The following is a 72,089-nucleotide window of genomic DNA, read 5'->3' as shown; positions in this document are numbered from 1 at the left end:
TGAAAACTGTGCCAAAATTAGGAGGGGTACTGTACATACAGTAGTGTATAGCTAGGGGGTTGGGGGGTTCTCAGTTTTTTTTTTTTTTTTTTCATGCTTTTCTTGGTGTTACAAATTATTTTTGATATTCCTGTGTGTGTTTTGTCTAAATATGGCTGAATGACAGGAAAACACTGGCAAATTAAGCCTAGGTACTGCACAAATAGGTTAGGTATAGGTTGAAGGTTGGGTATATGTAGGGTCTTGGTATAGTAGGGGGAATATTGGTCATTATTTGGACATTACCACTATCCTGACACACCTTTGGCTCTGTTACGTCGGATAATTGACGGATTACTTTACTCCATTATGCCAGTTTTCACCGTCCTATGCTTCACTCCGTTACAGTATACCAGTTTTCACCCTCTTGTTTTTCACTCCATTATATTCACGGAAGAGATAAGCGCAGCGTGTGAGGCGGTTTGTGGAGTGAGGAGGAGATGCAAGGGTGTGCAAGGGACAGCATGGTGGAATGATGAGGTGAAACGAGCTGTGGAACAAAAGAAGAAGGCTTATGGTGAATGGTTGGCGAGTAGAGGTAGGGGAGAAGATGAGAGAGAGAAGAGAGAGGTATATGTGAGCAGGAGAAGGGAGGTTAAGAGACTGGTGAAGGAGAGTAAGAAGAAAGTGGATGAAGAGTTTGGGAGGAATCTGAGTGTGATATGGAGGGAGAGTAAGAAATTGTTTTGGAAGGAGGTAAAGAAAGTAAGGCAGTGTGAAAGGGGAAATAGTAGGGGAGTGAAAGATAGGAATAATAGATTGTTGGTGGAGAAGAGAGAGAAATTGAGGAGATGGAAGGAGCACTTTGAGGATTTGTTGAATGTAGAGAGTGAGAGCAGTGTGAGTATAAGTGGTTGGGGAATGGCTGGGAGAAGAAGAGATGAGAGGAGGGAGGAAGAGATCAGTAGGTCGGAAGTAGTGGAAGCGATGAAGAAGATTAAGCTGGGAAAGGCCCCAGGAATTGATGGAGTGTGTGGTGAAATGCTTAGGTAAGGGGATGAGATTATTGTGGAGTGGATATGGAAGTTGTGTAGATTGGCATGGGAAGAGGGAAGGGTTCCAGAGGACTGGAAATCAGGTATAATTGTTCCTCTGTACAAAGGAAAAGGGGAGAGAGAAGTATGTGGTAACCATAGGGGTATTTGCCTTCTTAGTGTGACTGGTAAAATATATGGTAGAATACTCATTGATAGGGTTGGGCATATGACAGAGGAGCTAGTTGGAGAAGAACAAGGGGGATTTAGGAAGGGAAAAGGGTGTGTAGATCAGATATTTGTTCTAAGATGTTTAGTGGAGAGGTATCTAGAGAAAGGAAGGAAAGTGTATGCTGCCTTCATGGACTTGGAGAAAGCTTATGACAGAATAGATAGGCAAGGTATGTGGAAGGTATTAAGAATATATGGAGTGGAGGGGAAATTGTTGAGTGCTGTGAAGAGTATGTACGAGGGAGCTAGGGCTACGGTGCGAGTGGATGGTGAGCTGAGTGAGTTCTTTGATCTCAATGTGGGACTGAAACAAGGGTGTGTGATGTCTCCATGGCTGTTTAATATATATATGGATGGGGTTGTAAAGGAGGTGCAAGGTAGGGCAGTGGATGTGGGGGTGGCCCTAATGAATGAGGGTGAGATTTGGAAGCTTCCATTGTTGCTGTTTGCTGATGATACAGTATTGTTGAGTGAAGATGAATGGGAGTTGCAAGGTTTGGTGAATGAATTTGGGACAGTGTGTAGGAGGAGGAAGCTGAAAGTTAATGTAAACAAAAGTAAAGTTATGGTGTTTGAGAGGAATGAAGTCACAGAGTGTGCAGTGAGGTTGGATGGTGAGGATATGGAGAATGTGAGTGCATTCAAGTACTTGGGTAGTGTGATGAGTAAGGATGGAACTTTGGGGGATGAAGTACGTGAAAGGGTACAGCAAGGAAGAAAGGTTGTTGGTACACTGAAAGCAGTGATGAGAAATAGGGAGGTGAGTATGGAAGTTAAGAAGTCACTGCATGATGGTATTGTGATCCCTACCCTGACGTATGGAAGCGAGGCGTGGACCTTGCAAGAGGGGAACAAGTCAAGAGTGAGAGGAGTGGAAATGAGTTACTTGAGAGGAGCATGTGGAGGGACAGGTTGACGAATGAAGAAGTGAAGGAACGTTGTGGGGTAGATGTGGATGTGGTTGAAAAGATTAGGAGAAATACACTGAGGTGGTTTGGACATGTGGAGAGAATGGAGAATGAAAGACTGACTAAGAGGGTGTATGTAGGTGAGGTGGTGGGAGGGAGAGGGAGGGGTAGACCGAGGATGAGGTGGAGGGATGGAGTTGAGAGGTATATGAGGGAGGGGGGGGTGAGTTGGGGGGAGGGGAGTCAAATGGTGGGTGACAGAGTGACTTGGAGGCGTTTTGTCTGCGGCCACCCTTTGCGGGATTAGGGCGTCGGGCTATAGATAGATAGATAGATACCAGTTTTCACCATCTTGTTTTTCACTCCATTATACCAGTTTTCTATCGATCTATCTATTGCCAGACGCCTCAATCCCGTTTGGGGTGGCCACAAACAAATCGCCTCCAAGTCGCCCTGTCCCCCGCCATTTCACTGCCCTGCTCCCAACTCACACCCCCCTCTCTCATATACCTCTCCACCCCATCCCTCCATCTCATCCTCGGCCTCCCCCTCCCTCTTCCCCCCTCCACCTCACTCACACACATTCTCTTCGTCAGTCTTTCACCCTCCATCCTCTCCACATGGCCAAACCACCTCAGTGTGTTCCTCATAACGCTTCCTATCACATCCACATCCACACCACAACGCTCCTTTATATCCTCATTCGTCAGCCTGTCTCTCCATGTGACTCCACAGGCTCCTCTTAAATATCTCATTTCCACTGCTCTCACTCTTGACTTGTGTCCTTCCAACAACGTCCAAGCTTCACTTCCGTACGTTAGAGTTGATATCACAATACTGTCATGTAGTAACTTTTTCACTTCCATGCTCACTTCCCTGTTTCTTATCACTGCTTTCAAAGAACCAGCAACCTTTCTTCCCTGCTGTACCCTTTCAAGCACTTCACCCTCCAAACCTCCATCCTTACTCATCACACTACCCAAGTACTTAAACGTACTCACATTTTCCAAATCCGCACCATCTAACCTCGCTTTCCATTCACTGACTTCACCACTCTCAAAGACCATCACTTTACTCTTCCCTACATTCACCTTTAGATTCCGTTTCTTACCCACTCACCCAAACTCATCCACCAAGCCTTGCAGCTCCCCTTCGTCTTCACTCAACAACACAGTATCATCTGCAAAGAACAGTACAGGGAGTTTCCAAACACTATCCTCTCTCACCATGGCCACTCCAAAATCCACTACCCTACCTTGTACCTCTTTTATTACCCCGTCCATGTACAGATTGAACAACCATGGAGACATGACACATCCCTGTTTCAACCCAACCTTCAAAGAGAAAAATTCACTTAGCTCACCATCCACACGCACTGCAGCCTTCGCACCATCGTACATACTCTTCACAGCATTCAACAACTTCCCATCTACTCCATATATTCTTAACACTTTCCACAATCCTTGTCTATCCACCCTGTCATATGCTTTCTCCAAATCCATGAAAGCCGCATACAACTTCTTTCTCTTCTCTAGAAACTTTTCCACTAAAGATCTAAGAATGAATATCTGATCTACACAACCTCTTGCCTTCCTAAAGCCTCCCTGTTCTTCTCCAACTACCAGTTTTCACTACCCTGTTTTTCACTCCATTATACCAGTTTTCACTACCCTGTTTTTCACTCCATTATACCAGTTTTCACTACCCTGTTTTTCACTCCATTATACCAGTTTTCACTACCCTGTTTTTCACTCCATTATACCAGTTTTCACTACCCTGTTTTTCACTCCATTATACCAGTTTTCACTACTCTGTTTTTCACTCCATTATACCAGTTTTCACTACCCTGTTTTTCACTCATACCAGCTTTTGCTCTGGTATTTTCATTGTGTTATACCAGTTTTCACTCCATCATACCAGTTTTGCCATCCAACAATCCTCCATTAACATATCCCATTGGTATAATACGACACAGCTGTAAAATTTAGATCTATTTATCTGTCTATTGCCAGATGCCATAATCCCATAAGGGGTGGCCATTTGACTTTGAGTTATTTGTTTTACAGGGAGAGGCACTAACCCTCCACCAACCCACTTGTTGACACGTAGGGAGCACATATGGTTTGGTGATATGGTTACCACCCAGTGTTGTAAATGGTTTCTTGGCTTACAGGAAACCATTTGACTTGTCACTCAATGTAAAGCCACCTGTAAAGGAAAGAAAAGCAATAAGAAGTGACAGGAAAGATGGGAGAAATAGGAAGAGAGGAGGGCAGGCACAGAAAAAAAAAAAAAAAAGATAAAGGCTGAGGAAGAAGTAGGCAACACTACATCAAGTGAGTGGATAATATGGATATGTTATACAAAAACAGTCAGTATTTTCAGTAAAGGAAAAAAAAGGCTTCTGGCCTTTGGTTCCTTCTTTCTTGAAAAAAATGTAAGTGGATGAAAGAGTACTTGAATAGCTGGCTTTCTTGGTTGTTAAGGAAGCTCCCTAACACTTCTTCCTTATTGATTTATTTTTGGATATGGCTGGCTAATATAATTTTGTATGTTATTTGTGCAATATGGTGAAATTTGAATAATTTATGTAGCACAGAAGAGGATGGCAAGATGGAATAAGCAAAATAAATCAGTTGGGAAGAGGTGTTAAGGAGCTGTATGCAGAGTTTGGTGATATTAGAATGATTTAAGTAAAAAGGAAGAGGATGGCAAGATGTAATAAGCAAAATAAATCATTTAGGAAAATGTGTTAGGGAGCTTTATGCAGAGTATGGTGAAACTGGAATGATTTAAGTAACACAGAAGACGGCAAAGTGTAATAAGCAAAATAAATCACTTAGGAAAATGTGTTAGGGAGCTTTATGCAGAAACAACCACAGAAGGGGCCAGTAAGGTGTAGTAAGCAAAATAAATTACTTGAGAAAAGGTGTTAGGGAGCATCCTTAACCATATCAGGGCAGAAAGGATGATGGTTTATTCCCTTTACTACAGATCCAATAATGGCAGTGTGAGCTGGAGAATGTGACAAGGATACCGGTAGCGCGTAAATTGGAGGACAAGATGAGATTATTCCAGGAGAAGGCTTCGAGGATAAGACGAGGATATTCCAGGAGAAGACTTTGAGGATGAGACAAGGATATTCCAGGAGAAGACTTTGTAATGAGAGAGCAGGGCCAGATACTTCACTGAGTTGGTACCACTGCCTCCCTATATACCTGGTACACTGGGCATCAGGTATTATAAACTGTACTGCATGTGTGTTGGTGGTAGCTGCTGCTGACTATCATCCACTCACTTGATGTACTGCAACCTCTTTTTTCCTTCACCTTTATCAGTATTTTTCTGTCTGTCCTCCTCTCTTCGTGTTTCTCACATCATCTGCTCACTTGATGTAGTGCTGCCTACTTCTTCCTTCACCTTTATCAGTCTTTTTCTGTCTGTCCTCCTCTCTTCCGGTTTCTCACATCATCCACTCACTTGATTTAGTGCTGACTACTTCCTTCTCTATCGTTATCATTCTTTTTCTGTGTCTGTCCTCCTTTCTTCCTATTTCTCACCATCATTCACTCACTTGATGTAGTGCTGCCTACTTCTTCACTTTTATCATTCTTTTTCTGTGTCTGTCCTCCTCTCCTTGTATTTTTCACCATCATCCACTCACTTGATGTAGTGTTGCCTACCTCTTCCTTCACCTTTATCATTCATTTTCTGTCTCTGTCCTCCTCTCTTCCTATTTCTCCCATTTTTCTTGTCCCTGTTATTACTCTTTCCTTTTCAGGTGGCTTTACATTGAGTGACAAGCCTAATGGTTCCTGTAAGCCAGGAAACCATTTACAACACTGGGTGGTAACCATATAACCAAACCATATGTGTTCCTTATGTGTCAACAAGTGGGTTGATGGAGGGTTAGTGCCCCTCCCCATAAAACAACTAACTTAAAGACAAACGGCCACCCCTTACCCGATTATGGCGTCTGGCGATAGACAGATAGATAAAAGAGTGATAGGACATATGTTCAGGAAAACGAGAAAAAATAAGAGGGAAGGAGACTTAGAAGAGACTTAGAAGATGAGAGATATTAATGTGTAGTGTATAAAATAAATCACCATGGAAGAGGTGCTAGGGAGGTTCATGAAATTAAAACATTGCCGTGGTATTTTTTTGTATTGGGAATTGATATAACTCCAGAAGGAATTATTTATGAAAAGTGTGTTAGGTCAGTGAAGGAGCGTTGTGGTGTGGATGTGGATGTGATAGGAAGCATTAGGAGAAACACATTGAGGTGGTTTGGACATGTGAAGAGGATGGAGAGTGAGAGACTGACGAGGAGAGTGTATGTGAGTGAGGTGCATGTGGAATTACGTGGAGAGACAGACTGACAAATGAGGAAGTGAGGGAGCGTTGTGGTGTGGATGTGGATGTGATAGGAAGCTTTAGGAGAAACACACTGAGGTGGTTTGGCCATGTGGAGAGGATGGAGGGTGAGAGACTGATGAGGAGAGTGTATGTGAGTGAGGTGGAGGGGGGGAGAGGGAGGGGGAGGGAAGATGAGATGGAGGGATGGAATGGAGAGGTATATGAGAGAGGGGGGTGTGAGTTGGGAGCAGGGCAGTGAAATGGTGAGAGTTAGGGTGACGTGGAGGTGATTTGTTCGTGGCCACCCCGTACGGGATTAAGGAGTCTGGCAATAGATAGATGGATAGACATAAACCACACAAACCTTACACCTCTTACTATACTCCTTTCACTTTAACTTGGCCCAGATTTTCATACTTATGTAGCTCAGTGACAGAAAAAGTCATTGGTTTCTTGGCTAGCACTTCTTTGTGACTTGCACCATATTTGTATTGTATTGTTTATAAAGACTTCAACTGTCTATCCATCTATCTGTCTATCTGTGGAAGGGGAGAGGAGAGGGAGACCAAGGATGAGGTGGAGGGCTGGAGTGGGGATATATGAGAGAGGGGGATGTCAGTTGGAGGCAGTGCAGCTAAATGACAGAGGATAAGGTGACGTGGAGGCGATTTATTTGTGGCTGTTCCTTACAGTGTTAAGGTGTTTGGCAATAGATAAATAGATAGATAGATAGATAGATAGTGGAATGTGTGCTATTTGCATTGGTCATCATTGTATTGTGAAGAAATAATGATGATGTTGATGATGATGATGATGATGATGATGATGATGATGATGATGATGATGATGATGATGGTGATGATGTTGATGATGATGTTGATGATGATGATGATGATGATGATGATGATGATGATGATGATGATGTTGATGACAATGAAGATGAAGATAACAATGATGATGATGATGATGATTTATTTTATTTTTGCCGCTCTCAAATTTTCTCTCTCTCTGGCCAGTGGTGTTGTGGTGGAGGCGGAGACACAAGAGCTGCTACAACCACCTTCTGTCAACAATTGGGTGTGGGAACAGCCGCAGATGTTACTGATGCTGCAACACAGCTGAGAGAGAGAGAGAGAGAGAGAGGGTGGGTGGGTGGGTGGGAAGGAGTGAGGAAGAGGATGGGAAGGAAAGGTAAGAGAGAAAATGAATTGGAAGGAATGAGAGAGAGAGAGAGAGAGAGAGAGAGAGAGAGAGAGAGAGAGAGAGAGAGAGAGAGGAGTGGTGAAGAAGGAAGAGGATAGGAAGGGAGAGAAAATGTGAGTTTATGAGACAAAATTGAACTGGAAGGAATGAGAGAGAGAGAGAGAGTATACAAGAACTGTACTGTGTTTATATATTGCTGTTGATTCTGGTTGAACTAAACTTACTGAGTGAGAGACTAACTAGGAGAGTGTATGTGATTGAGGTGGAGGGGGGGAGAGAGGGAGAGGAAGACTGAGGATGAGATTGAGTGATGGAGTAGAGAGGTATATGAAGAGGGGTGTGTGAGTCGGGGGGGATGGAGAGTGAGAGACTAACTAGAAGATGTATGTCAGAGAGGTGGAGGGAGGGGAAGACCAAGGATGGGATGGAGTGATGGAGTAGAGGTATATGAGAGGGGGGGGTATAAGTTGGGGGGAGGGCTGGGAAATAACAGGGGACAGGGTGACATGGAGGGGATTGGTTTGTGGCCACCCCTTATGGAGTTAAGACATCTGGCTATAGATAGGTGATAGACAGATAGATGGGTAGATAGACAAACATGGATAGATAGATAGATAGATAAATAAATAATTACCAGTGTCTCCCCTCCACAGGTATACCGATCTAGGCCTGCCATCCAAGTTGGTTATAGAGACACAAGTGCTGTGTAATTTTCTGTGTCGCGTCACCACTGTTACAACCAGGTCCCTTTTTACAACTTCCAACATGCCTTCTGTGTTACTCAGATGGTAAGTGGCTCCTAACCTTGTCCTAGATTTTTATTGTTGTTAGTATTTATTATTATTATTATTATCACTCTCATCTTAAATGTCAGGACCAAATGCCTAGCCCCGGGCTCCTACGCTCCTCATGGGGCAATGTAGGACTGGATGAAGGATGGATGGATTATTATTATTATTATTATTATTATTATTATTATTATTATATATTCTTCTTCTTCTTCATCTTCTTCTTCTTCTTTTTCTTCTTCTTATTGGTGGTAGGTGGGGGCGCTCACCATCCACTCACTCAATGTAGTGCTGCTCTCGGGAGTCTGCCCTGTCCTCTCATCCATCCTTCTTTCCTTCCATCTGCTTCTATCTTTCTTTCCTTCATTCTTTCCTCTTCCTTCTGCCTACGGGTAACTTTACACTCCCTCTTCTGTCTTTCTTTCCTACATTCTTTTCTCTTCCTTCTGCCTGTGGGTGACTCTACACTGAGTGACAAGCCAAATGGTTTCCTGTACACCAGGAAACTATTTACTACGCTGGGTGGTAACCATATAACCAAATTTTGGCGCCTGGTAGTTTAGTGGGTAATTATTGTGCTCCAAACAGATTGAGCTGGTGAAGGTTTATATCCAAGGGGTGGTTGGGGTTTATTGCTCATGTAATGCCACTCAGGGATGAGTGAGGCTGGTCACTCTCATCTTAAATGTCAGGACCAACTTGCCTAGCCCCGGGCTCCTACACTTCTCATGTGGCAACGTAGGATTGGATGATGGATGGATTATTATTATTATTATTATTATTATTATAATTATTATTATTATTATTATTATTATATATTATTATTATTATTATTATTGGTGGCAGGTGGGGGCGCCCACCATTCACTCACTCAGTGTAGCGCTGCTCTTGGGTGTCTGCTCTTTCCTCTCCTCCATCCATATTTCCTTCCATCCTCTTTTGTCTTTCCTTCATTCTTTCCTCATCCTTCTGCCTACAGGTGACTTTACACTCCCTCTTCTGTCTTTCTTTCCTTCATTCTTTCCTCTTCCTTCTGCCTATGGGTGACTCTACACTGAGCGACAAGCCAAATGGTTTCCTGTACACCAGGAATCCATATACTATGCTGGGTGGTAACCATAACACCAAATTTTGGCGCCTGGTGGTTTAGTGGGTAATTAAGGCGCTCCAATCGGATTGAGCCGATGCAGGTTTATATCCAAGGGGTGGTTGGGGTTTATTGCTCACGTAATGTCACTCAGGGATGAGTGAGGCTGGTCACTCTCATCTTAAATGTCAGGACCAACTTGTCTAGCTCTGTGCTTCTATGCTTCTCATGGGGCAATGTAGGATTGGATGATGGATGGATGGATGGATTATTATTGTTATGCTGGGTGTTTTAGGGTCGGCTTCCTGTCCCTGTAACGCCTAATGTGTAGCTGGGTTCCCTTTATATACCGGAGCTTAGACAAATAAGAGAGAGGTAGGACACAAAAATCAGGGCAACAATCTTACACGTGTATTGTCACATTCTATATGTGGAACAGGTAGATGTCATGAGAACAGGAATCTGGGTAATTATAAGTTATATGTAGAGATCATGGGTAGTAGTATCACGCAGGATAATATTGGGACAATATTGGGAATTAAGTGAACAGTGCATTAGTCAGCACTGGGGGCAGGGGGCAGAGAAACCACTAGTCAGCACTGGGGGCAGTGGGCAGAGAAACCAATCACTGTTGCTTCGTGGGAAGTCTGTATCGTGCTTAGTGTGGGCAGCGCACTTTATTGGTCTTAGGTGGAAGCTGTGCCATTGGGGGCCGAGTCACACGTGTATAGGTGGGCACTGCGATCGCTGTTTGGCCGCCTACTCTAATTCACTGTTTCACTGTTAATCCACACCTTGGTTCTGGTAGCACCGAATGATCTTAGAGCTAGGCTACATTACTGAAATCGAGATATGCTTGTGTAGGCAGACGCTACATTCACTGCTCGGCCGGGTTCAGTGTTTCACTGTTACACTACTATTCCATGTCTCATTACGTTAACACTGACAGGTCTTACTCTAGGCCTCCCTTACACAGTGTAGCTCACTGCCCAGCCCTAGTGTCACTGTATCACTGTCATGGCACTTTCACTGTCACTCACTGTCAGGACTGGGTGTGGTGGCGGCGAGGGTAGAGGGGCGCCGGGGAACTCACAGCCCGGCTGCTGATGGGGGCTGAGTTCCTCCAGGGACCTCAGCATCCAGGGGCCACGGAATCGCTCGTAGGGGTGTCCTCTCTCGTCCGGGGCTATGTGCAGCAAAGGGCCCCGCACTGTCGGGGCTGGGAACTGGAGTACGGCCCTCAGGACTAGGGTCGAAGAGCAGCCTGAAGCGCTCATTCAAGCGCCTGACGGAGGACGAGGGTCTCCGGTGTTGAGATGGGGAGATGTCCCACCCGGGGGTCCTGGGGCGGTCTCTAGGTCCCATTGGCTGTGGTCTCCGGCAGTCGGGGACGCCGACAGGAGCTGGCTACGGCGTCGGCCTCCGTTGGGGTCCGTCAGGCTGGGTACCTTGGGGACTGGCTGCACAGAGAAGAGCCTGGTGGGAGCCACAGGGACTCCAGCAGTCCTCGGGGCTGGGACCTTTCTCCTGAAGGTTATCTCGCTGTGGAGATGTGGCAACACCTGACGGAGGAGCGACTACAGGTCGTCTCCTGAAGGAGTGAGCACCTACTGGCCGTCTCAAGGGCACCTTCCGAGCGGCTACAGGCCGTCTCCTGATTGCCTCCCGAGTGGCTACAGGCCGCCATAAGGGTGCTGCCTTGAGCTATAGGAGTAGCTCCACCCCGATCCTGTCAGGGGTCAGCTCGCCTGAAGGGTAGTCTCTTTTTCCTGCTATGGTGGCGGCGGGTGAGTTCCGGGTCATAGGGGCACGCGGCCTGGGAGGACTTATGTCCCTGTCACCAGGGGTTGGGTCGCCTTCTATTCGCCCCTCCGTAGGCTCCTCCTGGGGTTGTTGAGATGCCCTTAGCAATGATGTCTGGCATTTTAATTATTATTATTATTATTATTATTATTATTATTATTATTATTATCATCATTGTTATTATAATAGTAGTAGGTGGTGGCGACACTCATCCACTCACTTGATGTAGTGCTGCCTACTTCTTCCTTAGCCTTTATCATTCTTTTTCTGTGCCTGTCCTCCTCTCTTCCTATTTCTCTCATCTTTCCTGTCACTTCTTATTACTCTTCTAACCTTTACAGGTGGCTTTACATTGAGTGACAAGCCAAATGGTTTCCTGTAAGCCAAGAAACCATTTACAACGCTGGGTGGTACATACAACCAAACCATACGTGCTCCCTACGTGTCAACAAGTGGGTTGGTGGAGGGTTAGTGCCCCTCCCCGTAAAACAAATAACTCGGTCAAATGGCCACCCCTTACAGGATTATGGCGTCTGGCAATAGATAGATAGTAGATAGATTATTATTGTTTTTTTCTCTATCATACCTCACCCTGTCCTAAGGTGATGATGATGATGACGATGATGATGATGATGATGATGATAGTGATAATGATAATGATGATGTAAATGATGATGATGACGATAGTGATAAGAGTGATGATGATGATGATAATGATGATGATGATGATGACTGCTTGACAGATGTATGGTATGGTGTGGATTGCAGGAAGGACTAGGCAATTCAGCTATGGTAATTCTCCCTACATCCTGCATATTCCCTGACCCTGACCATCCAGGATTTAATAACATGTACCAGGTAAGGGAAGCACTGTATTGTTTATTTATATCTGGCCTGGGTTTTAAAAGACAGTATAGACAGAGCAGCCTAAGGGATATATAGAAGGAACTGTTTAATAGATGGATTGATAGATACATTGTAGTGTTAAAAATAGATAGATAGATAGATATACTGTACTGTTAGAAAAATAGATAAATAGATTGATAGATAGATAGCAATCCATCCATCCATCCATCATCCAATCCTACATTGCCCCATCAGGAGTGTAGGAGCCCAGGGCTAGGCAGTTGGTCTCAACATTTAAGATGAGAGTGACCAGCCTCACTCATCCCTAAGTAGCATTACATGAGCAATAAACCCCAACCATCCCTTGGATATAAACCTTCACTGGCTCAATCCGATTAGAGTGCAGTAATTACCCACTAAACCACCAGGTGCCAAAATTTGGTTATATGGTTACCACCCAGCATAGTAAATGGTTTCCTGGTGTACAGGAAACCATTTGTCTTGTCACTCAGTGTAAAGTCACCCACAGGCAGAAGGAAAAGGAAAGATTGAAGGAAAGAAAGACAGAAGAGGGAGTGTAAAGTCACCCATAGGCAGAAGGATGAGGAAAGAATGAAGGAAAGAAAGACAGAAGAGGATGGAAGGAAAGAAAGATGGAATAGAGGAAAGGAGAGACACTCAAGAGCAACACTACATCAAGTGAGTGGATGGTGAGCTCACTTGATGCATTTATATTCACTCACTGATCAGAGCTATATAGTAGATAGATTAATAGATTATAGTGTTAAAAAATAGATAGGGTGATATATTGTACTGTTAGAAAAATAGATAGATAGATAGGTGGATAGATAGCAATATTTGATGCATTTATTCTCACTCGCTGCTCAATGTGAAGACAGAATTGGCCCTGAGTATGTCTTACTGCTCAAGCAATAGATAGATAGATAGATACATAGACATAGATAGATAGATACACAGCACCATTTAAAAGATTCATTTTGGCCACAGATCAGTGCAAAGACAGAGTTGGTAAATCATCATTGTTTTGTTGCATTCACCACTCTCAAGCAATAGATAGATAGATAGACAGATAGATAGGTAGATAGATAGACAGATAGATAGATAGATAGACAGCGCCCCATAATAGATTCATTTTGCCCACAGATCAACGCAGTAGATAGATATAGATAGATAGATTGATAGAACAAAGCACCACCTAATAGACTTATTTGGGGAGGGGTAGACCAAGGATGAGTGGAGCAACATGAATATAACATATTCAGGTGGGTGTGAAGAGAGGATGGAGAATGAGAGACTGACTAGGAGAGTGTATGTGAGTGAGGTGGAGGTGGGGATGGGGAAGGGGAGACCAAGGATGAGATGGAGGAATGAGGTGGGGAAATGTGTGTTTGAAAATATTAGGAAAAATATTTTGAGCTGGTATGGCCATGTACACAGGATGGAGAATGAGAGACTGACTAGGAGAGCATATCTGAGTGAGGTGGATGGGGGAGAGAGGGAGACCGAGAATGAGATGGAGAGTTGGTCTGGCTATGTAGAGATGATGGAGAATGAGAGAATGACTAGGAGAGTGTATCTGAGTGAGGTGGAGGGGGGCAGAGGGAGGGGGAGACCAAGGATGTGTATTCTATTTCAGATTTTTAGTAACCTGAGATTGCTATTTATCCCTCTCATGGTAAGGACAACTCCATTACCCCGCTGCAGCTTACATGAAACCATTTTAATTCACAGAAACGTATCAGCTGAGGACTACAAGAAAATTTATGAAGGGATGATGTGCTGCATGCTGGCAACGGATGTGGCGCGGCTCAGTGAGACTGTGTCAGGCGTTAAGGACATGATGGAGGCGTTGGATGTCAAGACCCAGCCCATGTCAACCTTGTGTGTACAGAGCTGCATGCTGGCAACGGACGTGGCGCGGCTCAGTAAGACTGTGTCAGGCGTTAAGGACATGATGCAGGCGTTGGATGTCAAGACCCAGCCCATGTCAACCTTGTGTGTATACAGAGTGGATGATTGTTTGTTTTTTTATCCCCTCATGGTATGTGTAACTTGTTGTATTGTTTGTCATATCATTTATATCCATCCATCCATCATTCAGTCCTATGTTGCCCCATGAGGAGGGTAGGGGTCCGGGGCTAGGCAGTTGGTCTCAACATTTAAGATGAGTGACCAGCCTCACTCATCCCTGAGTGGCATTACATGAGCATTAAACCCCAACCACCCCTTCGATATAAACCTTCACCAACTCAATCCAATTAGAGCGCCTTAATTACCCACTAAATCACCGAGCGCTATAATTTGGATATATTGTTACCACCCAGCGTAGTAATTGGTTTCCTGGTGTACAGGAAACTCTTTGGCTTGTCACTCAGTGTAGAGTCACCCATAAAGCCTACAGTATACTTGCATGTGTTTGGCCCTTGGCCTTTGATTGATGCTGCTACTGTGAGTGAGGCAATAGGCAGGATGAGGGTGGGGAAGGCAGCAGGTGTGTCTGGGTTGACTGCCGAAATGTTGAAGGCCTTAGGCGATATAGGGGTGAGTTTAGTCACTGACCTGATAAATAGGATTATTTATGGGTGTTCACTCTCATCTTAAATGTCGGAACCAACTGCCTAGCCCCAGGCTCCTACGCTCCTCATGGGGCGATGTAGGATTGGATGACGGATGGATGGATGGATTTATGAGTGTGTTGTCCCAGATGATTGGCTGAAGAGTGTAATTGTAAATGTGTATAAAGGGAAGGGTGATGCCCTGGAAAGAGGAAATTATAGAGGTATAAAGCTTTTAGATCAGGTAATGAAGGTAATGGAGAGAGTTTTAGAAGGTATGATTAGAGAATAGTGAATATTGATGAGATGCAGTTTGGGTTTATGCCAGGTAGGGGGACCACTGATGCCATATTCATTGTTCGACAGCTTCAGGAAAAATATATTGGTAGGAGAAGGGATCTTTATTTTGTTTTTGTTGATTTGGAAAAGGCCTTTGACAGAGTCCCTAGAGAGGTGGTGAAGTGGGCATTGAGAAAGCTTGGCTTGGAGGAGTGGCTGGTTAGGGTGGTTATGGCTATGTATGTGGGTGCTCACACCCAGGTAAGAGTGAATGGAGATTTGAGTGATGAGTTTTCCGTGAATGTTGGTGTGCATCAGGGGTCAGTCTTGAGTCCCATGTTAATGTTAATCATGTTAATAATGTTGGTGTTCATTCCTGTTAATAATGTTGGTGTTCATTCCTGTTAATAATGTTGGTGTTCATTCCTGTTAATAATGTTGGTGTTCATTCCTGTTGATAATGTTGGTGTTCATTCCTGTTAATAATGTTGGTGTTCATTCCTGTTAATAATCGTGGTGTTCATTCCTGTTAATAATCGTGGTGTTCATTCCTGTTAATAATCATGGTGTTCATTCCTGTTAATAATCGTGGTGTTCATTCAGTTTTTTCCTAACGTAAAAATCCTTTATATACTAGTGTGCATCACTTTACAGTTTCTTTGACACTTAAGTTTATTTATTTAATATGATGGGTGAATAAGAGTTGGGGTGAATTGATGTTATTTATTTATTTGTCGTACATTATGTCTTTCCCAACACTTCCACAGCTGTGTACTTAGTGAGGTCAGTGGCTGCTCTGCTCAGCTGGTGCATGTACTAGTTGGCGGAACATCACCCTCATTGTCAGCAGTGTCAGCCAATACATCATCCTCAGCATCATCCAGGTCACTGGGGTCATCTGTAGGCTGCAGCAATGAGAGGAGAGAAGGAGAATGAAAATGGGTTCACTGCAGCACTTGTGACAATACCAGCACCTGTTTGTTAGAATGCCCCAACTGTACCCAACTGCTTGGCAGCACTACAGGTGATGTTTGTTATATTTTGTTAGTGTAATTATTATATTTTGTTAGTGTAATTATAATGTACAGTCGGCCTAAGAAGTGACGGCGGAGTATCCAGAAACTTTCGGTCAGCGACAGTGCACATACTCCTCCTTATATCTCGACGATGTGAAATCTAATACGTAAAACTGTTACAAAAAACAATAAAGCTATGCCAAAGTACCTGTATATTTCAAAATTGTAGGACGCAGTTCGTTAGTTACGATAATACGAGATCCTAAATGGAACTAATTGAAATTTCACAACTATCGCTCAGGGACAGTCAGGAATAATTTGCGGAGTTCAAGTCTAGTATGGTAACACGCAATAATTTTATAGCAGCTTAAGACTGAACAAAAGGGAGCTTCAATAAACAATTAAAATTAATAATTATTATTTATAAAATAATTTCCGTTACAATACCAGGGAATAATTTGAAGTCGTTTATTTCCGTTTCCAGTGTCTCCATGGACGACGACAGAAAGCGGGAAGGCGGAGTAGGCCAGTAAGCTATTTTAAATGTTTCCACCAACACGCACGAAAAGAGATAACAATTACTCAAAGACATGCAGTTATTACACTGCCTTTGGCCAGTTTTCCATTAAGAAAAATCTCTGGATTATATAAGCCAGAGGGCTGTCGGTGAAAGAAATAAAAAAAAAGAACCTCAATGTTTGGCTAGAGTCGGAGCTCCTTGCAGAATGCTAACGTCTGTCATAGTCTGATATCCTCAGTGCATAATCGATTAGCAAGAGTAATAAAATGCAGAGGTTCATAAACAAATAATTGAGTTCAGAACTTCCAAATCAGCATTTTCTGTTCAGCAGGACATTACAGTTTATTTAAAAAGACAGATATTAAGATTAAAAGATGGAGTAAAGAGTGCATGCTTTTGCATTGCAAGAGTTTATGAACTCATGTTTTGGTCCTGTTTAGTGCATAGTATAAGAGAGAAAGGCAGAATCTGTCATACCTCCTTACAACTATCAATAATTTTGCATCAATTGGGAGTAAAGTTGCTAATTATAATTATTATTGGAGAGAGAAAGACGGAATAAAAGGCAGTATGGTCTTGCTGCTACCGCAGGTAGGGCATCATTACGATGAATAATTTCATTGTTATGGCATCCTTATTGTTGCTGTATCATCACCATAGCATTTGAAAATAAGGGAGTGTATTGCAGTCAGTAGAATTTTCCTTAACTGGTCTTCAAAACTAGAGCATCTGTATTTGAAATCTTAGGAAACAATTAAATCAGGAACATGGAGTTATAGGCCTACTGCCCACTGCACGCGGAGTAATACATTCCACTTTCATTCAAATCGGGAAAGGTAACTAAGTGTTAACTTCTAATATATCACTACCTCCTGTTATTCATTTTACATCATTCTTAGCGCAATATAATATATAAATTATATGACCTGATGAAGGCATTGAATGTTTACCTTATATTCACTGTTTTCATTGAAAGTATAGCAGTGCAGAGTGACCGAAGCAATCTGAAACTGCCATCACTTCTTGGGGCGACTGTACAAGCACCTGTCTGTTGGAATGCCCCAGCTGTACCCAACTGCTTGGCAGCACTACAGGTGATGTTTGTTATATTTTGTCAGTGTAATTATTATATTTTGTCTGTGTAATTATTATGTACAAGTACAGTCACGCGTACTAATTTCTGCTCAGGGGTTACCCCGTCCTTCCCCCCTCTACCCTGGACGGTTGGAAGGGGGGAATCGCGAACAAGTCTACACCGCCTTCTGCCCCCAAGTCCCCCACCCTCCACCTCCAGCTGCCAGTTACTGATTAGACGCAAATTTTCTCATGTCCTGTAAACATGACTAAACTGTCGTCGCACACGCTTTCAACGGCCAAGATTTGGACTATATTTTTAGAATAAATTATTACCGTATTGAACTGCATTCTCAAATTGAAAATATTCACCATCATTGTAATCCAGTGTTGTCCGCTGCACAATTCTGGGTTCCAGTGCTTTCCTTTTCACTTCCCCCGGCTCTCTCTCTCTCTCTCCCTCTCTCTCTCAATTTACTTTTCCCACTCACTCTTTTTTTAAATTTTTATAACTTTCTCTTTGCTTCTCTCTCCCTTCTTTCTTGGTCTTTGTCTTAAGTCTTCCCCGCCTCTCACCCCTCCCCTCCCCCCACCTCAGGCCTGATCAGCAGTCAGTTATACCGTCACCGCTCCTTCGTATGTCGTGTGCAGGCAACATTTATCACACACTTAGGTCAGATGTATGGAAAGCTAATTTTATATATATATATATATATATATATATATATATATATATATATATATATAAATATATATATATATATATATAATTGTATTTCTCATTATGTGCCAAGTTCAAATAGAGAACACCAGACCAATATTCGTAATTTTTATTAGAGTGACCGTTCCACTTCACATAGCTGGGTAGCTGGGCTTATAAACTGCACACACACACACACACACACACACACACACACACACACACACACACACACGACTTAAATTTTGCACTGACAGCGTGGCGACTACAAATATAGTCATTCTAACAACTGGATCTGCTGGCTCCAAACCTTCCCTGTCCCAGTCAAACTCCTCATTCAATAACTGGTTATTGAATTGAGAGAGAGAGAGAGAGAGAGAGAGAGAGAGAGAGAGAGAGAGAGAGAGAGAGAGAGACAGCTGGGGGAAGTGAAAAGGTAAGCACTGGAACCCGGTTATTGAATGAGGAGTTTGACTGGGACAGGGAAGGTTTGGAGCCAGCAGATCCAGTTGTTAGAATGACTATATTTGTAGTCGCCACGCTGTCAGTGCAAAATTTAAGTCGTGTGTGTGTGTGTGTGTGTGTGTGTGTGTGTGTGTGCGCGCAGTTTATAAGCCCAGCTACCCAGCTATGTGAAGTGGAACGGTCACTCTAATAAAAATTACGAATATTGGTCTGGTGTTCTCTATTTGAACTTGGCACATAATGAGAAATACAATTATATATATATATAAAAAAAAATTAGCTTTCCATACATCTGACCTAAGTGTGTGATAAATGTTGCCTGTACACGATACACGAAGGAGCGGTGACGGTATAACTGACTGCTGATCAGGCCTGAGGTGGGGGGAGGGGAGGGGTGAGAGGCGGGGAAGACTTAAGACAAAGAACGAGAGAGAAGGGAGAGAGAAGCAAAGAGAAAGTTATAAAAATCTAAAAAGAAAGAGTGAGTGGGAAAAGTAAATTGAGAGGGAGAGAGAGAGAGAGAGCCGGGGGAAGTGAAAAGGTAAGCACTGGAACCCAGAATTGTGCAGCGGACAACACTGGATTACAATGATGGTGAATATTTTCAATTTGAGAATGCAGTTCAATACGGTAATAATTTATTCTAAAAATATAGTCCAAATCTTGGCCGTTGAAAGCGTGTGCGACGACAGTTTAGTCATGTTTACAGGACATGAGAAAATTTGCGTCTAATCAGTAACTGGCAGCTGGAGGTGGAGGGTGGGGGACTTGGGGGCAGAAGGCGGTGTAGACTTGTTCGCGATTCCCCCCTTCCAACCGTCCAGGGTAGAGGGGGGAAGGAAGGGGTAACCCGAGCAGAAATTAGTACGCGTGACTGTACCTGTCTGTTGGAATGCCCCAGGCCATACCCAACTGGCTGGCAGCGCTACAGGTGATGTTTGTTATATTTTGTTAGTGTAATGCACAAATCATGCACCAGCACCACACAACACATGTGTCCTAAAGCACATCTGAAATGTGAACCCAGTGAACTGTGGGCTGAAGCTGCCCTCCTCCCACAGCACACCGTCCACTTTTCTGGGGATAGGGAAGCAACTGAGGTAAAGCCTGGCAGTGGAATTGACCAGTACACCACATGAAGGCATTCCCCTTTACATACTTAACTAAGCTTACATTGTTTGTAAAATGGCTTGTGTACTATGTCTGTCTTCACTCAGTGTTAACAAACACTTCATAATGAAGTCATTTAGATGGAATAGCAAAGTAACAAAAACTAAACCATTTTTGTTAATAGTAAACTTATGGAGGCTTGTTGATGCTGTTATTTGGGAGGGCACCATTATAAATACTTGCCAGTGTATCACCCCAGACATTACAACAGTTGGGGCAAGATTAAGATATCAAGTAGCCTGGAGTTTGGTAACATGTTGGGAATAATTTTCTGTGAACTGGTGGGTTAATTAAGGGCATAAATTACTAGCCATGTGGGGAGGATGAAGAACGAGAGACTGGCTAGGACAGTGTGTGTGCATGAGGTGGAGGAGGAGACCGGGGATAAGATGGGAGGATGAAAGGTAAATGAGAAAGGAGGATATGAGTTGGAGGGAGGGCAGCCAAAGGACAGGGCATTGTGGAAGCAGTTTGTTTCTGGTCACCCCACACAGAATTAAGGCTTCTGGCAATAGTGATATAAATTATTCCTTTGTATTGCCAGCAGCATTAATCCTTTAAGGGTTACTTCACATGTGTGTACAATTGTTGTATGCAATCAGTAGCCAGAGTCAGGAGTTTGAGGATGTGGTTTCAATTCCAGTACCTTATCTTGGGATCTTTATGCATCCATTACAATAGATGTGCATTATTATAGGTCACCAGAATCAAAAAGAGTGTACTGGGATGGTATGGTCATGTGGAGAGAATGGATAACAATCGAGTGGTGAAAAAGGTTTATCTGAGCAAATTTGAAGGAGGGAGGAGGTGAGGTAGACCTAGGAGAAGGTGGAGAGATGTAGTGGATTCATGAATGTGTGAGGAAGAGAGGTTTGGAAGTCGGTGAGGCTAGGGGACGGACAACAGATCGAGCTGGCTGGATGAATGTTGTGAGAAGTGCACGATCAGGGATTTGGCACCCTTTTTAACGTGAAGTGTCTCTGTCGGATACGTTTATGTGAAGCTACAGAATGTGATGAATGTTTTTGGCGTATCAGATACAGCCAGGATTCTGGGGGCTTGAATGGTGAGTGAATGGAAGCATGGCCCATTGGACTTCGCAAATTTGGGCTGTCTGGACATTGCTACTCCTCACCCTGCCCTAGGCTGGGAAAGAAGGTCCGGATGATGATGATGGTGGTGATGATGCTAGGTCACATGTTAAGTTTGTTTGTGGTTTAGACGTAACTTTTATTTTTGTTTAATACTGCCTTATAGATATGGCATTATAGGTGGATGGTAACCATATAACCAAATTATGGCGCCTGGTGGTTTAGTGGTTAATTAAGGCGCTCCAATCGGATTGAGCAGGTGAAGGTTTATATCCAAGGGGTGGTTGGGGTTTATTGCTCACATAATGCCACTCAAGGATGAGTGAGGCTGGTCACTCTCATCTTAAATGTCAGGACCAACTTCCCTAGTCCCGGGTTCCTAAGCTCATGGGGAAGCACTGGCGTAGATTTTTTTTTTTTTACCTACAGCCAAGATTTGAAGAGACATAACTGGAGGAGTTAAATGTGGCTTTCAGACACTTCATCACTGGAGGTTCCTATAATGCTGAAGTAAATAATCTGACAATAGTGAGTGTGTATTTAGAGAAACTACTGAAGTTTAACCTTTTGTGCTTTGGACCCATTAAATCTTTCACTATGATAATGTACAGTATTCTACATTTTTACAATTCCTTCTTCTAACAATTTTATTGAATTGTAATGAACCACCTGCAGCCAAGATGCTAGTATACTTTCTTTAAAAATACAGTAAATTTAAATTGTCCGTGGATAATGTTTTGTGGTTTGAACCTAAACCTTTCAGTATGGTGATGGTGTATTTTTTATTTAAATATTTCTTCCAACAGTTTATTGAACTGAGACAACTTCTTTTAGCCAAGATGCTGCCAGTACAGTACTCTCTTCAAAGTAAATTACTGTTAATGTAAATTGTCTGTGGATAAAGAAAATGAATATTTTAGAGATCATATTGAAAGGGTCAGGAATAATATTTTGTTAGTACCCACATAATGAACAATTTGTATCAACTGACTTAGGATTGAAACTTCTTTACTGGGAACTTTTCAGTAACAGTTGTCAGTACTCTTCCTCCCTGTGCCAGCCTCTTCCTCTTCCTCCTCATCTCTCTCTCTTCCCTCAGTGTTAGTAATTTGCCTTCTCCTTTCTTTCTCTTTCAGTGCCAGTCCCTTTCTTCCCCCCCCCCCCTCCACCATCCTCTATCTGTCAGAGAGACTTATTCTCAACCCCCCCTTCTCTCTCTCTCTTTCATTTGTAGCCTTCTCCTCCTCCCCCTCCTTTCCCAGTGCACTTCCCTTACACTTTGCCCCTTCATCAGTGCACTTCCCTTACTCTTAACTCCCTCCTTTCTCAGTGTCCTTCCCTTACACCTCCTGCTCCCTCCCCCCTTCTCACTTGTAGCCTCCTACTCCTCCTCCCCCTTATTTCTTAGTGCTCATCTCTCTCTCTCTGCCAGCTCCTTATTCCTCCTCCTCCTCTCCATCTCTATACCAGTCTCTTCCTCCTCAGTTCTGTGTGTGTGCCAGTTCAGTACTCTTCCTCCTTTCTTTCTGTCACATTGCCATCCCCTTCTTCCTCAATTCTCCTCTCTCAATGCCAGCTCCCCCCCCCCTCCTTTTCCCATAGTGCCAGCCTCTTCCTCTTCATTCTCGTCATCTCTCTCAGTTCCAGCCTCCTCCTCCTCCGTCACTGCCAACACTTTCCTTATTCAAGAAAGAGCACCTGGTCAATTGCCTCATAATCCAGCCTGGACTAAGCTGTGTAGACCCAGGCACCTGTGCTCCTGATGGGGCACTGAAGGGTTGTGTAATGGTTGGAGGAGTGGTTTTTAACAGTTTTATTATTTCATTTTTAACCAGTTTTGTTCTGAAAGTTATCCCACCAACCAGAGTTAATCATTTGATGCCATTCACAACAGAGGTGCAGAGACAAGTGATCAGCTACGTTAAGGGTGAGACAGACTGCCAGTTGACACCTAAGTGTGCCTTCATACCCACCCTTCTTGATACCCAAGGTAATTAATATATTGAAGGTTAGTTGTTTTTATTTTAAGTAAAATACATTTTATGTCCACTTGATTAAAAATTATTCCTTCTTTATCATTTGTCTTGTTTGTGAAAGTTGTAACATTGGTAGTAATGGTGGTTGTACAATACCTTATTTATCATAAAATAATAATTATAATAGTGGAAGGTGAGGGTGGTCATCCTCTCTCCCTTCCCCCCTTTTCTCTGTCCTAACCCCTTCCCTCTCCTCCCACTTGATAGCGACCCTCTCTCTTCCCCCATGCACTGTAGTGCCTCCCCCCTCCTCTCTGCTCTGTTTGATATACAGCAGTCCCCTCCTCCCCCCTTTTGATGTAGTCCCCATCTCCCCCTCTCCTTGATGCTGTTCCCATCCTTACCCCCCCCCCTCTGTCTACTTGCAGTCCCCATCCCTCCTCTCTTAACTTGATGTCCCCATCCTCCCCTGTCTCCTTGATGTATTCTCTCTTTCTCTGTCTCTCATGAAGTCCATCTGAGTGACAAGTGAAATGGTTTGCTATACACTGTCATTTGCTATGGTGGTTGGTGGTTTAGTGGGTTAAGGTGCTCCAGCTGGATGGACACTGTAAGGGTTACATCTGAGGGGTGGGCAAGTCTCTATCTATCTATCTACTGCCAGACGCCTTATTCCCGTTTGGGGTGGCCACAAACAAATCGCCTCCACGTCGTCCTGTCCCCCGCCATTTCACTGCCCTGCTCCCAACTCACACCCCCCTCTCTCATATACCTCTCCACCCCATCCCTCCATCTCATCCTCGGCCTCCCCCTCCCTCTTCCCCCCTCCACCTCACTCACATACACTCTCTTCGTCAGTCTTTCACCCTCCATCCTCTCCACATGGCATGGTGGGCAAGTGAGGCTGGTAATCGTTGCCTCATTGGCACTGAGTACCTCCAGCTGCCTGTGTAGAGAACAAAATGGCATTAGATGTTGTATTATTGTAACGCTTAGATCCAAATTCTCGTCAGCTGAGGAAGTTGCCTGGCGTCTTTTCCTTAGCTAATTATTTTTGGATAGAGCTGGTTATTATCAGTTTGTATGGTGTGTCATGTATGCTGAGTATGGAGGTGTTGTAATAATTTAAATGACACAAGAGGATAGTAAGGCATAATAGCAGAATAATCACTTAAGAAAGATATTAGGGAGTTTCTTCAACTGAGGAGATTATGGACCTTGTCAACCCCCCTCCCCCTCCCCCAATCCTACCACTCATCCAATAATTTTTTTTAGTTAGGGTTGAGATGATTACTGTTATTGTTTTTTCATCCTCACTGCCCTAACTCCACTAAAAGATCAGGTGGGATCCAGAACCAGAAAGCATCTACGCAGGATTTTGTTATTTTGTTGTATCCAGATGTTGTAGAGGGATGCCTTCATGCAGTGGCACTGATATAACCATGTACCCAGTCTTGTTATCCCCCGAAAGGAGGAGGACTGACTGCAAGATAAGAGCTTGTAGTTCACTGGTTCACCTTCAGAGAAGCCTGGGACTACAGCAGCAGGTAAAACATCACACTGATAAAGATGATGAAGATCATGGCAATATTTCTTATGCTGATGATTATTTATTTATGATCAGCACAATAAGAAATATTACCATCATGCTGATCTTTTTAATATGATGTTTTTCATGCTGTACTAAAACACTAGGGCCCATATTGCCATCAGTTGACTTCCTAATATCTCTTCCTAAGTAGATATTCTGTTCATTACTCTAGTAACACAGTTTCTCTCTTCCTACCAGGCTGCAGCAATCCACTCTCCCTGTTGTCCAAGCTCCCCAGCTCACTGCTTCCAACATCCGTCATATCATCACTAGTTAAAGTTTTATTTATTGACCATAGGTAGAAGATGGTCATGCAAATACTGTAGGTGTATTTTGTACATATAAATGGTTGTATATTAATTGAACTGGACTAAAGTGATTATGTACAGGACATTTTTACATTGCAGGCTGTGTGTGTGGGGGGACTATCATTGCCTCCCCCCCCCCCCTCCTTTTTAATCCCAGGTTAGAGCTGTAATACATATATGAAGACAGACTTGTGCTTAATGCTCAGCCTGTTTCTTAGACATAGACATGAGTAGAGCTGGATCAGAGGATCTTTTTCAAAATGCTCCATTATGTCAATTTCTGTTACCCTTTGCATCAGGAGGACAACTGTCATAAACTGTTACTAGTAGTTAATTCATACTAAGTCATTGATGTGTGCTGGCAAAAAATTAAAGCAGCTTTTAACCACATCACACTGAATTTTTACCAAGGCCATTCAGTATGGGGCATAAAATGTTTGCTTTCAGAGACAACACTGCAAAAGCCAGTCAGTTTGCCATTTGTGTCTTGTGATGGCCTGAATAAGCTAATGTAAAACAGATCCACAAAGGCTTCAAAGAATGTCAGAATGCACAACTAATATTACTGTAAATTTTTTACTCTAACTTGGCCTAAAATTAACATCTTTTCCATTTCACTGGACAGTACTTGTAACAAGAAATTACTTAGAATATTGTGCTAGTCATGAGGAAGTGATATAAAATTGATGTTTTTGGCATTGAGCAACAAGAATTTAAGCTACAAAATTATGAAAATTGGGCCAAGTTAAGCTGATGAGAGTATAGCCATGTACCATATATGTAAACAAATGTTATTTCGTAAAAATAAACTCTTGTATATACACTGCTAAATCTTGTTTCAGTTGCCTCGCGATATCCTTGTTACCTTAATTTGGTCCAAATTTCTTTCAATCTTTCCTTCTTGTGCTAAGTACTGTTTGGAGTACAGCCCTGTGTGATGGTACTGTCAATCAGTTATAACACTGTTCTGTATCACTATATTGGAACACTGTATAATGTATTATGTATAATGTAACACTAAAGTTGTCACTAAAGCTGGCAGCTAAATAATAATACCAGCAGATAGAAAGACATCAAAACTTAAAGATTTGATACATACATACATCATACTGATAGAAAAAAAAAATTATACGAGGGCCAGTGATTATATTGCAGTGGCATTGTTAGTATTGCATATTATAGATACAGTATATAACTACCTCACACTGTTTATGTAGACTTTTACAGTGTTAAAAGTTTACCCCTTACATCTTATGCAGGAGAGAGAGGCAGGGGACATTTATGGGGAGATGGTTGTGTGTGTGTGTGTGAGAGAAAGAGAGAGAGAGAAGGGTACATATAAGGGGATATGGGATGTGTATGTGTGTGTAAGAGAAAGAGAGAGTAAAGGGGAGACATATGATATAGGGATGAGAGAGAGGTAAGGGGCAGATGTATAATAAAGGGATAGAGATAGAGGGAGAAGGGGGGGCTGGAGGGTACATATAATGAGAAATGGGAAGTGTGTGTATGTATGTGTCTGTAAGAGAAAGAGAGAGTTAAGGGGGAGATGTATGATAAAGGGATGTGTGTGAGAGAGACAGAGAGATTTAAGAGGGTCTGGTATGATAAGGGCAGATTGAGTGTCAGAGAGAGAGAGAGAGAATTAAAGGGGTCTGGTATGATAAGGGCAGATTGAGTGTCAGAGAGAGAGAGAGAGATTTAAGAGGGTCTGGTATGATAAGGGCAGATTGAGTGTCAGAGAGAGAGAGAGAGAGATTTAAGGGGGTCAGGTATGATAAGGGCAGATGGAGTGTCAGAGAGAGAGAGAGATTTAAGGGGGTCAGGTATGATAAGGGCAGATGGAGTGTCAAAGAGAGAGAGAGATTTAAGAGGGTCTGGTATGATAAGGGCAGATTGAGTGTCAGAGAGAGAGAGAGAGGATTAAGGGGGTCTGGTATGATAAGGGCAGAAGTGTCAGAGAGAGAGAGAGAGAGAGATTTAAGGGGGTCTGGTATGATAAGGGCAGATGGAGTGTCAGAGAGAGAGAGAGAGATTTAAGGGGGTCAGGTATGATAAGGGCAGATGGTGTGTCAGAGAGAGAGAGAGAGATTTAAGGGGGTCAGGTATGATAAGGGCAGATGGTGTGTCAGAGAGAGAGAGAGAGATTTAAGGGGGTCAGGTACGATAAGGGCAGATGGAGTGTCAGAGAGAGAGATTTAAGGGGGTCTGGTATGATAAGGGCAGATGGAGTGTCAGAGAGAGAGATTTAAGGGGGTCAGGTATGATAAGGGCAGATGGAGTGTCAGAGAGAGAGATTTAAGGGGGTCTGGTATGATAAGGGCAGATGGAGTGTCAGAGAGAGAGATTTAAGGGGGTCTGGTATGATAAGGGCAGATGGAGTGTCAGAGAGAGAGATTTAAGGGGGTCTGGTATGATAAGGGCAGATGGAGTGTCAGAGAGAGAGATTTAAGGGGGTCTGGTATGATAAGGGCAGATGGAGTGTCAGAGAGAGAGATTTAAGGGGGTCTGGTATGATAAGGGCAGATGGAGTGTCAGAGAGAGAGAGATTTAAGGGGGTCAGGTATGTAAGGGCAGATGGAGTGTCAGAGAGAGAGATTTAAGGGGGTCTGGTATGATAAGGGCAGATGGAATGTCAGAGAGAGAGATTTAAGGGGGTCTGGTATGATAAGGGCAGATGGAGTGTCAGAGAGAGAGATTTAAGGGGGTCTGGTATGATAAGGGCAGATGGAGTGTTAGAGAGATTTAAGGGGGTCTGGTATGATAAGGGCAGATGGAGTGTCAGAGAGAGAGATTTAAGGGGGTCTGGTATGATAAGGGCAGATGGAGTGTCAGAGAGAGAGGTGTGATAAGGGGAGATGGGATGTCACAGGAGGGGGGGGGGATTCGTTCCACAATTAATGGCCCAGAAAAAAAAAAATACAAAATGCTTTCCATGCTGACCCAGGCCATATATAGATACAATACTGGATGGTTTAGTAGTAGTAGTTGCAGTGGTAGTGGTGGTGGTGGTGGTGGTGGTGGTGGTGGTAGTAGTAGTAGTAGTAGTTCATGTGAAATGTGAATCCAGTGGACTGCAGGTTGGAATTATTGTGTACTGCTGATTATTATTTTCCCATCACCAGAAATTTATCACTAGACTGTCTCATGTCCTGCCCATATCCCATACCCCCGTCATGCTGCCCATATCCCATACCCCCGTCATGCTGCCCATATCCCATACCCCCGTCATGCTGCCCATATCCCATACCCCCGTCATGCTGCCCATATCCCATACCCCCGTCATGCTGCCCATATCCCATACCCCCGTCATGCTGCCCATATCCCATACCCCCATCATGCTGTCATTATCCTGCCCCCTCCCCCCCTCCTAGCCATGTCGTCTTCCCTTTATCATTATCGAGATTGGCTGGAATAATAAGTTACACAATATCAGCCTGCAGTCCACTGGGTTCACAGTTCAGATGAACTTGTGACTAGACCTACTACTACTACCACCACTACAACCATCCAGTCTGATATTTTGATATGGCGTGGCGGAGTACACAGAAGCATCTTTACCTTTTTTTTTGTGGGTTATGAATTGTGAAAAGCCCCCCCCCCTCCCTGACTCTCTCCATTAACATTTTCCCCTTCATTATTTACATGCTTTTTCACAGCCCTGAACCTCATATACAATGTACCTTGAATGTAACGTGTTGAACACTGGAGTACAAAATAAAGTGGTGGCAATACTACCTACCCTGTTTCCTGTATCCTCTGTAGTAGTGTACAAGACAATACTTACCAGGCCCAGGGATGAACAGGGGGGAATGACGCCTTGGTGTTCACCACTGGTAAAATTAGTTCACATATTTTCTACCAGATGGCACCACTGGTACAATTAGTTCACATATTTTCTACCAGATGGCACCACTGGTACAATTAGTTCACATATTTTCTACCAGATGGCACCACTGGTACAATTAGTTCACATATTTTCTACCAGATGGCAGCACCAGTCTTGTCAGGAACAGCAAAACATAAGACCCCTTCCCTGTGCAGCCAAAGATAGTTCAAAGAATGACCAATAGATGGCAGCACCAGACACTGTTAGTGCTGCCATCGATTGATCATCCCTTGAACTACAGTATTTTTGGTTGCACAGGGAAGGGGTCTTATGTTTTGCTGTTCCTGACAAGACTGGTGCTGCCATCTGGTGGGGAAAACTGCAAGCTTGTACCACTGCTGAACACCCGGGCCTTATGATGCCCTATTGCTCAGTCCCGCAGCTCACCAAATTTATTTTTCGCTCTCCTGTATTTTGGAATTAAAACAGAAGATGACTTTATTTGCACAGGAGGAGGCAAGGATTAGGAGGGGGAAGAGGATTAGGAGGGGGCAAGGATTAGGAGGGGGAAGAGGATTAAGAGGGGGAAGAGGATTAGGGGGGCAAGGATTAGGAGGGGGAAGAGGATTAGGAGAGGAAAGAGGCTTGGGAAGGGGACGAGGATTAGGAGGGGGACAAGGATTAGGAGAGGGATGAGGATGAGGGGGAAGAGAGGGGACTAGAAGGAGTAGTGGGGATGAGGGGAAGGAAAAGGGGACAGAGAGGAGATGAGGAGGGAGAGGAGAGGGGATGAGGAGGAGGGGATGGAGAGGGGATGAGGAGGGGGAGGAGAGGGGATGAGGAGGAGGGAGAGGAGAGGGGAGAGGGGACGAGGATGAGGGGAAAGAGTTTTAGGGGTGGAAGAGGAAGGGGGACGAGGGGCAGAAGGGGAGGATGAAGAGGTTGATGGGGGTGGGGGTGAGGATGATGAAGGAAGTGGGGAGGATGAGGGAGGTGGGGAGGAGGAGGAGGGGATGGGGGAGAGGATGAGGATGAGGGGGGTGGGGGAGAGGATCAGGATGAGGGGGGGTGGGGGAGAGGATGAGGATGAGGGGGGTGGGGGAAGAGAAGGATGAGGGGGTGGGGGAAGAGGATGATGAGGGGGGTGGGGGAAGAGGATGATGAGGGGGTGGGGGAGAGGAGGATGAGGGGGTGGGGGAAGAGGAGGATGAGGGGGGTGGGGGAAGAGGAGGATGAGGGGGGTGGGGGAGAGGAGGATGAGGGGGGTGAGGGAAGAGGATGAGGGGGTGGGGGAAGGGAGGAAGGGGATAGGGGAGAGGAGAAGGAGGGGGTAGGGAAGAAGGATGAGGGGGTAGGGGAAGAGAAGGATGAGGGGGGTGGGGGAAGAGGAGAATGAGGGGGTGGGGGAGGGGAGGAGGGGGTGGGGGAGGAGGAGGGGGGAGTATGATGACAAGGTGAAGGAGAAGAGGGGAGAAGGGGGAAAGAAGAGACGGAGGGGGTGGTGATGATGATGATGATGATGGTGAGGAGGAGGAGGAGGGGGAGGAGGAGGATGACGAAGAGGCTGGCACAGAGGAAGACGGGGGGTGAGAAGAAAGTTGAGGGAGAATGAGGAGAAGGGGGAGGAGGGAAGAAGAGAAGGGGGAGGGGGGAAGAAGAGAAGGGGGAGGAGGAAGAGGAGAAGGGGAAGGGGGAAGAAGAGAAATGGGAGGGGGAGGAGGGAGAGGAGGAGATGGAGAGGGAGGGAAGAGGAGAAGGGATGGGGGGATGAGGTTGGCACTGAGGGAGAGGAGGAGGTTGGCACTGAGGAAGAGGAGGAGGGTGGCACTGAGGAAGAGGAGGAGGTTGGCACTGAGGAAAAGGAGGATGTTGGCACTGAGGAAGAGGAGGAGGGTGGCACTGAGGAAGAGGAGGAGGTTGGCATTGAGGGAGAGGAGGAGGAGGAGGTTGGCACTGAGGAAGAGGAGGAGGTTGGCACTGAGGAAGAGGAGGAGGTTGGCACTGAGGAAGAGGAGGAGGTTGGCACTGAGGGAGAGGAGGAGGAGGTTGGCACTGAGGAGGAGGAGGAGGAGGTTGGCACTGAGGGAGAGGAGGAGGAGGTTGGCACTGAGGAAGAGGAGGAGGTTGGCACTGAGGGAGAGGAGGAGGAGGTTGGCACTGAGGAAGAGGAGGAGGTTGGCACTGAGGGAGAGGAGGAGGTTGGCACTGAGAAAGAGGAGGAGGAGGAGGTTGGCACTGAGGGAGAGGAGGAGGAGGAGGAGGAGGATGGAACTGAGGGAGAGGAGGAGGAGGATGGCACTGAGGGAGAGGAGGAGGAGGAGGAGGTTGGCACTGAGGGAGAGGAGGAGGAGGAGGAGGAGGATGGCACTGAGGGAGAGGAGGAGGAGGTTGGCAAGGAGGGGGAGGAGGAGGAGGATGGCACTGAGGGAGAGGAGGAGGAGGTTGGCACTGAGGGAGAGGAGGAGGAGGTTGGCACTGAGGGAGAGGAGGAGGAGGAGGAGGAGGAGGATGGCACTGAGGGAGAGGAGGAGGAGGAGGAGGAGGATGGCACTGAGGGAGAGGAGGAGGAGGAGGTTGGCACTGAGGGAGAGGAGGAGGAGGAGGTTGGCACTGAGGGAGAGGAGGAGGAGGAGGAGGAGGATGGCACTGAGGGAGAGGAGGAGAGGGGGAGGAGGATGACACTGAGGGAGAGGAGGAGGAGGAGGAGGTTGGCACTGAGGGAGAGGAGGAGGATGAGGATGAGGATGGCACTGAGGGAGAGGAGGAGGAGGAGGAGGAGGAGGATGGCACTGAGGGGGGGGTGGATTAGGAGGAGGAGGTTGGCACTGAGGGGGGGTAGGATTAGGAGGAGGAGGTTGGCACTGAGGGGGGGTGGATTAGGAGGAGGAGGATGGCACTGAGGGAGGGTAGGAGGAGGAGGAGGTTGGCACTGAGGGGGGGGTGGATTAGGAGGAGGAGGATGGCACTGAGGGGGGGTGGATTAGGAGGAGGAGGTTGGCACTGAGGGGGGGTGGATTAGGAGGAGGAGGTTGGCACTGAGGGGGGGGTGGATTAGGAGGAGGAGGTTGGCACTGAGGGGGGGTAGGATTAGGAGGAGGAGGTTGGCACTGACGGGGGGTAGGATTAGGAGGAGGAGGATGGCACTGAGGGGGGGGTGGATTAGGAGGAGGAGGTTGGCACTGAGGGGGGTGGATTAGGGAGGAGGAGGCTGGCACTGAGGAGGGGCGGATTAGGAGGAGGAGGTTGGCACTGAGGGGGGTGGATTAGGAGGAGGAGGTTGGCACTGAGGGGGGTAGGATTAGGAGGAGGAGGTTGGCACTGAGGGGGTGGATTAGGAGGAGGAGGAGGTTGGCACTGAGGGGGGGGTGGATTAGGAGGAGGAGGTTGGCACTGAGGGGGGGGTGGATTAGGAGGAGGAGGTTGGCACTGAGGGAGAGGAGAAGGAGGAGGAGGTTGGCACTGAGGAGGGTAGGATTAGGAGGAGGTTGACACTAAGTGGAGGAAGGATAAGGATTAGGAGGTTGGCACTGAGGAGGAGGGTAAAATTAGGAGGAGCAGGGGAGGTTGGCACTGAGGGGGGGGTGGATTAGGAGGAGGTTGGCACTGAGAGGGGGGTAGGATTAGGAGAAGGAGGGGGTTGGCACTGAGGGGGGGTAGGATTAGGAGGAGGCTGGCACTAAGGGAGGGTAGGATTAGGAGGAGGAGGTTGGCACTGAGAGGGGGTAAAATTAGCAGGAGGAGGAAGAGGTTGGCACTGAGAGGGGGGTTGGATTAGGAGGTTGGCACTGAGAGGGGGGTTGGATTAGGAGGTTGGCACTGGGAGGGGGATTGGATTAGGAGGTTGGCACTGGGAGGGGGATTGGATTAGGAGGTTGGCACTGGGAGGGGGTAAAATTAGTAGGTTGGCACTGGGAGGGGGGTTGGATTAGGAGGTTGGCACTGAGGAGGAGGGTAAAATTAGGAGGAGCAGGGAGAGGTTGGCACTGAGAGGGGGGTAGGATTAGGAGGAGGTTGGCACTGAGGGGGGGGTAGGATTAGGAGGAGGTTGGCACTGAGAGGGGGGTAGGATTAGGAGGAGGTTGGCACTGAGGGGGGGGTAGGATTAGGAGGAGGTTGGCACTGAGAGGGGGGTAGGATTAGGAGGAGGTTGGCACTGAGAGGAGGGTAGGATTAGGAGGAGGTTGGCACTGAGGGGGGGGTAGGATTAGGAGGAGGTTGGCACTGAGAGGGGGGTAGGATTAGGAGGAGGTTGGCACTGAGGGGGGTAGGATTAGGAGGAGGTTGGCACTGAGAGGGGGGTAGGATTAGGAGGAGGTTGGCACTGAGAGGGGGGTAGGATAAGGAGGAGGTTGGCACTGAGGGGGGGGTAGGATAAGGAGGAGGTTGACACTAAGTGGAGGAAGGATAAGGATTTGGAGGTTGGCACTGAGAGGGTAGGATTAGGATGAGGAGGAGGTTGGCACTGAGAGGGTAGGATTAGGAGGAGGTGGAGGTTGGCACTGAGGAGGAAGGAGGCAACTCACCTGGAGGTGTCTTGTGTTCCAGGGCGGCTTAGTCTGCTGGTGTGGGTGTGGCAGTGGGGGTGCTGAAATGAGGCAATAGTAAATGATATACCTATTAATTACACACACACACACACACACACACACACACACACACACACACACACACACACACACACACACACACCTTAACATCCTATTGCATACTGTTTATACTTCATCATGTATTTTGTTACCTGACTCATCCTACCAACACACACACACACACACACACACACACACACACACAGACTACAAGGGTTGATGTACACTGTATGCCACTCCTTCAGCACCAAATGTCTGGCCTAAACTAAATAAGTCAGGGAAATAGCAATAACAAAATGTCTGGCAGCACCAGTACGTGAGGGAGACAAAGGAGAAGTGAGGGAGCCAGGTGGTGTTGATGTGGAGGTGGTAAGCACATGAAAAGATAGACTTTGAGATAGTTTGGCCAAGTGGAGAAGATGGAGGAAAAAGATACTGACTAGGAGTGTGTGTAAGCGAGGTGAAACGGGAGGGAGAGGGAAGGGCAGACCGAGGATGAGACGGAGGGATGGCATACAGAGGCATCGGAGAGAGGGATGTGTGAGTTGGAGGGAGTTGAGTCAAACGGCGGAGGACAACGCGTTTGTGGCCAACCCTGACGGGATTCAAGCGTGTAGCCATACAGACAGACAAACAGACAGAGATACTGACAGATACAGACAGACAGAGTTGTAGGCAGACAGATAAATGATTAGGAGGAGATAAAGACAGATATAATTAGACATATATTAAGATACGGATGGATAATTAGACAGATATAGGCAGACAGCTAGATAATTAGACAGAGATGTAGACAGACAGAGATAGACGTAGACACACTGAGACATGCAAAGATATGGGCAAACTGACAGACAGTGTCATGGGGGTAAAACAAAGGCAGATACAGACATATACAGAGAGAGAGAGAGAGAGAGAGAGAGAGAGAGAGAGAGAGAGAGAGAGAGGTCAACCCAGCCCTACTATAACCCATCATTCATTTTACTCCTGCTACCTTCACACGATTTTACTTGTTACTGGGGCTGGTCTTCTCTAAGGTTTCGTAGCACATTATATATAGTAACTTATTCCAATATCACATGTTGGCCGTCTTTTGTATGTTATCTTGTTTGAGGGCAATTTTTGTATTAACATTACGAGAAGATAATGAGGCATAATGAGCAGAGTACATCAGTACGGAGGAAGTGTTATAAAATAATGATATTACACCTAAACATTACAGTACATGCTGTCTGTCATTATAGTATAGATATAGTTGGCGTCAGTAACTTAAAAAATGCTACTGAGGTGTAATGTGCAGAATAAATAGCCAGGAAGACGTGTTACGAATCTCCAGGGCAACTAGGAATACGAGAGTGAGTCTGCGTTGCCATGGATACCACTGGTCTTACCCCTCACAACAGCGACCTTCCTACCATCCTCACTCCGCGGTGACCAGCATAAAAATGACGATATTTCCACTATTTTATCGTTTAGGACTGTTTCTTTGGTGCAGACGGGTGGGTGTACCGATATTACAATACCGACATAGCTTAGTTCTCGCCTGTATAGTCGAATAATTGTATTTAAAGCTAAAATGATGTGCATACCAATGTTACCAACAGTAAAAGTACCCTTGGCCTCTGATGTCGGTTCCAGATTAAAGGAATATTATAAAGACTGTTAGTTTCTCTTACATATTTCGTCCTTGCTGTCTTAGCGGTCATAATTCAAAACCATTCTGTGAGATATTCGTGTCTCTCTGTTAACTGAATTACTGACTTGCAACTTCCGGAGACACCCTGTGATCTGGCAACTGTGTGGGGTGATGCGAGGCTGCCATGGCTGTAGCACCGTAGTCGTAAATTTCTTACGATAAATATTCCTTTACGGAAGTAAATCGGTATCAGAAATCGGTGTGTATGGAGGTATTTCCAGCTAAATATTCAGCCTGGTTTGGTGGTGAAGTGTTTGGGGGATATACCAGTGAAAACAAAAGGCTCCTGTACACAGGTAAAGGTGAGAAATGTTATGAATATTACGTCATATTTTGTTAGAACTTAATGTGTCAGGTCAGCTAATGTGGTGCTAATGTGCACTTGATGTCTGCCTTAACTTCACTACATAACTACACCCAAATTGCCAAGTTTCTCAGTCACATCAGTTGATAATAATAATACAAAATGGATCAACGGCGCTAAGGTAAAATTATTTTAATTCTGACGTCATTTTTAGGGTGTTGTTGGTGAGAGTGTCAAGTTGTAACACTAAGAAGAGAAACCCTTGTAAGTAACTAACTGGCTGATCTAAGTTTGTCTCTTGTATCATTATTAGGTCATTCTGGAGGCTGGTAGTCCGCCTGAAGATGGTACACACTGGCCTCTTGGCCTATACAAGCAATATCACAAAATTATCTCTTAAATGAAACAAATCGCCAAGATATCACTCTTGTAATTTGTGTTGCGTTGGTCTCCCTGGCCCAACATGGATGCCAAAGACTGCAGATTCTAGCTTCATAATTTCAGCAGCAAGATCCACAACAGGGGTTGTTTTTTTAACGCTGCTTGAGGTGTTTGTCGCTGATAATATATGGTAATTAACCATACTGATGTGCTGTTGTGGCTGTGTGTGTGAAAATAAAGTCATAGGAGAGTGTAGTTCAAACACGCAGGTTATCTAACCTCGTTGAACTGAATCAATGAATCAGCTCGACCAAAGACATTTGTCAGTTCAACCAACACCTCGAGGTCTCACAACACCACGCAGTTCCCAGATCTAGGTGTGCTGGCCATTTACCAAATTTGATTTTATTATAATATGAGTAGTTATACAATTAAGGGAAATGGCATAAAAATAGTCGTTATTGAAAATATTAAATTTTCATGAACCCTAAGTTGACTAAAAACAAGAAGCCTCAGTAATTTTGCTATGAGTTAAGATTGACTCGGCAGGCTACTGGTCTTATTATACTTGAGAACACTGTGTAGCATATTATTTTGCTGTAAATAATCTTTATCCTCAACGTCTGCAATAAATAAGTGGTGTAAGTATTGTACTATCCATACACCCACCCTCCTGCCCCAAAGAAACAGCCGTAAAAGATAAAATAATGGAAATATCGTCATTTTTATGTTGGCCACCGACGAGAGAGGATGACAGGGCGTCGCTCTGTTGGCGGGAAAACGAGTGGTTTCCATGGCAACGCAGACTCAACTGGCACATACAAAATATTTGCTGTTTTGGGATTGTGTGCTTGATTTACGACATAAGTAGCTTAGTGGTAAAGACAGTAACATAATAATTCAATGTTTTACGACATAAGTAGCTTAGTGGTAAAGACAGTAACATAATAATTCAATGTTTTACGACATAAGTGGCTTAGTGGTAAAGACAGTAACATAATAATTCAATGTTTTACGACATAAGTGGCTTAGTGGTACAGACAGTAACATAATAATGTTTGACGCATTACTTTGACAATATAAGCCTTCAGTATCCCTTGAACCACAAACCTGAGTTGCTTTCCTTTGCTTTTCAGAGCGATGTGGGATGACAGTATTGCTGTTTAACTTGGCACCACTGTAACACCAATACTTTTGCCTTTAATATACTTATTTAGGTATAAACGCGATACATAAATGATGCCAGTGTTGTAATGACCCTGTACCCACTCCCCTGTACCAAACAAACACACATGGAAGTTACGTTTGTGGAAATATCGTCATTTTTATGTGGGCCACCGAGGAGATAGGATGAGGGGCACATCGCTCTCTCTCTCTCTCTCTCTCTCAGGGGTTCCTAAAGTAAATGGGTGGGATGGGGGGGGGGGTAATCTGGATATTCTATAGGGTGCTTGAACAGATAAGGCCAAAACGGCCAAAGTGTCCTTTCTGATGTGCTGTTCGTTATATAATGATATATTTACTGACAAATGCTTTGGATTTTAGTCTGGGCTTACTAGGAGTAATGATTTTTTCCTAGATCTCAGATAATACAATATTCATAATTATGCTACATAAAAATACAACATGTACAACATTCCTGAACTTAATAAAAACGTTATAACACCGCTAGCTTCCTTGCCGTTACCCTGTACAAAGAACCGCTAAATGCAGCCTGAGAAGTTTGGACTGAATTATTGAAAATAGCTTCCAGGGAAAAGTCCCCCCTCCCCCCCGAAGAACTGCTGACAGGGACGGTGGTGTTGGCGGGAAAGCCTATGGTGTCCATGGCAACGCAGACTGACGGTGGTACTCCAACTGGCTTTTATATATTCCGTAACACCTCAACCTTGGCAGCTTATTCTGCATTCCACACCTCAGCATCTTTATGCAGGTTACTGAGGTAAACTATATTTACAGTAAAACCATATAATTACTAAACAAGATAATGTTAAGGTGTTATAGGCAAAATAAATCACTAAAGGACGGGTATTACGAAGCCTACTATGCCACCTTAGCTAAGTAGTCATCATATTACACCTGGTTAATGTGTGTGTGTGTGTGTGTGCCTTTAATACACTGCCAACTCACCTGCAGGCCCTTGTGTGTTGCGGAGACGGCTCAGGCTGCTGGTGTGGGCGTGGGGATGGCAGTGAGTGTGCTGAAATGAGACAGGTGAAATAAGCATGTATACCTATAAATTAAACATGGAGTTAATTATTACATGCGTGTATACTGGCATTTATTAAATACCCTCATAGTACACACACACACACACACACACACACACACACACACAAACTAGCATGCATACTCCTTAACATCTACAATTACTACTAGTACACTTTATTAACGTTAATACTTCACAGGAATGTATACGCTTTTCCATTTGATTATGTATAGATTTTTATGGGCTAAAATTAGATGTGTTGTATATGGTGTGTATGGTATATGGTATGTACGGTATATGGTGTGTATGGTATATGGTATGTACGGTATATGGTGTGTATGGTATATGGTGTGTATGGTATATGGTGTGTACGGTATATGGTATGTACGGTATATGGTGTGTAAGGTATATGGTGTGTAAGGTATATGGTGTGTACGGTATATGGTGTGTATGGTATATGGTGTGTATGGTATATGGTGTGTACGGTATATGGTGTGTATGGTATATGGTGTGTATGGTATATGGTGTGTATGGTATATGGTGTGTACGGTATATGGTGTGTACGGTATATGGTGTGTACGGTATATGGTGTGTATGGTATATGGTGTGTACGGTATATGGTGTGTACGGTATATGGTGTGTATAATAATACATTATATGGTGTGTATGGTATATGGTGTGTACGGTATATGGTGTGTATGGTATATGGTGTGTATGGTATATGGTGTGTATGGTATATGGTGTGTATGGTATATGGTGTGTATGGTATATGGTGTGTACGGTATATGGTGTGTATGGTATATGGTGTGTATGGTATATGGTGTGTATGGTATATGGTGTGTATGGTATATGGTGTGTATGGTATATGGTGTGTACGGTATATGGTGTGTACGGTATATGGTGTGTACGGTATATGGTGTGTATGGTATATGGTGTGTATGGTATATGGTGTGTATGGTATATGGTGTGTATGGTATATGGTGTGTATGGTATATGGTGTGTATGGTATATGGTGTATGGTATATGGTGTGTATGGTATATGGTGTGTATGGTATATGGTGTGTATGGTATATGGTGTGTATGGTATATGGTGTGTATGGTATATGGTGTGTATGGTATATGGTGTGTATGGTATATGGTGTGTATGGTATATGGTGTGTATGGTATATGGTGTGTATGGTATATGGTGTGTATGGTATATGGTGTGTATGGTATATGGTGTGTATGGTATATGGTGTGTATGGTATATGGTGTGTATGGTATATGGTGTGTATGGTATATGGTGTGTATGGTATATGGTGTGTATGGTATATGGTGTGTAAGGTATATGGTGTGTATGGTATATGGTGTGTATGGTATATGGTGTGTATGGTATATGGTGTGTATGGTATATGGTGTGTATGGTATATGGTGTGTATGGTATATACAACAGTTTTGTTACATACAGCACCAAAATAACTTAGATGGACTGACCAATATAACTGATTTTCCAACACCGCCGCCAATGCCACCACCTCCTCAACCTCTTATTAATTACAAATACTTCACATTTATTGTTGCTCCGGTTACTTTATCTCGGTGCGTGTGTGTGTGTGGGGGGGGGAGCAGACCCATCAAGCACATGCAAGAAAGTGCCTCGCTGTGGCAAGCAGCGCCTGGCCAGGGTGGGAACAAAGTCCTTCCACATGGCGAGGCGCAGGTAAAATGGAGGAGACATAACCAAGAGGATATGCTTTATTTCGTAACACCTCTACCTTGGCCACTTATTCTGCACTCCACACCTCAGTACCTATATGCATGTTACTGATGTAAACTATATTAAAACCATTTAATTACTAAACAAGACAATGCTGAGGTGTTATAGCCAGAATAAATCGCTAAAGGATGGGTGTTACGAAGCCTACTTGATTGATTGATGGCCCAGGTTGTCTGTCTTGCAAGGCTATTTCACGAAGCTCGGTGCCAGAAAAAGACAACACTGTGGCTGTACATCCTGGCCACAGCACTTCTTCGTGACTCGCATCATATTTTAATGCTGACCTACTGTTATAACTCAGCGCTCAAGGTGGACAGTGGCAATTTTAGGCCAAGTCTGAGTAGAAGGAGTATAGTCTAGAGTTTTTATTATTATTATTATTATTATCATTATTTTTATTATTCCTGCCACCTCCAGACGATTTTACTCAGCTTGATATGACAAGACCGAATTCTATAGGGAACACAGGAGACTCCGCAACACCAGCTCCTTAGCGATTTATTTCCCATATTACACCTTAATACTTATCCTTCCCATCACTAACATGGAGTTTTCATCAATAACATAAACAGGGAGACTGAGGTGTAATGAGCAGAATAAATCGCTAAGGAAGAGCTGTTACGAAATAAAAGTTGGAATAAGACAGTGGGTGTGCGTTACCTTGGAGATCACCTCTCCTTGCTGGTATGAGAGAGAGAGAGAGAGAGAGAGAGAGAGAGAGAGAGAGAGAGAGAGAGAGAGAGAGAGAGAGAGAGAGAGTCCCTGGTCCTGTCTCCTGGGTGGGTCACATAAAACTGGCGATATTTCCACCAACGTAGCATCCATGGCTGTGTCTTTGGTACAGGCGGGTGGCTACAAGTATATTACAACACTGCCATTGTTTATATATCACGTGTGTACCATGGCTGGGTCTTTGGTACAGGCGGGTGGCTACAAGTGTATTACTATCTATTTATAGCCCGACGCCATAATCCCGCAAAGGGTGGCCGCAGACAAAACGCCCCCAAGTCGCTGTCACTCACCATTTGACGGCCCTCCCTCCAACTCACTCCCCCATCCCTTACATAGCTCTCAACTCCATCCCTCCACCTCATCCTCGGTCTTTCCCTCCCTCTCCCTCCCTCCACCTCACCTACATACACCCTCTTAGTCAGTCTTTCCTTCTCCAATCCCTCCACATGTCCAAGCCACCTCAGTGTATTTCTCCTAATTATATTACAACACTGCCATTGTTTATATATCGCGTGTGTACCTGAACAACTTTATACAAGGCAAAAATAATACTCTGTCAGTGGTGCCAATTTATACAAAAATACCATCAGCCCACGTCCGTCTAAAAGCAAACTGTACTCTCTCTCTCTCTCTCTCTCACACACACACACACACACACACACACACACACACAAACACACACACACACTGTCTGTCTGTCTGTTTTTAAGTCTGCAGTAAATTAAGGCCTGATATTGTCTTAGTAATACGTCAACTATTTAATTCTTATGTTACTGTCTTTACCACATGGCTACTGGTGTGGTAAATGTGGTACACTGATCCACCCATAATACACTGAGAGAGAGAGAGAGAGAGAGAGAGAGAGAGAGAGAGAGAGAGAGAGAGAGAGAGAGAGAGAGAGAGGCCTTTCTCACCATATACACGGTGCTGTAGCAGTGACTTATAATACGTACAATTGTGTGTTGTATTTATCACTGTAATATTCACTCTTAGTTCCGTTGTGAAGGGTTTGGTGGCGTTGTGAATAGCGATCAAAATATTACGTCAAAGAATCCTATACGGCACTAAGGCCTGGGATGATTTATAAGTATGGCCCGTGGGTGTTGTGAGAGCGTCAGGCTGACATTTATAAAGGATCCTAACTAATCTACAGCATAAACTCAACGCCATAAGTTATCTAGTATGACAGGTGGTTTGTTTGTCATATTTTGTCACTGTAATATTGACTAATTAGTTTGTAAAGTGTTTGTTAGTTGCCTGAGTGATGCTAAGCGTCTATACAGGCAGTTATATACACAGTTTATGTTTAGAATAGTTTATAAATACAGCACAGGTTATGGTTAAACTAAATCAGCGGGTTTGCCTAATGTGCTGTTAGTGTAGATGGGTTTTCTGTTTTAATCACACTACATAACTACCCAATATATTGCCTCCTTCCTGCATACATAATTAACAGTAATAGCACAGAAATAAATCAAGGCAGCTAAAATACTATTACCATTAAAACAGTAAGTTGCATTGCTTGGTGGTGCTGTAGTAAAGACTGTCAGGTTTGGATACCAAGAACAGAAACAGCAGGTATAAGTTGACCTGAGCCTTTCCAATCACTTTACCTGGTATATTTTGTACAGTCAAACTTAGCCTGACATCTGGCCTGTTTTGTCCTACCCTAACAAATGTTCTGTTCTCACACAGCATCAGTCTTGGCCTATCCTCTCCTATTTTCCCTTTCTGCACTACACCCTCCTTTCATCCACCACACCAACCACTTCACACCAACCAGGCTTCAACCTGCCAGTGCTCCAGCATTTTCCTAAATACTGGGGTTTCATTTACCCAACTGATGGTGCAATTAATGTTTTTACATGGCATGTGTTCACTAGGGTTCAGCCAGACAGCCGCATCAATGATAACTGCAGCTTAAACACACATTACCTGACGTGAAGGAAGCAGTTCAACCCAAACCTTGAACCTTTTCCAGCACAGACTGACACACAACAGTTCCCACATCAGCACTACATTACCTGTTGACCAGCTGTGGATTTTACCACCAGGCTAATAAGAAAATAAAGGAGATATACCATAGGAAATATAGTTACTTGTAATATTAACACCATACAAACCATCACTTTATTACAAACTAGGAAGTAAAGCTGTTTTTATTTGTCTTAAGAGTGTAACTGGGATGGTACGTTTCCTCCTTATATTGGCAATACTGAAAGACTATTATTTTTGGCCTAAATAATGTTGTTCAGGTACACATGCGATACATAAGTGATCCAGTGTTGTAATAACCATATACACACCCGCCTGTGCCAAAAACACACAGCTGGCAGGTGAAGTTAGTGAAATATCGCCATTTTTATGCTGGTCACCGCGGAGTGAGGATGACAGCCACGTCTCACCTCTCTCTCTCTCTCTCTTTCGTTAGCCAGTAAGATGAAGTTGACGGGAAAGCAAATATCTCCATGGCAACGCAGACTCACGGTCTTATTGCAACTGACACTTGAGAATTCCTAACACATCTTGCTTACCGATTTATTCTGCATATCAGACGTAGTTAATGAGTTTGGAAGTTGGTGTATGAAACAAAATGTGAAACTAAATTATAGCAACGACTAAAATTACGGTCTTTGAGAGGAATGATGTCAGTGATGCTATACTCATTCTACACTAACTTGGCCAAAAACTGCCATCACTCTACTCTGAATTGTGACTAGTAGCCAGAGATTAACACTAGTATATGATGCCAGTCACGAATAAGTGCTATGGAATGGCTAAGAGACACAGTATGATGCTAGTCACGAATAAGTGCTATGGAATGGCTGAAGAGACACAGTATGATGCTAGTCACGAATAAGTGCTAGGGAATGGCTGAAGAGACACAGTATGATGCTAGTCACGAATAAGTGCTATGGAATGGCTAAGAGACACAGTATGATGCCAGTCACGAATAAGTGCTATGGAATGACTGAAGAGACACAGTATGATGCCAGTCACGAATAAGTGCTGTGGAATGGCTGAAGAGAACACAGGTTGCACCTAAAAATGCCGTCTCTCCATCATGAATGCCGAGTTGTAATAATAGTTTCCCACTAGAGTATGATGCTAGTCACGAAGAAGTGCTACGAAGGGGATGTAAGGCCATAGTAGTCTTTCTCTGCCACTGAGCTACGTGCAATAAGCTACAAGATAACCAACACCTGGGCTAAGTTAAGGTGAAACAATGTCAGGAAGCTAGTCACGAAGAAGTGCTATGAGTGACGTACAGCCACAGCATTGTCTTTTTCTGCCAATCAGCTGTGTGAAATAAGCTGTACAACGACGACAATTTGGGCCATGTTAAGGTGACAGAACTGTAGGCATTGTGTGTGTGTGTGTATGTACAGTATATGTGTATGTATGGATGTATGTATGTATAGATGTATAGTCAATGTGATATTCTCTGCACAAGGTCAACCCATCTCAAAGTACTATGAACATGTATGTGTACATGTATGTATGTGTGTATGTATGTATGTACAGTATATGTGTATGTATGTATATATGTATAGTCAATCTATTATTCTGTGCACCAGGCCAACCCATCTCAGAATACTATGAACAGAAAAGTATTGACGGAGGAAACTTATTGGATTGCTGCTGAATCATGTATGTATAGATGTATGTACGTATATGTGTATGTATGTATGACAGACATGGGGTAATAGTAATATGTAATAGCAATAGACTATTACAGGGCTTTCAGAGTAATAGTAATAGTAATAGATCACAAGTTCCTGGCTGTAATAGTAATTGCAATAGTAACAGAAGGCAAAGTAATAGATAACTGTATATTACTTTCCCATTACAGACACTTCTTTAATACCGTTTACCCTAATCAATAAAACCAGCCTTCTCACCTTGGTTACCTGTTGGCTGCTGTCCAAGCTGCAGGTACCCCACAGGAGACCGTGCAGAATGGAGAGTGGTCAACAGGCCATCAGGTGATCTAGACACACTTATGCATTCAGTGCAACAGCCTCCCAACGATAATGAATATAACAACCATTATCAATTTAATTAATACCGTTATAATAGATAATATATTAATAGTAATAGTAATACTAACAGATGACCAAGTAACAGTAATAGTAATAAATGACCACTAAAGTAATTATAATAGTAATATAATAGAGAGCAACTGAAATTAATAGTAACAGTAATAGTAATAGAAACCCAGTAATAGACCCCATGTCTGATTGATGAATGTACAGTATGTATGTATGTACGATGTATGTATGTGTACTGTATGTATGAATGCATAGTATGTGTGTGTATGTATGTACATACACACCCTACCCCCTGGGGGTAGGGGGGTTTCAAGAATACTCTCCCAGTATCCCTGCTTGTCGTATGAGGCGACTAAAATGGTTGGTGGTGGGTTAGTGCCCCACCCCGTAAAAAGAACTAACTAAAAAAGCAAACAAAGCGCCTCGGACCCGGACGGACCATACGTTGACGACTAAGGAACGGACAAAGGACATTCTGAGGGTAGGAACGTGGAATGTGAGAGGAGTGAATGATGAAGTGAAAGAGAGAGAGATTGTCCAGGTGCTTGAGGATGCAAAAGTGGATATATGTGGCTTGACTGAAACTAAATAGAAGGTGAAAGGATGAGAAAATGGGAACACGGTGTAGGTATATGTGCAGGAGTCAGTGAGAATGAGAGGGCAAGAGAGGGAGTATGTCTGATGATAAGCAAGAAGTGGAAGGAGAATATAAGAGAGTATGGAACAGTGGGTGCGAGGATTGTATAGATGAGGATGAAAGTAGGTATACAAGCATGGGCGATTGTATGTGTGTATGCTCCAACAGAGGATCGAGTGGCAAGAGTGAAAGATGAGTTTTGGGCGAGAGTAGAAGCATGTATGGACAAGTTTGAGAGGAGCGAGAGAGTGCTGTTGATTGGAGACATGAATGGCAAAGTTGGGAATGTACGAGTGGATGGAGTGGTTGGTCAGTGGGGTGTGCCAGCTGAAGTAGATGGGAATGGTAGTGCTTTGGTGGACATCTGTGCTGGTAAGGGGTTGGCAATAGCCAACACCTACTTTCGTCATAAGATGATCCACCGGTATACATGGAGAGTAATGAGGAGGATGGATGGTGAACTTGTTGAACGAAAGGCAATTATAGACTACGTGTGTGTGGATGAGCGAATGAGAAGACAAGTGTTGGATGCAAGGGTGTGGAGAGGGTGGGGGAATGGAGTCTCGGACCATCACTTGGTGATGGTCAAGGTAGAGCTGCAAAGAAAGTGGTTGAGGAGATGAAGGGGAAGACAGGAGGAAGCAGCTCCTGTGAGAAGAGTGGAGAAATTGCAAGATAGTGAGAAAAGGACAGAGTATAAGAGCATAGTGGAAGAAAGATTGGGAAGGTATGAGCTAGAGCAGATGGAAGGGGTGGAAGACGTATGTAAGATATTCACGGAAGACATAAGCGCAGCGTGTGAGGCGGTTTGTGGAGTGAGGAGGAGATGCAAGGGTGTGCAAGGGACAGCATGGTGGAATGATGAGGTGAAACGAGCTGTGGAACAAAAGAAGAAGGCATATGGTGAATGGTTGGCGAGTAGAGGTAGGGGAGAAGATGAGAGAGAGAAGAGAGAGGTATATGTGAGCAGGAGAAGGGAGGTTAAGAGACTGGTGAAGGAGAGTAAGAAGAAAGTGGATGAAGAGTTTGGGAGGAATCTGAGTGTGAAATGGAGGGAGAGTAAGAAATTGTTTTGGAAGGAGGTAAAGAAAGTAAGGCAGTGTGAAAGGGGGAATAGTAGGGGAGTGAAAGATAGGAATAATAGATTGTTGGTGGAGAAGAGAGAGAAATTGAGGAGATGGAAGGAGCACTTTGAGGATTTGTTGAATGTAGAGAGTGAGAGCAGTGTGAGTATAAGTGGTTGGGGAATGGCTGGGAGAAGAAGAGATGAGAGGAGGGAGGAAGAGATCAGTAGGTCGGAAGTAGTGGAAGCGATGAAGAAGATTAAGCTGGGAAAGGCCCCAGGAATTGATGGAGTGTGTGGTGAAATGCTTAGGTATGGGGGTGAGATTGTTGTGGAGTGGATATGGAAGTTGTGTAGATTGGCTTGGGAAGAGGGAAGGGTTCCAGAGGACTGGAAATCAGGTATAATTATTCCTCTGTACAAAGGAAAAGGGGAGAGAGAAGTATGTGGTAACCATAAGGGTATTTGCCTTCTTAGTGTGACTGGTAAAATATATGGTAGAATACTCATTGATAGGGTTGGGCATATGACAGAGGAGCTAGTTGGAGAAGAACAAGGGGGATTCAGGAAGGGAAAAGGGTGTGTAGATCAGATATTTGTTCTAAGATGTTTAGTGGAGAAGTATCTAGAGAAGGGAAGGAAAGTGTATGCTGCCTTCATGGACTTGGAGAAAGCTTATGACAGAATAGATAGGCAAGGTATGTGGAAGGTATTGAGAATATATGGAGTGGAGGGGAAATTGTTGAGTGCTGTGAAGAGTATGTACGAGGGAGCTAGGGCTACGGTGCGAGTGGATGGTGAGCTGAGTGAGTTCTTTGATCTCAATGTGGGACTGAAACAGGGGTGTGTGATGTCTCCATGGCTGTTTAATATATATATGGATGGGGTTGTAAAGGAGGTGCAAGGTAGGGCAGTGGATGTGGGGGTGGCCCTAATGAATGAGGGTGAGATTTGGAAGCTTCCGGTGTTGCTGTTTGCTGATGATACAGTATTATTGAGTGAAGATGAATGGGAGCTGCAAGGTTTGGTGAATGAATTTGGGACAGTGTGTAGGAGGAGGAAGCTGAAAGTTAATGTAAACAAAAGTAAAGTTATGGTGTTTGAGAGGAATGAAGTCACAGAGTGTGCAGTGAGATTGGATGGTGAGGATATGGAGAATGTGAGTGCATTCAAGTACTTGGGTAGTGTGATGAGTAAGGATGGAACTGTGGGGGATGAAGTACGTGAAAGGGTACAGCAGGGAAGAAAGGTTGTTGGTACACTGAAAGCAGTGATGAGAAATAGGGAGGTGAGTATGGAAGTTAAGAAGTCACTGCATGATGGTATTGTGATCCCTACCCTGACGTATGGAAGCGAGGCGTGGACCTTGCAAGAGGGGAACAAGTCAAGAGTGAGAGCAGTGGAAATGAGTTACTTGAGAGGAGCATGTGGAGTGACGTGGAGGGACAGGTTGACGAATGAAGAAGTGAAGGAACGTTGTGGGGTAGATGTGGATGTGGTTGAAAAGATTAGGAGAAATACACTGAGGTGGTTTGGACATGTGGAGAGAATGGAGAATGAAAGACTGACTAAGAGGGTGTATGTAGGTGAGGTGGAGGGAGGGAGAGGGAGAGGTAGACCGAGGATGAGGTGGAGGGATGGAGTTGAGAGGTATATGAGGGAGGGGGGGGTGAGTTGGGGGGAGGGGAGTCAAATGGTGAGTGACAGAGTGACTTGGAGGCGTTTTGTCTGCGGCACCCTTTGCGGGACTAGGGCGTCGGGCTATAGATAGATAGATAGACAGATGTATGTACAGTGTGTGCGTGCATGTATTTATATATATATATATGTATGTACTGTATATATGTATGTATGTATATGTGTATGTATGTATGTACTGTGTGTGTGCATGTATTTGTATGTATGTATGTACGTATGTGACATGTAGAGGTGTATGGTATGTAGGAGGACTGCTGGGCCTTGATAGCAGGCTGTGAAGCCTATGCCCAGAGTCGGACACATAAAAAAAAAAAAATGTATGTACAGTATGTGTGAATGTACAGTATATATATGTATATATATATATGTACGATGTATGTATGTGTATGTATGTATGTATATATGTATGTATGTACTGTATGTAGATGTCCACTACCAGCATTACATCATGTCTTCTTTATCTTTGTATTATGGTAGTCACACACACACACTGTTTCAGCCACCTGCTACGTGAAATATATGTATGTATGTGTGTATGTATGTATGTATGGTAGTGACACACACAGCCAGCTGCTACGTGAAAACAGCTGCCAAAGGACAACATTTTGCACCAAGTTAAGGTGCACCAACTACAGTCATCTTTCACAGGCATTATCTACGGTAACTTTATCTTTGCCTGTCACCTGAGATACTGGTGTGGATGTGGATGTGATAGACAGCGTTAGCAGAAATACACTGAGGTGGTTTGGCCATGTGGAGAGGATGGGGAACGAGAGACTAACGAGGAGAGTGTGTGAGTGAGGTAGATGCCGAGAATGAGATGGAGGGATGGAGTGGAGAGGCAAATAAGAGAGTGGGGTGTGAGCCGAGGGGAAGGCAGTCAAATGGCGAGGGACATGGCGACAAGGAGGAGAATTGTTTGTGGCCACCCCTTACGGGAATAAGCCGTCTGGCAATAGATAGATAAATAGACAGACGTTTATTCTAATCTGATAATGATCGCTATCCCATTTCAGCTGGGTTGATAGCCAAGTGTAGTCAGTTTGGAGGGTTGATTTGACTAGTAACCAAGAAGACTCACTGGAGGGGTGATTTGACTAGTACCCAAGGAGACTCACATTATATTCACGTAACCATGACCTAATATTCAGGTGGGGGGGGGATGATCTGACTAGTAACCAAGGAGACTCACTCCCACCTTAAGGCTCATCAAATTTCACGTAACCACAACTTTGTATTCCGGGTGTAGAGGACTGATCTGACTAGTAACCAAGGAGACTCATTCGAATTTCACGTCACCACAACTAAGTATTCAAGCTGTGAGTGACCCTGTTCCCCAGATGAAAACAAACTGATATAATAATAATAATAATAATAATAATAATAATAATAAATACTGCAGGACACATTAACTGTATGATAATTAGCTTATACTATACTACTACCATCATCCTAACTATCCTACTTAGCGATAGGATGAGGCAGCACCACAAACATTTATCTGTCTATCTGTCTATCTATCTACTGCCAGGTTCAAAGAGCCAGGGGGAACAAGGTGTCGGGGATGATGATGATGATGATGATGATGATGATGATGATGATGATGATGATGATGGTGGTGGTGGAGGAAGAGGAGGAGATAATGAAGGTGGACGATGATGATGAAGGTGGACGATGATGATGATGATAATAATGATGGTTGTGGTGGTGGTGGTGGTGGTGGTAATAATAATGATGATGGTATTCTGTTGACAAATATACCTTACAACGCTAGATACAGGAGCAGCAGCAGGAGAAGGAGGAGGATAATAATGGTGGTAGTGGTGGTGGTGGTAATAATAATGATGATGATATTTAAACAGAAATCCAGCTAGTAGAAATATCGGGTATTGTGTTGCCAAATATACAACACTAGATACAGGAGTGTGGTCAGTGCCAACACCAACATGATATACAAACACCAACAGACTATTTTACTATGAACTGGTGGCCAGGGTTACATCTGGGCCTGTCATCACCACTTCTCCATCAACCATATCTCTTAACCATACTGCATTTTTTTCTACTCTCACTAACTCATGGGCACTCTCTCTCTCTCTAACTCTTAGGCACTCTCAGTCTCTCTAAATCATAGGCTGTCTCTTAACCATGCTGCAATTTCTTTTTTTACTACTTTCTCTAACCCATGGGCACTCTAACTCGCTCTCTCTCTAAATCACATCTCTTAACCATACTGCAGTTTCTTCCTCTACTCTCTCTAACTCATGGGCACTCTCACTCACTCACTCACTCTAAATCACATCTCATAACCATACTGCAGTTTCTTCTCCTACTCCCTCTAACTCATGGGCACTCTCACTCTCTCCAAATCATAGGCTATATCTTAACCATGCTGCAATTTCTGTTTCTTCTACTCTCTGTAACTCATGGGCACTCCCACTCACACTCTCTCTCCAAATCACATCTCTTAACCATACTGCAGTTTCTTTTTCACTCTCTCTAATTCATGGGCACTCTCACTCTCTCTCTAAATCACATCTCTTAACCATGCTGCAGTTTCTTTTACTCTCTAACTTCCCCTTTCCCAACCCTGGGGTTGCTACCCCAAATGAGGTCGCCAAGCCCTCAAAATATCAAACATGTTTAATTCCCGAGTATGTGATGTTTGCAGCACATATTCACATATTGGTTGAGGAATCTGGAGATCGTGTTAAATACTGCTGATAGAGTGGCCAGACATGTATGAGAAGTGCCTCCGCCCACAGCCATACAGCGAGTTAGTAAAAAAAAAAAAAAAAAAAAAAAAAAAAAAAAAAAAAAAGCGGAAAATCCGTGGACTTCTGGCGGAATTCGTAGTAAAGAAAAATATATAAACGTATTGGTTGATTCATATGTATATATTTATTTATATAAAATTATAAGAATGTATATTCAATGTTGGTATCCCTGAGTGCCGTACGCGTTTGGTACGTGAACAACATCTTGTGTCCTGCAGACGTGAACTGTCCACGTCCTCGAGCTGTATGGTCGTAACGGGAAACACTCTTTACCAACCTGTATATCTTCTGTCGGTAAGCTGATGTATCTTTACCCGTATATTGAACTGGAATGTGCTGTATAGGTTTCACTCACTCTTTCTTTCTTTAAAATTCCTATGTAAATATGAGGAAGAAACTGAGTATTTCACTTGCCGACGAAATATCGCACCAAAGTATGTCAGTGAAAGGTACCGTCCACCATATTTAGAGAGCGAGGGGGACAAGGAAAGTGGAGGAGAAGGAGTGGGGGCAAGGGAACAGGAGGAGGGGAAGGGGGCACTTTCCTTGCCCTCTCCCCCTCCTACACTTTCCTTCCTCGCTCTCCCTCTCTTTCCTTGCTCCTCTTCTCCCTCTCCTTTTCTTACCCCTCCCCCTGCTACTCTTTCCTTGTCCCCTTCCCCTCCTCCTCTTTACTCCTCCAATTCCTTGTCCCTCCCCTCCTCCTCTTTCCTTGGCTCCCTCCCCTCCTCCTCTTTCCTTGGCTCCCTCCCCTCCTCCTCTTTCCTTGGCTCCCTCCCCTCCTCCTCTTTCCTTGGTCCCCTCCCCTCCTCCTCCTTCCTTGGTCCCCTCCTCTCCTTCATTTTTCCTTAGCCCTCTCCCTTCCTCCTCTTTCCTTGGTCCCCTCCTCTCCTTCATTTCCTTGGCTCCTTCCACTCATCTTTCCTTGGCCCTCTCCTCTCCATTTTCCTTGGCTCCTTCCCCTCCTCTTTCCTTGGCGCCTCTCCCTCTCCCTCCTGGTGGGCGGTACCAAACAGCATCTTTTGTCTGATTTATTATTAAGCAAGTATAAATTTCTTTTCAGATTCTTCAGTGATGTCCAGAAAGCGGATGTACAAAGAAGAAATACTTGACATTGGGTTTACGCTTCTCATCGATCGTGGGGTCGAAAAACCTCGATGTGTTAGATGTGGGGAAGTGCTCAGCCATAAGACGCTTAAAGAAAAGAAGCTCGAGCGCCATCTCCACGGAAAACACCCGACGCTGGTGGGGAAAGACCACCAGTATTTGAAGAGGAAAGAAGAACAACTGCGGCGTCAGCGGTTACACACTCCTATGTACACAGGAGTGTATTCTGTTCAACAAGCAACAATTGCATCCTATCTTGTTGCAAAAAGAATTGCTAAGTGTAAACAGCCACATGCAACTGGGGAAAAGTTGGTGAAGGCAGCAGTCCTTGATGTGGTTAGTACCATTTTCGGAGATGATGCGGTGAAAAAAAAAAAAAATGGAACTGTTCCATTGTCAGAAACGGATTCAAGAGATGTCGGACGACATCAAAGAAGAGGTAGTGGCTGCCATCAAGGAGAGCGGAAAATACAGCCTGCAGTTGGATGAGTCAACTGACGTCAGTGACGATGCACAGCTCTTGGTATATGTGCGGTACCAAGGGAAGAATGACATGGAAGAGAACTTCCTGTTCTGTAAACGTCTGGAGACGACAACAACAGGTGAAGATCTGTTCAAGTTGGTTGACAGCTTCATCAAGAAAGAAGGCCTCAGCTGGGATCAGTGCTTCAGTGTGTGCACGGATGGTGCACCTGCAATGCTAGGGGCACATCAGGGTTTCACCGCCAGGGGAAAACAAGTCAACCCCGCAGTGATAATGACTCACTGTCTGCTCCACCGGGAAAACCTTGCCTCCCGGAAACTGTCACTTGACTCTGTGACACAAGATGTGATTCAAATAGTGAATTTTATTAAATCATCAGCTCTGAATTCCAGGTTGTTCAGTCAGATGTACTCTGATATGGGATCGGAATATGAACACCTGCTTTACTACTCTTGTGTCAGGTGGCTGTCCCGAGGGAAAGTGCTCCAGAGAGTGTTTGAAATGCGTGTAGAGGTTGAAATCTTCTTGAACGAGAAGACACATGCACTGGCAGCAAGGCTTGCAGAACCAAGGTGGTTGCTTAAACTGGCATATCCAACAGACATATTTACAGTGTTGAATTTGTTGAGTATATCCATGCAATGAAACGAAAAAACTCATCTCTTTGTGTCAGAGAAGATCAAGACATTGAAGGAGAAACTGACGTTGTGGAAGGGAAAAATCGAGCTGGGAAAACTGCATCCTTTCCACTCTTGAACCTTTTTCAGGAAGATGAAGACGTCACGCTTGTGGACGAACAAAGTGTCATTGTTGAGCACCTTCAGAAGCTGAGTGAGGAGTTTGACAGATATATTCCAGATGAAGAGTTGCATGAGAAATACAAATGGGTGCGCAGACCCTTCGATGTCCACGTCGAAGACCTCTCAGAAGAAGCGTCTTCCATCCAAATCTGCAAGAGGAGCTCATCGAGGTGCAACATGATGAAACAGTCACTAGCAGTGTCCTGGACTACTGTGAAGGAGAAACCAGTCCTCGGCAGTGAGGCTGTGAAAGTGCTGTTGCCGTTCGTTACAACCTATCTGTGCGGATCAGGGTTTGCATATCTGGCTGCCATCAAAACGAAAAGCAGAAATTGGTTGCAGCCTGAACATGATTTGAGGGTAGCACTTTCTACGACTGAGCCATGAATGGAGAAGCTTACCAGACATATCCTGCCCCAAGGCCCCCATTAAAATCAATTTATCAGTTGAAAAAAAACAATTTTAGTTCGTCTTTGTGACAAAATATTATTTCAGAAGTGGATGTTTTGGTCCAAATTAAGACTTCAAATTTCTATAACTAAAATAACGTTCAATGCTAATTGTCTTTTTTCCAACCTTACAGTGGGGTCGCGGTCATGGCTAGATGTGCAGAATTGGGGTCGCCTGAAAAAAAAAAAAAGTTTGGCAACCACTGCTCTAACTCATGAGCATTCTCACTCACTCTCTCTCTCTCTCTAAATAATATCTCTTAATTATACGGCAGTTTCTTCTTCACTCTAACTCATGGCCTCTCTCTCTCTCTCTCTCTCTCTAAATCTTATCTCTTAACCACGCTCAGTTTCTTTTATTCTCTCTATCTCATGGCCCCTCTCTCTCACTCACTCTAAATCACATCTCTCAACCACGCTGCAGTGTCTCCGTCTCCTACTCTCTCTCTAACCCACGGGCAGCCACCTACATCACTGCAACCCACCCAACTATCATGACTTGCAAGTATCATCAAGAGGATGGACAGTGAGACACTAACGAGGAGAGTGTATGTGAGTGAGGTGGAGGTCAAGGATGAGATGGAGGGATGGAGTGGAGAGGTATATGAGAGAAGGGGGTGTGAGTATGGAACAGGGCTGTGAAACGGTGGAGGACGGGGCGACATGGAGGCGATTTGTTTGTGGCCACCCCTTACGAGATGAAGGCGTCTGGCGATAGATGGATAGATGGAAAAAAAAAAAGTTGACAGAATGCGAAGGCCTATATGTTTTATCGCTTGTACATAATAACAGAACCTGTCCAATATATGAATAAGCTTACAAAAAACAAAAGTAAAAGTAAAAAGTCTATTACAAAGACAATGCTCACTGTAAGCATCAGGTGGTTGCCATGGTAACGAGTGGTGCCTCTGGCCTTCTCCAGCAATCACGTATCGCCACTATTCTGCACCAAACTGCTCCACACAACCACCATGCCTCTATCTATCTATCTATCTATTGCCAGAAGCCTTAATCCCATAAGGGGTTGCCATAAACAAATCGCCTCCATGTCGCCCTCTCCCCAGCCATTTCACTGCCCTGCTCCCAGCTCACACACCCCTCTCTCATATACCTCTCCAGTCCATCCCTCCATCTCATCTGGCCGTAAACACCAACAGATAGAATAAGGTGGAAATGAATCGAATACTGGATTCCTAGCGCCTGTCAAAGGCCATAAAGCACTAATTCAAAGCCAACACACATGATATACAAAGGAGCAAAAATATGGAGAGAAGACAGTAAGGGAGAGAATAATGACTACAAGATGTTGTTTACTTACACAAGATTCTCACTGTACGAGTATGTCTGGTATGTGAAAAAAAAAAAAAAGTACTGTAAAATAGACGTGGTTGCAATGATCAGATCTTTATAGTTAGGCATTTGATGCAGCAAGTTAATGAAATGAGAGTACCGTTAAGTCTTTGTTTTGTTGATTTTGAAAAGGCTTTTGATAGTGTTTCGAGAGAGACTATGGGGAAGATCATGAGACATTATGGAATACCAGAGGAGTTTGTGAGGGTCATTATGAACATGCATGAGGACACATTTTGTAAAGTTATGGTTGATGGTTGTCTGAGTGATTCGTTTGAAGCCAAGTCCGGAGTAATTCAAGGTGGTGTTCTATCGCCTTTACTATTTATATTGGTCATTGATTACATTATGAAACGCGTTGGAACAGAAACCGGTGCAGGTATACTTTGGGGAGAGAACAGGAAACTTTTGGATTTAGATTATGCAGATGATATAGTTTTGATTTGTGATGGGCCAGAAGAGATGCAGAGAGTGTTGGACTGTTTGGTGAGTGAAGGTCGCAAGGTGGGTTTGGTTATTAATTGTGGAAAAACTGAAATAATCAATATGAATATGGAAAATGCACAGGAATGTGTAATTGGAGGTATGGTTGTAAAGCAAGTTGATAGGTTTAAATATTTAGGTACTTATTTAGCCAAGGATGGTTCTTTGAACTTTGAATTCGAGGAAAGGTTAAAGAAGGCTAATCAGGCAATGGGAATGCTTAAAAATATTTGGAATAATAACAATTTCTCTGTGCATACAAAAATCAAACTTTATAAGGTAATGGTTAGGAGTATCTTAATTTATGGACACGAGTCTTGGTACAGCACAGTGACTATGGAAAATAAATTCTTGGTGTTTGAAAATAAAGCACTTAGAAGAATATTAGGAGTTAAGTGGTGGGAAAGGATACCAAATAGTAGAATTAGAGAAATAACGGGAATGCAGCCGATCGATGAATATGTTAGATTCTCACGATGGAAGTGGCTAGGACATGTGTATAGGAGACAGGGAATAGTACGAGGTACACCATGGGTGGGTGGCACTTGGTAGGAGAGGTAGAGGAAGGCCAAAAGAGACGTGGGTGAGGACAATGAGACGGGAAGCTGGAGATGAGTGTTGGGGAGATCTTGAGGAGTTAGCACAAGATAGGATGTGGTGGTGTGAGTTCATCGAGGCCCTATGCATCCCCGAGGGTGCCACAGGAACTGATTGATTGATTGATTGATTGTAAAATAGAGGAAACTGGTGATGGTAGAAATGCAGCAGGAGCAGTACCATAGTAGTAGTAGTAGTACCATTGTAGTAGTGGTAATACAAGTTAATAATACTGTTGTAGCCCCAGGTTCATCTAAGACGTCAAACCGGTGGACTGCTGGCTTAGGCTGTCCTGCCGTAGTCCACCCTCCACCTTTCGTGGGGCAGGGCAGTAGCTGGGGGTGCTATTTAACCATGCAGTGTAGCCGCCGATATATCAGTGCCACCACATGAAGGCGTCCCTCTCCACCGCCACAGCAAAGTGGCAAATCACCTTTATAGGTAGAAATGGAACTGTATTGGGCTTTTATCTGTAAATTATTGTAAATATAACCTCTTCAATCCAGTGACATCTATCTATCTATCTATTACCACATGACTTAATCCTGTAAGGAGCAGCCACAGACGAACTGCCTCCACGTTGTTCTGTCCTCTGCCACTTGACACCCCTCCCTCCAACTCACACCCCCTTCTCTCATATATTTCTCCATTCCATTCATCCATCTCATTCTTGGTCTCCCCCTCCACCTCCCTCACATACACTCCTAGTCAGTCTCTCATCCTCCATCCTCTCCACCTGGCCAAACATATGCTTCACATTATTCTTGCTGCCTCAGGTGTTTATATTCAGCTTAGCAGACACTTCAAACTGGCGAGGTTAGATACAGTATAACCTTCTTTAAAATACTCAATCCAGGTAGCAGTACCTCCTTACCTGACTGGGTTTTCTAACAGGCTGGCACCAAAGAAAACGAGTTCTATGGGAGGGTAAATATTTCACACCACTCATAAATGGTACTTATTTATTTACTTGGTACGAATTTATATGTAGTACGAGAGTATATTGGTTTTCAAACAGTAATATAGGCATTATAAGCATTGTTTCACTCACTAGCTCATCACCATACCTGACCTTCTTTTGCCACATTACCTGATCATTATTTCTGACTGTTTCTTCCTCTAATGCTATGTAAACTTTGTCCTCCACATTGTCATCGATTGGGGAATCACTCTGGCCCTGAATGTCTTTATTGGCCAGGTCACTGGTAACAGGTGAATTGCCGAGACAATGGCGTGCAGGGGGGGGGGGTGGAGGTTATGCGGTGTAAGGCATTGTCCCTGCTTGACATCTTGAAGAGGAATAGAGGAAGGTGTCGTGTGTATACGTACGAAAAATCACATGCGAAAATTGAAAATCGTGCAAATTAGGGACCTTACAATTGCACGACGTACCAGTACATCGCTGGGACTGGCAAATGCAAAATGTTGCAACGTACCCATACGTCGATGGGACAGGGCAGGTTAAAAATAGTTCATTGTCATAAATAATGATTTAAAAAAAATAGTTGAAGGTTAAAAATAGTTGTCTTAATGCCTTTACTATACCCGGGTGCAGTGGTGGCTGCTGGCCACTACCATCCACTCACTTGATGTAGTTCTGCCTACAGTATAACCTTCTTTATTGCCTTTACTATGCCCGGGTGCAGTGGAGGCTGCTGGCCACTACCATCCACTCACTTGATGTAGTGCTGCCTACAGTATAACCATCTTTACTGCCTTTACTATACCCGGGTGCAGTGATGGCTGCTGGCCACTACCATCCACTCACTTGATGTAGTTCTGCCTACCTCTTCCTTCACCTGTCATTCCCTTTTTGTGTTTGCCCTCTTCTCTTCCTGTTTTTCCCATCCTTCCAATTGCTTTTTATTAAGCTTCTTTCCATTTCACGTGGCTCTACACTGAGTGACAAGCCTACTGGTTTCCCGTAACCAAGGAAATTCTTTACAGCAATGGGTGGTAACCATATAACCAAACAGAAGGATGAGATGTGGTACTTGTCCCGGCAACCGAAGCCACTCCCAGGTTCTCGGGCCCTGTGAGGGGCCTGGGGGGGTTTGCGGTGGTTTGGCCCCCATACTGTCCTCCTCTTCTGCTTTGACAGCCTCTGGGGGGTAGATCTACGGCGAAGACGCCACCACAAGGCATACAAGCACTCACCAACATATCAAACTACAGCTACTGTACTCACACAACATAATACCCAACATCTGGAGCATGGCATTATCATCACTGTCCCTAAACCCAACAAAGACCCCACGTTACCTTCCTCACACCGCCCCATCACACTCCTCTGCATCCCCTCTAAAGTCACTGAACGACTGGTACTACAACTAGTTACACCTCACATCCCCTTAGCCCAGTCACAACATGGCATTAGGCCACTACACTCCACAAACACTCTTCACAGACCTTACACAGAGTTTTTGATGGCATGAATTCAGCTAGGCCACCACACAGAGCACTCCTAATCATACTAGACATTAGCAAAGCTTTTGATGCCATCCCCCGCCACAACCTCACAAAATATTCAACACAAACATGCACAGTAACACAAAAAGATGGCTGGCAAACTACTTAGCAGGCAGATGTGTACATGTAACATTTGCCGGTCAGTCTTCGAACATCAGAAACTTCACAAATGGCATCCCCCAAGGATCTGTTTTGTCCCCTACACTCTTTAACCTGTACATGCACGACGTACCCACACCCCACACACCACAGATACACATAGCTTCCTATGCAGATGACATAACATTTACATGTAAGCACCAAAATGCAAACCTAACTGGATACATCATTCAAACTTACCTCAACACACTACACGAATGGTTCACCACAGACAGGCTCAAAATAGCCCCAGCCAAATCTACAGTGACCCTTCTCACAAACTGGACAGAAGAACACAGTCACATCCCACACCTAACCATAAACAACACTCCCCTACCACACACACACACACACACACACACACACACACACAATATCCTTGGTGTAACATACATCAGCGTCATTTAAACAACACATCACAAACATTAAAAAAAAATAATAACACCAAGACTCAATGCCTTCAGGTCACTTGCCCATACAACATTTGGACACAACATTGAAGCCACCACCACAGTATACAAACAATACATACGTTCAGTGATGAATTATGCAAGCCCTGCTTGGGCTTCTAACCTCACTAAAACACACTACAACACTCTACAGACCATACAGAACAAGACCCTAAAAATAATCACAGGCTGCACAGCTAATACACCCACAGACCACCTACATCAAGAAACCAAATTCCTCAAAGTCAAGGATCACCTAGACATGAGAGGCACCCAGATTCTCGCTGCAGCCTCCACAAACCCACAACATCCACTACAGTACATGGCAGCACATCCACCCACACACCAAGGAACATCAAAACAACACCCAGCAAACGATACCATACACAAATACTGTCATCTCTTCCCCCTCGCCCACCTCAGACCAGCTTCCAGAAACATATCCATACTTAGATCACTCGCCACTCCATTCAGTCACTTAAAGACAACACACAGCTGCATGCACGGCCTCCTGATATCCACCCTTCTGAATCCTACCTCCCTCGCGAGGACAGGGTCCACCTGGCCAGGCTGAGATGTGGGCACCATCCAGCCCTCTTAAGTAACCAAAAGAGGCTGGATGACTCCATTGCTGATGCCTGTCCAGGATGCAACACAGCACCCCATACTATTAGAGCACATTATGGAAGACTGCATTGCACACCATCACCTACTCCAACAACACAACATACAATCCTTGAGAGCTCTGTGGGAAAGCCCAGTCTCGGCCATGGCCTTCCTTAGGGACTCGGGGCTGTTCGGCCAGACTGCCTAGGGAACAAGAACTACTACTACTACAGCAGGATGATGTGCAGCCAGCTTTGGCTCCCCCATTAACTGGATGCAGATGCAAATTCCGTCTGGCAAGCCAACCTCCATACTCTTCCCCGCACCTCGCAGTGGCAAGGCGCTGTCCACTGCAAGGAAACACTGGTTCACTGCATGGGACGGACCTGCAGGGGTAGCTGTTTGTTTGCGATTGATAGGTCTGCTCAACCAGACAGACCAGGGTTACTCAACAACTGTTCACGAATAGTCTTTAAACTGAATAAAGTGGTCTAGAGATTCCAAAAACAAAATTTTAAATACATCACTGGATTGAAGGGGTTACAGCTGTCTTAAAGTACAGTACAGTGTGGTGTACACATGGCAAGAATAACACTGACAATGGCACTGGATTGAAGGGGTTACAGCTGTCTTAAAGTACAGTACAGTGTGGTGTACACATGGCAAGAATAACACTGACAATGGCACTGGATTCATGAAGTGTACAATAAAAAAGACTGGAAAAAGGGCAACCTATAACAAGGTATTAGTGTATTCTTCTCGAGTGACATCCATGTGACTTAACAATACCAAAACTTGACCAAGATTCCCAACCCTTTTCAGCTTGGTGATGGCCAGGTGTAGTCTTAGAAGGGTGGATTGACTTAAACTGATACAAACATGGAGAGGCAATTTGTCTAACTAATTTTGTAAGACTAAAAGTGTTTCATGAAAGACTTATTTTGCCCCACAACAGCCTCATGCAGATCAACCACCAACTATAAAATCCCCAGCTCCAGGGGTGAAAATCCTCTCTCTGATGCTAATGATGTGACAAACTGAACAGTATATTACGTGAGGTGGTGTGTGGGGTGAAGACGAAAGGGGGTGCAAGAAAAAGCATGGTGGAATGAAGAGGTGAGACAGGCTGTGGCGCAAAAGAAGAAAGCATATTGTGAGTGGATGGGAAGAAGAGACAAGGAGGAAGTTGAGAGACGGATGGGAGAAGAGGTGAGACAGGCTGTAGCAAAAAAGAAGAAAACATCTAGTGAGAGGATGGGAAGCAGAGGCATGTAGGAAGTTGAGAGACGGATGGGAGGGTTATATGTAGTCAGGGAGAGAGAGGTGAAAAGATTACAATTATGTCCTGTGTTTGCCATTCTCAACAGGATTCAGAAAGACCTCAGCTTAACACACCAAGACACAGCACTTAGGCACATCAATATTCTTTTCGGTCTGAGGTGAATAAAATGACCTGGAGATGGCAAGAATAAACTAAGACATCATCGGAGTGAAGTGGCAAAGAAAGACGCTGACCTTGACTGAGAAAATACTACACTCAATGACACTAATTTGCATGTAGGTCTATCTATCCATCTATTGCCAGACGCCTCAATCCCATAAGGGGTGGCCACAAACAAATCACCTCCATATCGCCCTGTCCCCTGCCATTTCACTGCCCTGCTCCCAGCCCACACTCCCGCTCTCATATACCTCTTCACTCCATCCCTCCATCTCATCCTCGGCCTCCCCCTTCCTCCCCCCTTCCACCTCACTAACATACACTCTCCTCTTTAGTCTCTCGCTCTCTGTCTCTCCACATGGCCAAACCACCTCAATGTCTTTCTCCTAACGCTTTCTGTCACCTCCACACCACAACGTTCCTTTCATGTAGGAAATACAGATACAGGGAGACAGTTCCAGAGTTGACCTACTGACTAAAATCACTTGGAGCCTGCCAGACTAAATTAAGGTGTCAGTGCACTAAGAAGACTAAAAGACTCACCTTAATTCGAAAGCCACTACACTGGGGCCACTGGTTCTCTGTAACTTGGGCTGCCACGTACCGCTGCCTAACTCTGTAGGCTACTCATGTTGCCGTCTTGCAAGCAACCCAAGTAACGCACTAGTAACAAGTAACATCGTACCTGCAAGTGAAAGGAACAATTAGTTGGAGGTGTGGGGAGAAAGTGACCAATATTACTCTTGTTATTATCAAAGAAAATACACCACATGTTGAGCTTGTACCCCATGAAGAGTCCAAGAGGGGCCAAAATTGTTGTACAAGGCAGTATGTAAACAGAGCTTCACAAGACACTCACCTGCAATATCTGATGTGTTGTGGGCACAGCTGTGTGTGTGTGTGTGTGTGTGTGTGTGTGTGTGTGTGTGTGTGTGTGTGTGTGTGTGTGTGTCAGTACGAAATGAATACACAGTAAATGATATATTGGTGTGTGTGTGTGTGTGTGTGTGTGTGTGTGTGTGTGTGTGTGTGTCAGTAGGAAATGAATACGCAGTACATGATACACAACTGACACTGACAACACTGAGCCGTCGTTGCAACACACAAGAACTAGCCAGGTGGAGTAGCAGAGCAGCGTTATAAATGCACCACACTATTTTCACACAGGCCACACAACTTCAATGCAATATTAGAGTACACAGTCACGTTGCCCAGACTTTGCAATGTCTGCCCCAACCCAGCAGTGCTGAGAGCAATTTGTCTAATTACTGTACACGATTTTTTGTGAATACCAGTAAGTATTAACCTCATCCAACGTTAAGCCCACAGCTCCCTTTATGACCTATCCATGTTGATCTAAACGTACAGATAAAATCGTCAACAGACAGCGCTAGTTAAAAGTGTTACTGTGCCTCCCTGCTCATCTTAACGTGAACCCGGTGGTCTGCAGGATGAAGTTACCGCTCTGCAGTGCCACATCCTGTTTTCATGGGATAGGGATTGAGCAACGTATATATTAATAGTGGTACTGGAGTGGTTATATCAGTGCCACCACCTGCAGGCGTCCCCCTCCAACACGTCATCGGCTTGAAGGGGCTATTTACGTGGAATCCTCTTCAAAAAATACCCCCAAACCCACAACATAATAAAAAAAGACAATAACCAAAAACTCTATCTATCTATCTATATCTATTGCCAGACGCCATAATCCCGTAAAGGGTGGCCTTTTGACTTTGAGTTATTTGTTTTACGGGGAGGGGCACTAACCCTCCACCAACTCACTTGTTGACACGTAGGGTGTACGTATGGTTTGGTTATATGGTTACCACCCAGCGTAGTAAATGGTTTCTTGGCTTACAGGAAACCATTTGGCTTGTCACTCAATGTAAAGCCACCTGTAAAGAAAAGCAATAAGAAGTGACAGGAAAGATGGGAGAAACAGCAAGAGAGGAGGGCAGGCACAGAAAAAGAATGATACAGGCTAAGGAAGAAGTAGGCAGCACTACATCAAGTGAGTGGATGATGGTCGCCACTACCAACCACCACTAAACAATAACCAATAACCAATAATAAATAATAAACAATAAATCGACGGAATTACATAACTTACGAACATTCTAAAAACTTCAGGGGCAGAATGTTTACAAAATTTCGGCAAGGACACGAAAAAAAAAAAAAATCCTTTTAATATCTCCAAACAAATATTCTGCCACCAAACTCACACTTATTTACATCTATTGCCTTGCATAACAACAGTAAGCAGAATTAAGTGGGGAAATTAGCTGTAAAGAAAATAAGGAGGTAGAGCAGGATACTTAACTTACTACGCCAGCCATCTTCGACGTCAAATCTTACAATGCCAAATATCATCCCAATACACCCACTTTCCCTCACACGCGTACACCCAAGTAATCTCTATTTGCTTCTCTAACATTAGTGAGTAGAATTATGTCAGTAAATTAGATGGAAGCTGCCGAAAAACGAATCAGAGCAGGATACCTAAGCTGGCCTTCTTCGGCGTCTGTTCTTCCATTTACACCACCATTCCACAATACCATCTCAACACACGAATATTTCCATCACATACCTATTCCCTAGTAATCTCTATCAACTTATTTAATATTAACAAGCAGATTTATGCACGTACCGGTAAATCAGATGCAGGTCGTAAAATTATGGAAGTGGACCAAGATACGAAGCCGGCCTTCTAGACAGAGGATCTGCTCGGATTTTGTCGCCCTTTCCGATCGCGAAACACGAATACTAACTAGAAATGTTCACCTCTATGTTATCTCCATTGCCATAAATAATTTTCAAAAGCACAATAATACAAGTAAATTAACTGTAACCGGTTGAAAATGTGGAATTAAGGCAGGATACTCACCTCATCACTCCTAAATGTACGCTTGAAACATGGCGTCGGTTACATTTACACTCCCATCGTCAACCTCGGAAGTATTCATAAAGATCTCAAACCAATATCCGAGATTTAAAAAGTCTTCACAGCATTTTAAAATCACTAGAAATAATTTTGTTTGGTTGATTATTTCGATTTTTATATTTTTTTGCCTTGGTAGCGTGAAAACTGAGAGATAAACAAACAATTTTATACACGTCCACCGGACGCTCAAAAAATTTATAATTTTGGAACCTTGCCTGCGTCTCCGATGTGATGCCCGCGAAGTTCAAATTGGTATCATGGTTTTGATCAATTCGCTGGTTTATATGCCAGTATCGCTGCACTTATTATAGAGTTAGCTGTGTAAATGATTTATATGCTACATTATTTGCATGGATACTACCCTCTTACGGGATATTTTGGGTTTGCTGACGATAACACGAAGCCAAGGTCAATAATTACGAACAAAATTCCCACATCTGGCACTCCTTTCTAGTTTCAAATTCTTTCCCTAAAATTAGTATAAACCTCAGCAGTACTAAATGTTACCTTTTTAGAGACTTAGAGAGGAAATTACGGTACAATTTTCTTTTGCTATAATGTACTGTGACAGAGATGCCACGATGCAATGTAACAAAGAATATGTGTAGTTAGGTAGCGAGATTTTTTAAGAATACACAAATTATATACTTACCCCTGTGTCTTGATGAGTTATCTAATAGTTCACTTTCGGTGTTATATTGCATTTTTAGTGAGTCTAGGTTATTTGGTGGCTGCATTGACTTTTGAATTATAAGTCCTCGACCCAAACCTTTCCTTTTACAACTTTAATCACGTACCTCAGCGGCAGAAAAGGATAATGCTACTACTCGACATCTATACCTCTTCATTACTTATAACACCATAGTCCAGCATTCGTCTTTTGCTACAACGCAGCATTCAAGATAAAGAGATGGCAATTTTAGGCCAATTTAAAGCGAAAAGAGTACTGTAGGCCATTACTTTTATTATTATTATTATTATTATTATTATTGCGTCTGTGTTTACTTTGGAATTTTTGAACCATGGAGAAGGGTTACATGAACGAGCGCACATAAATACATCCCTCCCCCACCTCCTTCGTAAAACCTCTTTCTTAGCGATTTGTTCTGCACATTACATTAATTTTCACTCTCCTCTTCCTTTCTGATAATGCTGCCAGCTGTGTCTGCATTAATATAAGTAACATACAAGAGAATGATAAGGTGTAATGTGCCAAACAAGTTGCTACGGAAGAGGCCATTGATTTGACAGCCATTTCCCCGAGGCCCAGCAGTTCTCCTACATCCCAAGTCCTTCACGTCACCACTTGACCACTAATACCCACCGTCCACAAGTCTCACTCAGGACTGTGATGATATTAGCAGGGGTGTTAAGGCATTTCAGTGGGTGGTGCAGCTCAGTCATGTTTTAGACTCAAATCAGCAGACTTTCGTTCCCTAGCCTGGAATCGAACGTGCATTCTTTCCAACAGTAGACCTGTTCTCTAACTACTAGACCACCACCTCCACCATGACCTGAAGTGGCCTGAATGTAGCCCACGATTATATATGTCTATGGACCTGACCTGACCCCACTAGATCCACTGTGACCTAATTCCACCGGTAACCTGAATGTCAAAATAAATGGTCAAAGCACACCTACTTCGCTGCCTTTAAAGTGTAGGGGCCTGAGGCTAGACTAACCTAATCCAGTCTATTTAAGGGCAGCTAAGCCGCCTACTTCCCTTAGTGGCAGTACAGGCTGTGTACCGTTTATAAAGGCAACATACACACGTGGCCATGGGTCACCTAATGGCCGCCCTCCACATTACTCCAGCCCCAGCAGCCTCTAGCCACTCACACTGTAGGATCTGGTACCAGGGTTTTTGCATTCTGCCTCTTGCAACCCCATCCCAAACATTCACATCTCTCACTCTCCACACCCAGCTGTCATCCTCCTTTCCCATCCCCCCTCAAAAAAATAAATAAATAAATAAATAAATAAAATAACCTACTGAGAGCCCAAGGTACCTTTTAGAACAGAAAACCTCAGGACAAATAATATCAGAACACCAGTCAATGGGGTAGAGTTTATTTGACCCCACACGGCTTTGGTATACAGTACAAGAGGCGCTGGTGTATGTGAGCAAATAATACCATTGACCAGCATCATATAATTATTTACTGGCACTCCTTATGGTAGCATACGGCACTCAAACGATACAAGGGCTCGGTTTGGTACGGTAGGCAGGGGTATGGTGGGGTATGGTATGGGGAAGTGTGATATGGTACAAGCTACTGTTGGATATGGTAAGATGCCGGTAAGGTGTGCTAGATTTAGACTGGGTATCGTATGGTGAGGTGGGGAAGAGTAGGGTAGGGTAGGGTAGAATATGACAACACAGGGTAAGGTAGGGCAGAGTATGGCAATATAGTATTGTGTATGGCAGAATTTGGCAACACCGGCTAGGGTAGACAAGAGTTACGTAGGGCAAAGTATGGCAGCACAAGGTAAGGTAGGGTAGGGTAGGGTAAGTGAGGATAGGGTAGGGTAGGGTAGGGGAAGTAAGGGTAAGGTAGGGTAGGGTACATTTGCATGGGTTAGACTAGGGCAGGAGAGGGTAAGGCAGGGTTAACTATGATAGGTTAGGGTAAGTAAGGGTAGGGTAGGGAAGGGTAGGGTAGATTTGCACAATCATCATCACCATCGCCATTATTACAATCACCATCAACAATACCATAAAAATCACCTAATAACCGTCTATCATCATCATCATCATCATCATCATCATGCTAACCACTACATCCAGTACATTTACTGGACTGGGCATCATCCACACAGTGAAAAAGGAAAATACAAAGCTGGCAGAACTACCCATAGAGTGGCCAGTGAAGTGAGCCACACATTCATTCACCATTCCCTCCTTCACAAACTAAGCCACACTTGTAATACAACTATAGTGCGTTCATTTGAACTTGGCCGTGATTTTTGTCCTTATGTAGCTTATTTCCTGTAGCTCAATGGCAGAATAATACAATACCAAGACAACATGCTTTCCACAGCACTTCTTCTTGACTAGCTCCATATTCTAGTGTTAAGCTCAGCACATAAACTAGTCAAAGTGAACAGAGCATTGTATAAATTTCTCTCTTAATTCTGTACAGTTTTCTACTAACTAATAATTTGGAGTTTTTCAAACATTTGTATCAAGTCAATCATTCCCAGACGTTTCAACATATTCATCGATGTCATCTTCAGTCGATCTAAAAATATACAAATGACCTGTAAGGTAATTAAATGCCTAAATGAACTATTTGAGCTTGAGCTCATCGTACTTATATAAAAAAAGGAAAAAAACGTAGTGTAAATTACAGGGTGGACTTAGCTGCACAATATATTCAGAGGGACAGCGGACAGACAATTGTTTAGGGCCGGTTTTCGTTTATAAATATGAATGGATTCTAGTGTTCTTACTAGTACATGTGTCTATTACACAGAAATTCTTGGGATCAACAGATGTATTACTTTCTCCTCCAATTCCACCTTAGACGATTCCGGTGCAGTTCCTCCATCACTTCCCCCCTCTGACTTCCTCATGGCTGACATTAAAATTTCTTCAGCTGATGTATTTTCTGCCATCACTGGCCTCAGTACTAACAATGCCTGATGAGTCCCTCCTGTTGTCCTCAAGAGCTGTGCTTCTGTGCTTACACCCTACCTAGGTAAACTCCTTCGCCTTTGTCTATCAACTTGTACCTTTCCTTCTTGCTGGAAGTTTGCTCTCATTCAGCCAGTCCCAAAGAAGGGTGACCACTCCCAACCCTCTAACTATCGTCCAATTGCTTTAACATCCTGTGTCTCAAAAGTTTTCGAGTCAATTCTTAACAGAAAAATTTTAAAGCATCTTTCCTATCACAACCTTCTTTCTGATCGTCAGTATGGGTTCCATCAGAGGCGCTCCACTGGCGATCTTCTCACCTACCTTTCAGACTCCTGGTCATCCTCCTTTCGGGACTTTGGCGAAAGCTTTGCCATTGCACTTGACATCTCAAAGGCTTTCGATCGAGTCTGGCATAAATCTTTAATTTCCAAACTGCCCTCTTACGGTTTCTATCCTTCTATCTGTGCCTTCATCGCTAGCTTCCTTTCTGGTCGTTCTATAGCCGCTGTTGTAGACGGCCATCGTTCTTCTCCTAGATCTATCAACAGTGGTGTTCCTCAGGGCTCTGTCCTATCACCAACTCTCTTCCTTTTATTCATCAATGATCATCTAAGCTGTACATCTAACCCTATCCTCTCATACGCTGATGACTCTACCCTTCACCTTTCCATTCGGTTCCCGCAACGTCCATCTCAGCAGTTACTTCAACAAACAAGGGATGAGGCTATGGCACACCTAATGTCTAACTTGGCTCGTATCTCTGACTGGGGTAAAAATAATCTTGTTGTTTTTAATGCAACGAAGACTCAGTTCTTACACCTATCAACCCGACAAAATCTTTCACAGGTATACCCACTAATGTTTAATAATATTCAACTTAATCTTGCATCATCCTTGAACATGCCTGGGGTTTCATTTACTTGGGACTTATCTTGGAAAGATCATATTACATCTCTTGTAAAATCTGCTTCCAAGAGATTAGGTGTGCTAAGCCGACTCCGTTCCTTCTTTACCCCTGCACAATTCTATAGGGGTTTTATATAGGGGTTTTATCCGCCCCTGTGTGGAGTACAACTCTCATGTGTGGGGAGGCTTCCTACATACAGCTCTTCTCAATGGGGTGGAGTCAAATGCTTTTCGTCTCATAAACTTTCCTCCTCTTACTGACTCCCTTCAACCTCTGTCTCTTCGCCACACTGTTGCATCTTTATCTCTTTTCTATCGCTACTTCAAGGGTCACTACTCCCCTGAACTGTCTGCTTGCATTCCGCCACCTCTATATGACGCGCGCGTAGCACCCGTCTAGCAGCAACTCTCATCCCTTTTCTGTCCAACTCTCTAATGCAAGAGTTAACCATTACTCCCAGTCCTTCATTTATGCAACAGGTCAACTCTGGAACTGTCTCCCTTTGTCTGTATTTCCTGCTTCCTATGATCTCCAGTCTTTCAAATGCTTTGTGTCCAGGCATCTCGAAATGATCGGATCTTGGATTTGGCTCTCTCTTGTACTTTGTTTTTATCTTGGAAGGAACAACAATTGCTGGCTCACGACCTTTGGTTCCTTCTTCCTAGCATTAAAAAAAATAAAAAGTTAAATGAATATTCCCTTACCCTGAGTGAGGAGGGTCGCCCACAGGCAGACCTGACCTGCTCCACTGACCTCTATGCTGGTCAATCCTCAGCTTGAAAGCTGCTATTGTGCTGCCAACATACCCTGTGGGGCAACTAGGCAACTTATATTCATAAACGACTGACCAGTGGACGGCAGTCGGTAGTCGGTCTTTGTAATGAAAGTCACATTGAGCCAGGATTCCGGGGGCTTGAATGATGAGTGAGTGGAAGCGTGCCCCATTGGACTGGGCAAATTTGGGCTGTCTGGACGTTGCTACTCTTCACCCTGCCCTAGGGTGGGAAAGGAGGTCCGGATGATGATGATGATGATGATGATGATGATGATATGTAGGTATGGAGTAGAGAGGTATATGAGAGAGAGAGGGGTGTGAGTTGGGGGAGGGCAGTGTAATGGCAGGGGTAGGGTGACATGGAGGCGATTTGTTTGTGGCCACACCTTACGGGATTAAGGCGTCTAGCGATAGATAGACAGATAGTATGTATGTACAGTTTTTATGTGTTTATGTATGCATGTGTGTGTGTGTGTGTGTGTGTGTGTGTGTGTGTGTGTGTGTGTGTGTGTGTGTGTGTGTGTGTGTGTGTGTGTGTGTGTGTGTGTGTGTGTGTGTGTGTGTGTGTGTGTGTGTGATGTATGATGAGATGGAGGCATGGAATAGAGAGGTATATGAGAGAGAGAGAGCGGTGTGAATTGGGGGGAGGGCAGTGTAATGGCAGGGGTACGGCAACATTGAGGTGATTTGTTTGTGGCCACCCCTTACGGGATTAAGGCGTCTACAGTAGCTATAGATAGACAGACAGTATGTATGTACGTTATTATTGTATGTATGTATGTATGTGTGCGTGCATGTATGTAAGTACCAGTATATATGTATGTATGCATGTATGTACCAGTATGTATGTATGTAACAAACTTGCACACAGCAGTATGTCACATGGGTGGGCCAGTGTACACATTCACAGCATATTACACAGGTGGTGAAGGCCAACTGACGTGTATGGCTGACCAACACCACATTATATGCCTGGAAAACTGATCTGACCCCACTCTATCTATCAATCTATTTATCTATTGCCAGACGCCTTAATCCCGTAAGGGGTGGCCACAAACAAATCGCCTCCATGTCGCCCTGTCCCCCGCAAAACATTGCCCTGCTCCCAGCTCACACCCCTCCTCTCTCATGTACCTCTCCACTCCATCTCATCCTCGGCTTCCCCCTCCCTCTACCCCGTTCATCTCTCTCACATACACAAGAAAGGTGTTAAGGGATTTTGAAGTGTAGTGAAGAATGCCTGTGGAGATGTGCTGTAGTAACTGCATTTGTAGCTGACGGTGTGTACAGTTATAGAAACAATACCACAGTAACAAGGATGACCCGCTGCACTGCCGCCTGAAGCCACCACCACCTCCATCATCATCATCATCATCATCTAATCCTGTGTTGCCCCACGAGAAGCGTAGGAGTCCGGGGCTAGGCATGTTCGTCCTGACATTTAAGATGAGAGTGATCAGCTTCACTCATTCCTGCGTGGCATTACGTGAGCAATAAAGCCCAACCACCCCTTGGATATAAATCTGCACCGGCTCAATCCAATTGGAGCGCCTTAATTACCCACTAAACCAATAGGCGCCATAATTTGGTTATATGGTTACCACCCAGCATAGTAAATGGTTTCCTGGTGTACAGGAAACCATTTGGCTTGTCACTCAGTGTAGAGTTGCCCATAGGCTGAAGGAAGAGGAAATAATGAAGGAAACAAAGACAGAAGAGGGAATGTAAAGTCACCCGTAGGCAGAAGAACAAGGAAAGAATGAAGGAAAGAAAGACAGAAGAGTGAGTGTAAAGTCACCCGTAGGCAGAAGGAAGAGGAAAGAATGAAGGAAAGATAGAAGAGGGAGTGTAAAGTCACCTGTAGGAATGAGGAAGAGGAAAGAATGAAGGAAAAAAAGACAGAGGAGGACGAAAGGAAAGGAAGGAAGGAGAGGAAAGGGCAGTCACCCAAGAGTAGCATTACATCGAGTGAGTGGATGGTGAGAGCCCCCACCTACCACTAATAAGAATAATAATAATAATAATAATAAAATAATAATAATAATAATAATAATAATAATACTGTAATAATAATAAAAACAACAATAACAATAATAAAAACAATAATAATAATAATAATAATAATAATAATAATAATAATAATAATGACATTAGTGTAATGCTAGGTGTTTAAGGCTCGACTTGTCGCTCCTAGAGCACCTAACGTGTAGCGGGGTCCTCTTTCGAGACCGGGGCTTAGTACAAATAAGAGAGAGGCAGGACACAAAAACTCCAGGCAATAACCTTTACACGTGTATTATGCAGTCAGACAAGGGACAACAGCAGATGTTACAACACAATATTTGGTCAATTACAAACTCTTATAACTAGAAAATCAGTATCTCGCAGGGTATCATGGTAGTATGCATTTGAAATAACACTCGAGGCAGAGTGTGCAGGATTAGTACAGTCCAAGGTCTCTGTGCACGTGGAGTTAGCAATGAAGCTCACTAGGGGAGGGTGTGAGGCACTGGGGTCTAATTGTATTTATGGTAGCATGAGGCGGAGGTTATTCATAGCGTGTTTGATTTATTATTTTCTGAGAGCAAGAGACTTTTGGTAAATTATTAATACGAACTCCAAGGCTTGCGTGTTTCTCTTATTATAATACGAGGGGTGTCACACATGGGTCTTATTCACTATCACTTGGATTCTGCATGGGTTATTCACTATTCCGCCCTGTCGTATTTTAG

General features: G+C 44.1%; 1 protein-coding gene across 1 annotated transcript; it reads left to right on the top strand.

Annotated features, from left to right (window-relative positions):
- Positions 1-14,033: 14,033 nt before the first annotated feature.
- Positions 14,034-53,499, top strand: LOC145407817 (zinc finger BED domain-containing protein 5-like). Its single transcript, XM_080278674.1, has 5 exons — positions 14,034-14,254; positions 22,995-23,119; positions 51,785-52,164; positions 52,229-52,864; positions 53,080-53,499. Exons 1-5 carry the CDS (start codon positions 14,034-14,036, stop codon positions 53,497-53,499), a joined length of 1,782 nt encoding a protein of 593 aa, XP_080134800.1.
- The last annotated feature ends 18,590 nt before the right edge of the window (positions 53,500-72,089 follow it).

This window comes from Coenobita brevimanus, chromosome 74 (assembly GCF_032717465.1).
Source record: "Coenobita brevimanus isolate Jiangsu-jjx chromosome 74, ASM3271746v2, whole genome shotgun sequence".
NCBI lineage: Eukaryota > Metazoa > Arthropoda > Malacostraca > Decapoda > Coenobitidae > Coenobita > Coenobita brevimanus.
Note: the sequence above shows the minus strand (reverse complement) of the source record. Positions and strands in the feature narration are given on the sequence as shown.

What these genes read in the sequence shown, in the direction of transcription:
- LOC145407817 (XM_080278674.1), top strand. Translation starts at nt 14,034, where the DNA reads ATGTGCTGCATGCTGGCAACGGATGTGGCGCGGCTCAGTGAGACTGTG. An exon ending in AGGCAGCAGTCCTTGATGTG is followed by an intron (nt 52,165 to 52,228) that starts GTTAGTACCATT and finishes TTCCATTGTCAG; the next exon opens with AAACGGATTCAAGAGATGTC. An exon ending in AGAAGACACATGCACTGGCA is followed by an intron (nt 52,865 to 53,079) that starts GCAAGGCTTGCA and finishes AACCTTTTTCAG; the next exon opens with GAAGATGAAGACGTCACGCT.